Genomic DNA, 72089 nt, shown 5'->3' with positions numbered 1-72089 from the left:
TAGAATGGAAATATTTTCTTGGGTGCTATTCCAAACATGAAACTTTAAAATAGACCTTATAATACTTGATCCCTCTGAAGCGTGTTGCTGAAACCAAAGACACACCTGAGATTGTATTGGCTTTGTAAGTTAACGAGTCTCTGGATTAATTTTGATGCTTGTTTTCTCTCCTTTTCTGTTCTCTCCTCCTATTTCTTATCTTCTCTCCATCCCTTTCCCCATCTTTTTATTCTTTCCTTCCTTCCTTCTTGCCTTCCTGCCACTTGTCTTCCCCCCTCCCTCCCCCCCCTCCTGCCTTCCTTCCATCCCTTCCTTCGACCCTTCCTCCCTTCTTCCCATCCTCTTTCTTTCCTCCCTCTGTCTCCGTTTTGCTACCTCTTTTCCATTCTTTCTTCCTTCCTCCCTTATTTTTTTAAATTTCCTTTCTTGATTCATCCATCTTATGAGAAGAATACTGTGCCATTGCTGAAAATAAAATAGAAGAACAAGAGACCTATCTCTTAACCTCCACTAGTTCTCAGTTCATTTGGGACGACTTGACTGGAAGCAGTCTATGGCATAGAACTTAAGTGTTTTGGGGGCTAAAGAGACATTTTTAGAGTCCTAGTTTTGTCACTGGCTGTTTTGTGATTTTGCCTTCATGAACCTTAGTTTCTTCATCTATAGACAAGGGATAATAATGGTACCTTCTCTGTGGGGGATAGTCATGAGGAATGTATGAGATCATGTTGTATATAAAATCTTAATGAATAAAGGACAATTATATTATTAAATATTATATAATGAAACCTTCTGGATCTCCACTACTAGAATGAGATGTTTCATCTTATGTCTGTTTAGAATGCTCAGCTCATCCTCTTTACCTCTGCTACACCACATTTTTTAAAAATTTTGTTATCTTTAAAAAATATTTATTTAAAATCAATTAGTTAACATATGGTGTATTATTAATATCAGAGGTAGAGTTTAGTGATTCATCAGTTGCATATAACACCCAGCGCTCATTCCATCACGTGCCCTCCCGAATGCCCATCACCCAGTTACCCCAGCCCCCCACCCACCTCCCCTCCAGCAACCCTTAGCTTGTTTCCTATGATTAAGAGTCTCCTATGGTTTGTCTCCCTCTCTGATTTCATCTTATTTTATTTTTCCTTCCCTCCCCCTATGTTCATCTATTTTGTTTCTTAAATTCCACATATGAGTGAAATCATATGATATTTGTCTTTCTCTGACTTATTTCACTTAGCATAATACCCTCTACTTCCACTGAAGTCATTGCAAATGGCAAGATTACAACATCACATTTTGTCCTTGTATTCTCTTCTCCTGTATGTGCAGTGTGTTAAATTCCTCTTTAAGGAGACAGTGTTTCATAACCATGTATTAATTAGGATACTCTTAGCTATAAAGTAAAAAAAAAAATAAATGAAAGTAGTTTAAACATTGTTAAAGCTTTATTACCCAACATAAAGAAGGGTTAGAAGGTAGAAGTTTCCAGTCGAGTTATTGCAATGGTGCAAAGTGTCAGTAGGGACATAGATGTTCCCATCACTTCCCTTTGCCATTTGGCATTCACCCAAGACATGTCCCATCATGGTATCACGATGGCTGCTGTGATGCCAGCCCTCAAATTTTCATACAAGTATGTCAAGAAGAAAACAAGTTTCTTCTCACCTATGTCTTTTTAAAAGAAAGTAAAACCTTTTATAGAAATCTTCAGTTGATTTCCCCTTTGTGCCTCATGGGTCAGGGTTGCATCACATGGCCTTGCTTAAATCAAGCCTGTCAAAAGGAATGGAATTGCCTCTATTGACTTAGACTGACCAATATTCATTCTTTGGTCCTCACCTGGAGCCATCTTCCTTGAGCACATGAGAAGATTAACATGAAAAAAATCAGGAAATTCTCCTTAAGGATGAAGGAAACAGAGTTGGGGGGTTAATTGTGCAATCAAGAATGTCTGCTGTAATTCACATTTGTATCTCAAACTCCAGCAGACCACCATCCTCTTAGTAGGTCTTTTGAAATAGTTGTGGCAAGAAAACCCCAGTATTTCTTGTACTTCCAACTGCCTACTCAATATCTCCACTTGGATTACCATCAAACTACCAAGAGCTAGGACAGAGACATAGCACAGATTCTTCCCCACAAATCTCAGAAGGAACAAACCCTACAGAAACCTAGATCCCAGACTTCCAGCCTCCAGAGATGTGAGACAATCAATTTCTGTTGTTTAAGCCACTGGTTTGTGGTACATTGTTGCAGCAGCCCTAGTAAACTGACATACTTTCCATTGCCTACTAGGTAAAATCCCTGTTCCTTATCATGATGTACAAGGTCATCCAGAACCCAGTTCTGACCTGTTTTTGAGCATCTCCTACCATTCTGTTCTCTAGAGACAGCTTGTATAGGATCTAGACCCTTCTCAGGGTGCTGGGAATATGACTTTAGGTGTTGCATGTATTTCTTCTTTTCTGGTCACATCACATTCTCCCTTTGAGAGTCAGCTCAACTGTCATCTTTTTGGAGAGGCTTCAACAATCCTGTCTCCCAGAGGGAGTTTCCTCTCTTCTGTTTTCCCTTCACACTGTGTGCAAGCCTGCACCTGAAGCACTATCTCCATTGGATTTTGTCTTTGTTTTATGACTGTGTCTCTCTGTCTAGATTGAGAGAACATTCAGAGAGGAAACGGCTTCCTTCTTCCTTTTTTCCTTTTAGTGTCAAGCTCCAGGAGGTGGCTTATGAGACCCAGCAATCCTTGCTGGGATGTTACTAAGAAGCTGAGGAATTGAGTATGACCCAGTGAAAAGTGGCTGGACTAGGGGTAGTAAGAATTTGGTTTTGTCTTTACTCTGCTGCTTACTTGCTGGATTATCTTGGGCAGATTCCTTAACCATTCTGGGCCTCTGCATTCCTACCTTCAAAGTAAAGTGGTTGGTCAGATACCCTCTAAGGAGTCCTTAATGGTGTCCCAGGGGAATCTCCCCCAAAGATATTTTTTTGTGGGATTCTCAAAGGACACCAAATTGAAATTGCAAATATCGAATGAAAGAATTTCAGGCAGATTTAAATCAAAGAGCAATGTTTCCTAACTAAAGGGTCTGCTCAAGTCTCCCACTTGTCTCCATGGAGCTAGCCCCTTCTTTTGCCTCCTGGCAAGTCTGACTGTAACCCAAGGCTACAATGGCTGGGAATTAAGTTATAGTTTTAGTTTCAAATGAATGGCCATTAACTTGTGACTAGACTCTTCAGGATGACCTTCCCTCTTTCTGGCAGGGATTTCAGGGGCAGTTTAAAGGAGACTGCTTAAGGAAATGGACTAGCTTCCAAGGACATACCTGCAAAACCTGAACGGGGAAAGCCCCCTAGGGTAGAAGGTGGAGCTTCAAACTGCATTCAGGTCCCTCCTCCTCCTTTCTCAGCACCTGAAATCTCTCCTGGAGCAATAAAAGGTTCATTTGAAGAGACAGAGAATCTCTCCATTGTGGAGCTACCCGAGATCTGGGGTCTCTAGTGGAGAAACAGTTTTGGACTGCTGGTGAGCTTAATTTTGTGATAGAAAAAGACAAAAATCTTCTTCTTTTTTTTTTTTTTTTTTTTGCAATGGCACCAATTGTGTTAATTACTGATTAATTCTCACATGGGAAATTCTTGGCTGGTTTTGCCCTTTGTGAAAGCTCCCTTCACTTCAACACTATTCTTTGAGAGATCCCTATCTTGACAGACTGGAGCAGTTATAGAAAGTGTTCCCATGTCTTTGTAACTAATTTGTCTGAGATCTTTTGTATAATATTTGATTCACAACTTGTTAGCTTGTACAAATTGCTAGAACTCCATGGTACATGGTGGTCTTGCTGTAAAATGGGTATAATGGTGCCTTATTACCTCTCACATTTTACTTCTAACAAAACCATTCATTTATCTCCTATAAAGTCTTCAAGTCAATGATGTTACCCCTAGTTTTAAGATCTACAATTTATTCAAATAAAATGTGACTTTAGTTTTGCAAAAGAACACTTACTTAATTGACTTCAGAAAAGGGAAAAAAAAATCCTATTGAACTCTGCATTATCATAGGTCTGGTAGTGACAGCCTTGGGTTCTTCGAAGGCTGTAGTACAAATAATAATTCTAGTGACATTTCTTTCTCAGCTGTACTGCACCTTTTCCCTTTATATTTGCAATTTCATTCCCCGCACCCACCCCCCCACAATAACCAGGGAAGCTGATGTTACCACGTCCACCTACCAGATAAGAGAACTGTAACTGGAGGAGAATAAGCAATGGTTCCAAGGTCACCTAATGGCAAGAAGCAGAGTCAAAACCTAGAGCTAGGTCTTCTGACTCCACCTCTAGTGCTCTTCCCACCACAGAGATTAGTCATGTCTTGGAGTTATTTAATGCTTTGCCTTAACCCAGAGTAAAAAAAGCATAGTAGGTGCCTGCTATAAGCCAGGCTTTCTGATAAATGTTTAACTCCCAGTCCCTGACTGGAAGAAGCTCACAATTGAGTAGTCAAGGAAAGATTCCTGCATCAATAGACCCACAGCAAAGCAGAATGTAGACTGCCTAGGGGTGAGAAAGTGCTCAGATCATGGAGGGCATTTGAAGGTGTAGCTAAGGAGTTTGGAGTTTATTGGTAGGCCACAGGGAACCACAGAAAGTCTTTGTTGAGTGTCCTGTGTTCAATAAGCTCTTCTTAAACACAACACAACAAAACACAACAACAGCAACAACAACAACAAAACATGGGAAGAATTTAGAGCAAGAATTTGCATCTCCACTCCTCCCCACAGGAAGAAAAATGGAGGAAGACAAGCCTGTTGCAAGGGCCTGTTCAAGACACAATGAATGAAAGAGAACTGGGCCTCCCAGTCAGGTCACAGGCATCCTCTCCCATATCCTTTCCTTAATTTACATTGGGCAGATGTGGTAGAAGTAGAAGGTAGCTGGGTAGGAAGAGCTGGTGGACAGGAGTTGCCCTAACTTTCATCTTCTTCTTCTCTGGGCCATTGCATTCAAGTCTGCTGGCTCTTCGAGGCTATTTTAATCATGTGTCTTTTTTTGCCTGGCCCTCTGAGAGTTGCCTTATCCATGAGACTTGTTTAGGTGGTTAGCAGACCTGATACGCATAGTGTCTTGAAACGGCCTTGCATTCTGGGCTTTGATCTCTCATCCGCTATTTCACCATGTACGCATGTGCAGGTTAGCTCAGAGCGAGACAGCCCTGCAAAGCTGAAATGCAGGGGGAGTTGGTACAGGGTAGGGGGAGATCTGGGACTGTCGCTGCATCTCAGCAGCACTCCTCTATCCCCTCGCTTACTTTCCACACAACACCACGCTCTTTCTCTGCAGCACCTATGCTGAAGCCCAGTCCATGTCATCTAGGGCTACGTGAATGAGTTGGCCAACCCGCTGATCCCAGTTGAACATCCTTTAAGTATAGCCCTAATATCCCCTCTTTCAGGAGACACTGAACCCTTCTAAATCATACTAGTGGTTCTTTTCTCTGGGTACCTAGACTAAGTAAAAATGAGGACTCTGATTGATACACTGTCTTTTCATAGACTGTTCTTTGAATGTCTCCTTCAAGGAAAATATATAGCAGACAAGGATTCTGGGGAATAGGCAGAGAGAATGTTTGGAGGTCCCAAGTGGTCAGAAACTCCTAAGGTAGAGAAGAATCCCCACAAACACCTAAATCTTCTCCAAAGTTGGCTCCTTAGAAACTCCAGGGCAAGCTCTTATCCAGACAGGAAGCATGGCGATCAGGTCCGAGAGCCTCATGCACAGGGCAGAGGATGAGAAATACAATTGTGGTAGATATTTGGTGAAAGGGAACTTGAATTTGTGGGCAACCAGGGCACTGTTTCATTGTCAAAACAATAGTACATGCAGCTCCCCTTTACTGGTTACCTGCTTTGTGCCTTCCCAGGAGATGCTATAATTCCCATTTAACAGATGAGGAAACAGACCTAGGAAAGGAAGTGATTGACCCTGGATCAAACAGCTGGTAGGCAGAAGAAATACAATTCGAACCAGGCCCAATTATCCCAGAGCCCAGCACTTTTCTGCTCTGCCACTTCCAAGCTGTATCAGTACCATTGTCATTTCCAGCTGTGAAACTACCTCATCCAATTAGACTAGGCTCTCCCCCATGGGGCCAAACCACCGATGCGAAAGGTAATTGTGGAGAGGGGTCCTTGGAGAACTTGTCTGTAATCCCATGGACAGAAGTGTGCCTGGGTCCTCATGTCCCACCTTCTACCTCTCCCACATGTCCCCGCTGGCTGGAGCATTGGCTGCTGGAACACAGTGGTACTTGCTGGGGAGGAAGGAACAGAGATTCTAACTCTGGCTCTGCTGTGTGACTCTAAGCAAGTCACAAAATGGCCTTGGTTAGAGTTACTTTGACTATAAAATGAGGGATTTTGCCAACAATCACTTCAAAATACAACTATTTGGCATCTACTAGGGCTAGTGGATGACTCAGAGTAAAGAGAGAGATGGAGAGGGATGAGTCCCAGCCTCCAAAGAGCACATGGTCCACTGGGAGCCAAAACCATGCCCAGGTTCCTTTGACACAAGCTGTAGTGAGAGCTATGGCAGAGGTGCGGTCAGACTGCAGGGGCAACAAAGAGGGAGAGACCTGCAGGCAGGGTTGGCGGGCAAGGTTGCACCAGGATGTGGACAAACAGGAAGCTTCAGGAATGAGTGGGTTTTTTTTTTTTGGTTAGTTAGTTTTTTTTTTTTTTTTTTTAGAGGGATATATAAGGGTCTTATTTCATGTCAGTATGTCTAGCATCTGTCAAAGTGCTCACCAACATTGGGGGTCTTCGTGCCTGCTTACTGATTACATGAAGAAAGGAGGGTGAATAAATGAATGGCCATTTCAGCCACAGACATAATAGTTTCCATTATTTATAGGCTCAGCAGGGCAGCAAAAGAAAAAAAAATAGTTTTTTTGTGTGTGTGTGTGTGTTTTATAATCTGGCCAAGCAGTCTGCCATACATGGAAAAACACCGTACTCTTTTTTTTTTTTCTTTTGAGTTTAACAGCAATGATTATTATAAACATTTGGAATGTGGGGGAAATTATAAAGGTGTGACTAATCTTATTAGCCAAAGATGATGAGTCTTAACATTTGGTATATATTCTCCCAATCCTTTCCCAGTGCTTACATACACACACACACATTCTAACACTTTTTTTTAAATCCATACATAGAATGAAAATATGTTCAGACAGGAAGCAAAATGAGAGAATGTAGATTGAGTAGTGTCCTGTGACTTTTTATATGAAAATGGAACCCATGGTAAAATCAAAAGGGGCATCATCTGGCATTTTAGGCTAATGCTCAAAATATGAAAATCATTTCTTTTTTTCCCAAATACACCTTTTATTTTCTCTGCAAAACAGTGATGATATTAGTGGTAATGATAGTAATCACCATTCATTAACCACCTCCCACCACATGCCAGCCTGTGTGCAAAGTACTTCACACTCATTTTCAAAAAGATTTTATTTATTTATTTATTTATCTATCTATCTATCTATCTTTCTATCTATTTGATAGAGAGAGAGAGCACAAACAGGCAGAGAGGGAGAAGCAGGCTCTCCCCTGAGCAGGGAGCCCAATGTGGGGCTCAATCCCAGGACCTTGGGATCATGACCTGAGCTGAAGGCAGATGCTTAACCTACTGAGCCACCCAGGTGCCTTGTTCTTCATGCTTTATTAATCTTTCTTCATATCATCACAATTTTGCAAGTTAGGTAATGCTGTCTCCATTTTAAAAAGGAGGTTTAGAAGGTTGGCAGATTTACTCAACTGGGAACCCAGCTTGTCCAACTCAAAGCCAAACGCTTGAAGAGCCTTCAAGGATGTCAGAAGTGATGTTCCAGTCTACACAGGACTGAGCAGCAGACTTTGAAATGTCATAGGATCCTTCCATGAGTTTGCTGTAGAGGCTGTAATGGAGCTGGCAGTGAGCTGTTCCAGCCAGGTGTTGGCTGCTGTGCCTGTTAAGTCCCTGGGCTTACCTCTCTGACAGCATTGACTAGATAGCCAATGAGTTGCGGCAAAGTGTCCTGGCCAACAGTCTCTCTGATCTCCTTGCCAATGGCCTGCATCAATTGCCAGCCACGTGAATGACCCATCTTGGATCTGCAGTTCAGGCAAGATTTTAGATCACTATAGGTCAGCTATCAAGTGACTGCCATCACTCAGAGACTGAGAAACTCAATTGGAGAATGAACCAGCTGAACCCAGTCAACTCATAGGACCATAAAAGATAATAATTTGCTCTTTTAGTTGAGGGATATTTGTTACACAGCAATAGATAATCATAGCAGTGACATTGAGTTGGGTGGAAATTCAGACCTAAAGGAAGTTTTCCAGGAAATTTTTTCCAGTAAGTGGATTTTGGCTTTATGTGGGAAAGGTTTTTTTGACTATTATACAACTGGTCACTTCCATTAAATGTTGGCAGTGAGGGATTTTTCTGTGTCTATATTGGCAAGAGGCTCTGTATAGACAGACATTTCAGTAGATTAAGGTTTGGCAAAACCATTAGTGTATTTAAAAAAGGGAAAAACATAGGGTCCAGAGCCAAATAACTTATAAAGATTCCATGAAAAAATATTTAGAAATTTTTTTGAGAGTAGATTAGGCTACTGAGTAACTCCAATACAGGGTTTTAACAGGCAGACCTTGTTGGTCTTTTCTAAGTTTCTTATATGATAATATTCTAGGCCAGTAGACTGAGAGGAAGTAGACTTGCATTCTTGAACTAATTTGCACTTGGCCATGATATATTACTCTTTTAAAGAACCATGATTAAGCAGCCTAATGTCTTAACTAGGGTTTGATGGATACTCTTTACTGAGATTCTGTGTGTTTTTATTTTTTTTCTTTTACCTTTTTTTCAGGTTCTGATAGTAATTTATTGACTCCATGAGGGAATTTGCAAGTTTGTTTTAATGATCTGGAATATTTTAAACAGTCTTTGAAGGCTTGTTAGAATCCTCTTGTGAAACTCAGCATGGAGATGTGTGTGTGTGTGTGTGTGTGTGTGTGTGTGTGTGTGTGTGTGTGTGTTTCAGGGGAGGCATGAGGGAGGAGTCGAAGACTTCTAGAATTCTAGCTTACACATTGGTTTGAATAGTGCCATTGCCTAAAATAGGGAGCTCTGGCAGAAGGTCAGGACTGAGTGAAAATCTCATGAATTTCATTTTAGAGAAATGTTGATTTTCAGATTTTGACTGGGGAGGAGACTAAGAATGGCGATATACTTGCCAAAAAGGATGACTAGGAAATATATATAGAAACGGTATTAGTTTACCAGGGCTGCTGTAACAAAGTGCCACATGCAGGGTGGTTTAAACAACAGATACTTATTATCTCATAGTTCTGGAGGTTAGCAGTCTGAATTCAAGGTGTTGGCTGAGTTGGTTCATTCAGACAGCTCTAAGGGAGAATCTTTTCCAGACTCTTCTCCAGGCTTCTGGTAGTTCCTTGGCTTGTAGTACCATAAATCCAGTTTTCCTATGTCAGTCTTCCTGTGTGTGTCTGCTTTCAAATTTCTCCTTCTTATGAGGACACCACTCATATTGGATTAGAACTCATTCTAATGACCTCATTTTAATTTTATTACCTCTATAAAGACCTTCCTCCAAGTGAACTCATTTTCTGGGGTACTGGGATTTAGGACTTCAACATATGAATTTTGGAGGGAGGAGTACAATTCAATCCATAACAAATATCAAGCATGCCGTTCTAACTTAGATTTTATGTTTGAGGATAGTTTTTGGGGTGGAGTTAATAAAGATCAAATGAGGACATGTACTCTCCCTCATCCATTCCCGTTGCTGACACTAATTTGCTCACTATATATGTTTGAGGTGACTTCAAGATATTCAAAAGGACATTTTAGATTTTATATATTTGTGTGTTCACATAAGACCACATATTGGCTGACTCCATTTATATTAAATGTTCTGAATAGGCAAATCCATTTTAGATTTAGACAATCTAGACAAATTAGTGGTTGTCTAGGACTGGGGTTGGGAGTGGGATGTGGACTCACTGAAAATGAGTACAGGGTTTCTTCTTGGGGTGACCAAAGTATTCTAAAATTTGATTATGGTGATTGACACATACAACTCTGTTAATATTCTAAAAATCATTGAGTTGTAACTCTAAATGAGTGAATTGTATGGTTTCTGAATCATATGTCAATAAAGCTGTTTAAAAAAAAGCAAATGTTAAGTCAGCAGTTGGATGTAAGGATGTTTGGGTGAATTTCAAAGTCATAAGATTTTCAGTCATGAGATTCCAAGACCCTACCTCCCTTTAACTCTCTGGATCTGCTTTATTCTTTGTAAAATGAGAATACTGGAGTCTATAATAGATGATCCCTCTATATTCAACTAAAAGCATCACCTGATATCCTTCTTTTACCTGCAGACTAGCAGACTAGACTAGAGCAGACTAGTTTAGAGCATGGACTTTGGAGCAACAGATCTCAATTTGCATCCAGCTCTTCCGTCTGCTAACTCTGCAACTTGGGGCAAATTATTGTACCTCTCTGAAATGTAATCTTCAAATAGCGTGATGGAATGGGAATAATATAGTAATTCTCTCCTCATGGGGCTATCAAGAGGGTTTAATGTGATAATATTCTAAAGGGCTTAGCAAGTATCTGGCATGTGGTCAGTCAATAAAAGGCAGTAGGCAGCTATTATTATCAGCATGAATTTCCTAGGATCAAGACTAATGACTCTACCAAAATGGGCCAGATGATTCTTCTTTAACAGGAGTTGAGTTGTCCTTTCACGTTTGATGCTCTATCAATTACACATCCTACACAATTTTTAATTTTTAAATAATTTGACATAGTAGCATCCTGTGTTAGTCCATAACATATTTTTCCTCACACTCCTGCAGTCTGGTAAGATCTTTGTGTTATCAAATAATCAATTTGTCTCTGTGTTCAAGAGGCACTAAATGTCGTGTAGAATGTGACAAATTTGTGATCATTAATAGCGTTCTTGATGGATGCAAATATATCTATTTAGTATTTATTGAGCACCTATTTTGTTCAAAACAATATGCCAAGCACAGAGAGGGGCATGGAAATGAGCACTATAAGAGGGGTGAGGAGATGAGCAGTATAAGGATGCCACTCTCATGAATTCCATGGTTTAGTGGGGGAGATACTCTCAAGTATCCTGTCATGCATCAAATATTTTCTGAGCTCATGAGGGGGATGGAAGGATATACTGTAATTAATAGATGTATGAACCAAGGGCTGATGACACTGGAAGAAGGGAGTGATTAACTCAAGGTGGAGATGACATGCATGCCAGATGGTGAGGTGGAAGAGGGGCTTTCTGGATTAAAATTGGGGAACACTGTGAATTACTCACTATTCTGCAAATAAGTCATGCCCATCTGTGACTTGTATTTCCAATTCAGAGACTGGGGCAGGATTCATGTCTAGGTAGAGGTGCTTCTGAAATGAAGAGCAGGTTTTGGAGATTTAGTGCAGGGACCAGGAAGGGTGACCACAGGGAGGGATTGGGGTTGGGTTATAAAAGGCCTTCATGCTAAGAGAAGACAAGAAAAACTCTTAAAGGGGAATGACAAGCCCAGAATTATGCATAAGAATAAGCATGTGTGTATGCATGTGCTCATGTGTACATGTATGTGCTGGAGCTATAACACACAGGCTGCCTTTTTCCTACTTTTTTACCTGGTGTTTTCAATCCCAAATTTTTGTATGCATTGATCAAGAAATTGCTTTTTTTTTTTCAGTATTTGAGCAACAACAGACAGCGTGTGGTTTCAACATCAAGCTCACCACTGACTCATTTGTCTCTCAGCAACTGAGACTTTTAATTGTCAATAACATTAATTACACCTATCATTCATTCTAAAATGACCTTTATTATTTTCCCCTCTTTATAACGTCCTATCCACATGGGCTTGCATTTGGGTGAATGGAGACTAGTGACAGCAGCCCCGAGTTTTCACCATCTGGAAAGCAGAGCTCTGGAAGTACAGGTCAGACTCTTGGGCTTTCCTATAGCTCTGTCTCCCACCTTATGTGCCTGGGACTGAATTGGTAAACTCTTCTCTTCTCTCAGGATGCAGGGAAGTATATTTGCTATTTACCAAAAAATTCTTCATTTCAAAGGGTTGGGGAGAGGTTTGCAGAAAAGAGAGTTGGAAGAAACAAACCTTATGCTATAATTGAAACAGAACCTGGACCCTGGGGTCCAAAGACCCATATCTGAATCCCAGGTCTGCCACTTATTTGCTGGGTAACTTGAGCAAATCACTCTTGTGCTCTGAGTCTGAGCTTCCTCATCCTCTACAAAATAAGGATGGTAATATTTACCTTACAGGTTGCTGAGGGTTGAACATGAGGTTCTGTGTATAAAGCAGGCAGTCCAGACTCTGGCTCAAGGTTGGCCCCTATTCTAAAAGTCCCAAGAGAACTGAAAGCTACAGACTTTCATCTTCTGCAGGCTTTAGAAAGTCATTGTGTAAAGGGAAAAATAGAGAAAAATCCACCCTTGAAGATTGAAATAGGACAGCCTATTTGGTTTTATGCAGACACGAAGATTGTTTCTGGTTAGTGGACAAGGTAAAAAAAGTTCAGGTAAATAAACATATATTTGTGCATCACAGTCATACTTATCATAGAACAACATGTTCATTGCCTTAGAAGTACATCAGAACCAAGAACCACTGAGAGGATAGGAATGGGCCCATATCCAGGGCCAGCTTCCTGGGTATGCATCCTGTGTGGTTATGCAGAGTCTCCTGCTGGAAGGCTCAGGACTATGCTGTTACCATCTTAAAATCCTAATTTTTGAAATAGGGGCCTCTCAATTTTGTTTTTTCCTAGGCCCCACAAATTATGGAGTCAGTCCTGGTCATATCTTTACATTATCACTTCCCTCACTTCTCAATTCCGTCTGGTATAGTTGAATTCACAGAAGATAAATTTTTACATGATATGTCACTGTCAGAATAACTATCATGCGCAGTACCTTAGTGCATTCTCAAGTGCACCCTGGGAGATTGGTATAATTGTCCCCATTGGATAGATGTATAATTTGCTCAAGTTCACACCATCAGTAAGGGTTCTGATCATGACTGGTATGTTTGTCTACACTTGCTACTCTATCATGATGAATGAGAAAAAAAAAAAACACAACAACATGAAAAGTAATTCCAGTTCAAAAATAACACAATGTCAAACACTTCATAGGAGGATATTTGAACTAAACTGATGTGCCGGCCCACAATGGACCCAGCAACACATAATTTATTTATGTTAAATTTCCTGAGTTATGTGCTTGCTTCCTGACACAGAATCTGTGGAACTTTACTAATCACTGTGATCCCAGCATACTGCTTGGCATGTAGAAGATGCTCAATAAATATTTGTTGAATGAATAATATGCCTGCCAAGTTCTTCTTCATTCAGCATTTACTTGGAATTCTTTTTTGAACAAAGGTCCATACCTTTGTCCTTCTCTTTTTGAAGACCTGTTTGACACGAGAATGTTCTTTAGCAACTTGATGTCTGATATATGAAGCAAAAAGCCCCACGATCTTAACAACAAACAAAAACTTTAATGACAACTCTTCATGTAAAACTGTGCTGTTTTATTATGTATTTTTAGTGCGGTTGGAACATTCCAGTTACCAATTTTATTCTCCACTGCCTGGGAGTGCCTCAGCAAAGGCCTTATGAGGGAAGACTCCTCTTCTAGGTTTCTATATATATATATATTTTAGAACTACTTTATTTTTTTGTTTGTTAATTCATTAATTTATTGATTCATTCAATAATACATATTTAGCACTCACTAGTTACCAGGTAGAACTACTTTATTGAGGTATAATTGCCATACAAAAAGCTGCACATACTTAATGTATACAACTGGATAGACTGGAGATAAGTATTCACCCATGAAACTATCATCACAGCCTATGCAATAAACATCCAGTCCCCCAAAGTATTTCCCCTTACCATCTTTATTTGTTATGATTATTTTTTTGTGATAAGAACACAACATAAGATCTATCCTCTTAGCAAATGTTAAAGTACATAACACAATATTGTTAACTATAGACACTATTTTCACCCAAGGTATCAGCGTCTCCCCACCCTACCCAGGGATTAACATACTCCCTCAGTGTCATTCTTCACTCATACCTTACTCTGTCCCTTGGTCAATGTGTCACAAAGGGCTACTGATTCTTCCTCCTAAATTTCTCAACACCACTCTTACTCGCCATGACCCACCACTTCTCCAGCTAGTACCTCTCTTGTCTCCTCCCTGGACTGATCCAATGTCTTTCTGGCAGGTCTCTTTGCTTCGTTACAGTGCAGCCACCGTATGGCAGCCGAAGAGCCCTTGCCAACACAGGTCTCTAACCTCAGCACCCTCTGCTTAAAAGCCCTCCCTGGTTTCTCACTGCCTGCAGGAAGAGTTGACCCCACTTGGCCTAGCATTGGAGGTCCTCACCTTCCAGCTCCAAATTCACTTTCTTGTTGGTTCCCGTGTATAAACCCACTCTGGTAGCCTTATCCAGGTACACTCTGATACAAAATTTAGTGCTCAAGTGAGATCAACACCTGTGGGAGTGTGGGGAGGAAGCAGTTAAGCTGTGATGATGTAGGGCCCTACTGGAAGCACTGGTAGCCTCTGCTAACCTTATTGGGAGTACTATTGGTCTCTGATAGTCCCACTGGGAGCATTGGAGCTAAAAAGCTCCCAGAATTGTCCCTTGCTCATCCAAAAGAGCAGCCTTTATACCCCTGTCCCAGCCAGTCCTGGGGAGTGTGCTGCTCTTGGAATAGGTGACTGTGGGCCAGGCAGCTCTTCAAAGCAGAGACCACCCCTAAGGAGGTGACAGCTGGAGGTGTCTCTCCTCAGTGCCTCCTGTAGCTGAGGCAACCAGTCCTTCCCTCCCAGAGGGAGGATTGGGAGCGCACCTCCACCTGTCCTTCACTTACCCTCCTTTTGCTCCACAGAAATTTTGCTCCTTTTTTTTGTGACTTCATGCCTTTGTCTTGTGTCTTCTGTTGGAAATGCCCTTTGCCTACTGCTTTCTCCCTTTGATCTGATACTTTCAGTCTCCCTTTGTGACTGATGTCAATTGCTGACTCCTCTGGAAGCCCCCACTCACTCTCCCAGGCAGAGTCAGTTGGTATTTCATGCACTCACTGAATGAACATTGCTCACCTATACCACCTGATAAGCCTGGACTAGATGCTGAAGATGAATGAGACACAATTCCTGCCCTGACCTGCTGAGAAGATATCCCCCTCTTTTGTGCCCTGGCAACTTAATACATTATTTTATTACAGCACTTACCATGATGCTTATTTATTCACCTACTTGATCATTTATTTGTTCCTTCACTGGGCATTAATCAAACACTTGCCTGCCCTGCGCCCAGTGTTCTGAGAAGCACTGGGGACACAATGAGCAATAGTTGGATTTGGATTTGCTGAGGGATAGAGATTAATCAATGGGTCATACAAAGCCAGTAGACATGATGCTATTGTGATGGGTAATGATGGTGTGAAAGTTTACTGCCTGCCATCGATGCTCGGTGGGAATCATGAGGTTTTGAGCAAGGGATTGAAGTGATCAGATTATGGATCTGAAAACACATGGCTGGCTCCCCTTTGGAGCAGATTGGAAGAGGATGAGGAGGTCAGGCGAGACTATGAGGAAGCTGTTTTTAGTCAACCATTGGGGTAGGACAGTTTGGAGCAAGTTGGGGGCATGGAGAGTAGGGGACAGTTTTAGAGCAATTCAAGAGAAAAGCTGGTAAGCCTTGGTGATTGGTTTGTATGTGACTGGGGATGAAGGAAAGGGAAATGTTAGCGCTACCTTTGGATTCCCATTTATCTCTAACCTTTTTGAGTTCAGAATCCCATGAGAATGATAGACCACTCAGGAGACCTATATGCATATGTTCGCATACAGCATTTTGCCTATCACTTCAGAGAGATACATAGAACTTCTAGAGCCCATTCATGAGCCCCAACTAGGAAAAGAAATTATATCTTTTTCCTTGCTATATCTCCAGATTCTACTCTAGAAAACAGCATAGAATCTGGCACTTGGTTCTTGTTCGTTGAAGTAATTAATAAAGGTAAGAAAAGATGGAGGGTACTGAGAGGCTCCTGATGGTTAATATTCTGCCCTTTCTGCTGCAGTGTGGATATAGGAGTTTTCACAGAAGAGCTGCAACTTGCATGTCTATGAACCAACTGCTCATTAGCTTGCACGGCAGCATTAGGTGGAAAAGTCCACAAATGGACTCATGGGCCTCCAGGTGGTAGAGAGGAATAAATTTTAAAGTATTAAAGCTCCAAAGACCCAAGATTTGCCTGCAGCAGATGTCTCTCCGCAATGCTAAGTGCTTTGGACTGAAGAATAAAACCGTCTGCTTTTATTTTATGTGGGGGAGTGCATCATTTGGAGATGAAGTCAGTCTGCCTATGGCTGGGTGGATAAGTTAAGTTAATGTCTTGTATCTCATGATTCATTTTTACCTTGTGGAAGAAGCAGAAATGGTAATTGTGTGCATAGACAGAGATTTAAAACAGAATCATGCCTTTGCAGATAAGGCATTTCAGGAGGCCAATAAAGATAAGGGGGAAAAATGCATAGGAGAAGTTTTAAGGAAGATTTACTTTACACATATTAACCTAGACTGGGCTAAAGTTTTCTCTTTGTGTCTTGGGTGGTTGCATGCTTGGGGTAGGGAGAACTATCATCTGAACCATGGACTCTTCAAGGGGTTTTAGTGGTCACCTGGTTCATCCTTGTATAAGCAGGAATTCCCTCTGCAGTGCCCTTTGCAGATGTCTGTGGTTCCTCCTACAGCTGCCTTAATGAGGTTCCATTGTTGAATAACTGATACGAAGTCCTGCCCTGACTTTTCAGTGGATACCAGGAATGGCACATAGGCTTAAATTTATATGATAGTTCCAATTACTTGACAGTGCCTGCCTAGAGTGGGAGGATTCCAAGGCTGAATCTGGGTTAAAGAAAAAGAAAAAGAAAAAGAAAAAGAAAAAAAAGAAAACAACAACAACCAGTAATTGATTATCAATGTTTGTCACAGGAGAAGGAGGATGAGGAGTGGTACCCTGGAAGCCAAAAATGTTCTGAACTTGTCGTCCTTGGCTTTGATTCTTCAGCTAATTAATTCAACCTATATTTATTGAGCATCTACTATGTACCAGTCGTGGTCCTAGGGTCTGGGGGTGTGAATCCAGTGGTTATTTCTCAGTCCTCATTTTTCCTGCCCTCTCTGTAAAATTAGCCAGAGCTGGCCACTTCTTCATCCTTTTTCATCTTAAATACACTCCTTCCCCACCCCTGGTCTGGCTTTCCTGAAACCATATTCTCTCTTTCCTCCCATCTCGGAGGCTATATTGCTCCTCAGTTTTCTCCTCTTTTCTATCTTAAAATGGTGAAGGGCCACAAGATTTGGTCCCAAATCTCCTTTTCTTCTCTGTCTCGCTCTATCTATCTATCTAGCCTCATCCATGTCTCTAAATGCCGAGGATATGCTAATGACACTCAGGTTTATGTCTCTAGCCCCACAGGGAAACCTCTATAACCTTCTACTACTTGGCATCTCCACTTAAATATTTAAAATGCACCTCAAACATAAGGAAACTATTGATTTCCCATATTGCCTCCATCCCCCTCTCTCCCGCCCCCAAGGATAACCTTGTTCATTCTTTTGCCAGTCTTTGCATCTCAGGAAATGCCTGTTTCCAATACTTCTCACCAGTCTGCCCATGCCACTCTACCCCTTGACCGCTGTCCCAGTCCCAGGCCATCCTCCTTCTTGCCTGGAACGCATCAATAAATAGACTCCTATCTGCTCTCCCTGCTTTGATTCTTGCCTCCCTTCAGTTCACTGCCTGCACAATAAGGAGAAGTTTTAAAAATAAATATTAAAAGATCATGTACATTGCTTGCTTCAAATGCTCCCAAAACGTCCCTGTGAAGAGAATTGAAACACCTTCCCCCAGTTTACAGGGTTGCCTTTAGTCTGTGTGCGTCTCAGACCTCACCGCGCTTATTTTCTTCAGCCCCTCACTAGCCCGCTTTCTCTTCCTCCAACAAGCTATGCATGTTTCCTCCTCAAGGACTCCACATTGTTTCTCCAGCTAGAATAGTCTTCTGCCTGATCTTTCTGCGGTTGGTTCCTCCTTGTCTCTCAGATCTTAGCTTAAATTTTACCTTGCAGTGTATCTTTATTGTCTCCCGTCTGGATGACTGAAGGCACCTCCCTGCTGGCTTCTGCCTCCGTCACCCACCCCCATCCTCTCTCCACACCGCACAGATTTCAGCCTGGTTGACGCAGCCTGATGGGGTCTAGCCCCTGCCCAGCCCTCCAGCCTCCTCCTCCTGGATTCTTTGCCTCACAGGTTACGTTGCCCTCCTTTGCTGAGTTGTGGAATGTCTCTGAGTCTTTTCACATGCTATTTCTCCTGCCTATATTCTCTGCCTTCCTTTCTTCTAATTAGCCTCTACTCCTGCTCTCGGACACACTTTAGGAAAGCACCACTCTCCCTGGAAATGCTTGTCTGAGTCTCCCCTTACCTGAACTTCCTGTACTGGGCTCATGAAAGCACGTGGGACTGTTTGGTTGTATTGTTGCCTGTTTTCTGGTCTCTCTTCTGATGGCTGTCTTAGAAGCAGGGATTTGTATGTATGGCCTTACCTTTATCCCCAGCACCCAGCACAGACCTTGGCACCATAATAAAAATTACATAAAGCTTTCCTGACAGGATTTCTGGAAGACGGCAGTGGGATGGCGTTCTGCTAGGTGGAGCATAGCCAGTGTTACACCCAACTCCAGAATTCATGAGCTCTAAGTGAGGACTGACCTCTGGGGATAGAACAAATGACATTATCCTGAGGGAGAAGCTGGTAGTGGGTACATTATGGAGAATCAAGTTTGACACTCTTGGTGCAGTTCAGCTATGAGTTTTGCATCCTGCAGCTGTTCAGTTTCCAGGGTTTGACATGGGGACCTAGGAAAGGACAGGGCATCAGTAGAAGGTGGAAATGAGTTGGAAGGACAGGAGAGGCTCAGGTCCCCCAGAAAGTATCACTGTGTCCAGCCCTGGTATGGCTGCCACCGTCTCTGTGATTTACCTGTCACAGGCAGTGGAGTCTAACTGGTCATGTTTCTATTTAGTGATCCTGCCCGTCTGGCCATACCGGATTGAGTCAGGAGTAGGCATCCAATGCTACCTGGGCCATTGGGATTCTCTGTCTTCTAGAATTTAATATTTAAAATAGAAAAACAGAGTCTGGAAGGTGGTGGTATTGACTCAGGCTAATGGCAACATCCTAGAAAGAAAAGCTACAAACTCCTGCTGTTGGGATATGTCCATTTTCTTTCCCTTCCTGAGTCAGATCTTCTTTATTCTGTGATATAACCCCAACCCTGCAAAGAGATGGGGGAGGTGGAGTTGGGATGAGAGAAACCAGATGTTTTCTGGAGAGTGGGTCGGTCTTCCAGGAGTGAAAGATGCAATGAGAAAAGAGCCAGGAGTAGATCTCAACTTATCACTTTGAGCTGAGCAAGTGTCTTTTCCCTATAGCAAAATTAAGGACTTCCAGAAAGGCAGAGCTGGAAGCGTTTTACTCATGAGGACATTGTGACCCAGAACAGTGTCCTGACTTGCTGAGGCTCCTGCAATCAGCTAATGGTTAGGTCAGGTCTTAGCCCAGTGCTCTTCCCACCATCTCAGTTGTCTTCAGTCTGTTGAGCTGGGCTCAGCTCACCTGTCAACATGGATTCATTGTGCTCCCCTTCTATGTCAGCTGCAGCTGATTCCCTTTAGGGTCCAGGAGCCCAGGGTTAACCCTGGTTGTGTGGTTACCAGGGGAGTATGTTTATCTAGGGCATCTGCCAACCTAAGGACCCCAGTGACCATCCCTTAAGATTGTGGGGTTGAGAACTATAAAATGATAATCACATGGCAGGATACTGCCACGGAGGAACATCCATCATAATAACATGATGTGATGTGAGCAGCGTGGGGGTGGTACCTGCAAACTGCCCTACCCACACACGCCCTGCTAGTCCTGCAGCATTCTAGCATGGCTGCATTCCTGGCCTCAGACGTAACACTTGTTATATTGCTTCCAAATTTGGTTGGATGCAATAATTGTACTCTTCTTTCCAACCAAGTCAGTCTGTCCATGGTGGGAGGATGTCTGTTCTCTCTGCATCAGGCAGATCCCCAGGGAGACCTTTAAATAGGTGGTGCTCCTGTCTGACTTCCACAGTTGGTGTGAAGTCATTGTCCTCAAAGTATGATCTGAAGTTCGCTTGAATCAGAATCCCTTGGTGTGATTATGAAAACGTGGATAATTAGGTCTCTTGCAGACCTACTGAATCATCATCTCTGCATTATTAACAGGTTCCTCAGATGATGAGGGCTGTCGGTCTTAAGTGTTCAATGGGGCTGGAAAAAGTGATGAGTTTAGGCTGGGGAGATAGTGGTTTCCCGCCCCTGCTGCAGCATTTCCTAGCTGGGTAATTTTCACGTGTCACTCACCATCTCTGAGTATCCTTTGAAAGGAAGGAATGTGTCTTATTTATATTTATCTCTATTCAGTGCCCAGAACATAGGTGGCCCTTAACTAGTGTTGAATGAATGCATTCACGAGTGAAGATCTTAACCCACACTGCACCTGTTGAATGAACTAACTCAGAGAAGACACCTGTGCAGAGTCCTACATCCGGTAGGTGCTCAGCAAGTGCAGTTCTCTTCCATTGCCCTGAGGACAGTGGCTTGCCATCTGCAGATAACTTGAGTGGAGACACAGTAGAAGTGTAGAGGAGATGACAGGTGCTCAGAGACCTTTCTGAGACCCAGAGGTGATAGGTGCTCTCAGGAAAATCCATACTTCCCTTCTTATTCTGCTCCCTATGGCCCTCTGTCCATTGTCCTGGGAATCACCAAACCACTGAAGTTCGACCAAGGCCAATCACAGAGGAGAGGGCCATAGCTGCCGGTGTGTCATCTTGGGGCTGGGGAGGCTACCTGGTGGATGCCAGGTCTGTGTCCTGAGGTGGAAGAGCATCGTGGCTATAGTCAGCAGCTCAGCGTAGAGGGCATTTAGACGGATGATTAAGTTGGTGATTTCAGGTCCTGGGAATGAATAAATCAATCCTGGTCTTACCAGGTGATACCATTGGGAAAAACAGCCAATTTCTTCTAGACTAAGTGATTTTATCTATGAAAGGGTCATAATGTACCTTCCCTAACTACTCCCAGCATTTTTGTGAGAATCAAATGAGGTTATAAGGTTATAATTTTTGTCTCCATATAGACCATATTGTCATACTTTCTCCTCAAAGTGTGGTTCCCAGACCAGCAGCATTGGCGTCACTCAGGAGCTTATTAGAAAGGCAGAATCTTTGTCTCCATCCCAGACTTACTGAATCAGAATCTTACTTTTACATGATCCCTAGGTGATTTTAAATACACATTAAAACTGAAGAGGCAAAGAATAAATGATTTTAAGGAAGTTTGAGTTCTCCAAACACCTTTTTTTCCCCAGGGAGCTCCTTTGGAGAAAGGGAATGTGTCTTATCTCTGTTTAGTACCTAGAATATGACTGACCCTTAATCAGGGTCCAACAAAAGAATGAATGAATGAATGAATGAATGAATGAATGAATGAATGAATGAATGATCTTACTCTCACCCACTACCTGGAGCTCTTTACCCAACACTTCTGCTGTAATAGCAGGACCTGTATGCAGTGGATGCAGCTGCCTTACGACCACTGATGCCAACCACAGATGCAGGCATTTAGCATGTGATTAAGGACAGAGTAATCTACTTAATGTGGGTTATGGGAGATATTTGGCAGGAACCAAGGGACAGGGGTTGGATTTTAGTTTCCAGAGATAATGTCTTTCCCAATTATTTAAAGCCCTCAGTTCCTTGGATCACACCCAGACAGAAATAAGCCTTCTTAAGTCAGGATTGTGTAAACAGCTCTCTTGCTCACATTTTCAGCAGAATCTTGACTCTAGCAGTCTGTTCAGGTGCTTATGTAACAAGACATGGTAGGGTTGTCCAGCTGGATGTTTGTTGAGCAGAGACCAACTAAACTTACCATCTATAACAGAGAAATGCTTTTTGTTTACTAGATTTTACCACCAGCTAAATTAATTAAAAGATTAATCTATCCCATCATTCAACAAATGTGCTTGGCTTGGGGTTACTGTAGTGTTAGCAATCCCTGCTTCTATCAAGTCATTGCTGGGTAGTGAGGTTGGAATATGAATCAAGCAATTACAGTGAGATTTCAGGAAGTGCAGACTGATATAGGAGAGCATGGCAGGCGAACTTAGCCTAGAAGAATAGAGGCGATGGACAGAAGTGACCTGTAGGTTTATATCCAAGGGATGAGCAGGAGCTAAGCTGTTGGGATAGGAAGAAATGAAGCTGGTACAAAGAACAGCATGCATCAAGGCCTAGAAGCAAGAGAGAATATGCCCTAGTAAAGGAGGAGAAGCAGTGAGTATTTGGATAGGTGGAGTGGCTCTGTGGGCTGCTTGTGGTATACATGTGTGGTATGTGATGGAGTGGGGTGGAGTTTGATGGGAAATGGAGCTAAAGAGGCAAGCAAGGGTGGGACCTCACAGGGTGTTGTGAATCCTCCTACGAAACTGGGATTTATCTCCAGGTCACTTGAGGAAGTCTTTGAAAGTTGTTGGTGGGTCTGATACATTTTCCAGTTTTCTTCTCTAATGGACCAGTGGACCCCCTCATCACTATGGCAGTGGGGAAAGATTTGCCTCTGGTGTATGTGCCTTACCTTAACCTAGTGTGTCTCCTAACCTGACAAGGTACCTGCTTCTTTGCATCCTTTAATGATAACCCCAGGAGGGTCCTAAGTGTTGTTTTATGTACTTCTTCAAAGAATAGTAGTTTTCTACCAAGGCTTCATCAGTTAAACTCTCCTGTCACTCTGCTTCCAGTCTGTCTCATGCAAGGGTCTACTCATTATAGTCTCTTCGTCTGGGTTCCCCCTGCCTAGAGGGGCAAGTATAGCCTAAGCTGAGAACAGCTGCCCTGCTGGTCCTCACCAGTGGTATCACTGTGGCTATGACCCCAGCAGCCATGGGTCAAGCAAGTGTTATGCAATTGTTCTATACCTATTAGTATATTGGCTACCTTTATACTTCATTGCCAAGACTCTTACTATGAGCTGTCGCTCTTGAAAGGCTTTTGAAGGCATTGTGGCCAGAACATGGGACTGAGGGTCAAAGGAGTTGGCTTGAATTGTGGCTCCTTCCTACCCCCATTCTGTGACCTTGGGTGAGTCACCTGAATCTTAGTTGCCACAGCTGTAAATGAGGACAAACAAGAGCACCTGCCCTGTCTATTCTCAGGGCGGTGGTGAGATCAAAGAAGATCATGCGTGGGAAACTGCTTTGTAAAGTTCTATGAAAGAGTGGGTTTTCATTGGCACTCTGGGCATTGCTGGTTTTGTCCCTGGCTAGGCCACCCTTTTCTGGCACATCTGAAGGCAGATAGGGCCCTGGAGTGGTGCATTTCTCACCTTCCACAACTAATCACTGCCTTCCTGTCTGAGGCTGGCAAATTAGGTTTCATTTTCTCATGACTTCTGCACCCAATCACTAATGGATAACCCAATTAGAAACCATTCGTCCCAAGGTAAACATTATTTTAGTTTAAAATTGTTGAGAGCAAATAATTTTGGTGACACAATCCATTTTGAAACACTTTTTGGTGGACCTGTGGCACCCCCGATTTGCTTCCTTTGTGTGTAATTCTCTCCTCAAGCTTCTGCTGGCATTTTCTGAAATGTTAATGGAATGACATTAAATTCCAGTTCATTTCAGAGCTCCTGTTTTCCTCTAACAAGTTTTGCTCAGGAAAACTTTAAAAAATAGTTAGATAGGTGATAGATAGATACAACAGGAGAAAAAAGATTGTCCCTCTTCAAATAATTGCCCTCTAAAATCCAAAACACTGACACAACAGCACAAAGGGAAGATTAAAGGTTCGAAGCGTTAGGATGAACATGAAATTTAGAGATTTTTAATCTTTGCATCTTATCCTCAAAAGGGATTCTCACCAAGTTCTATTCCCATCCATAATACATGCTGGAAGTTCCTCTCCTGCGGACAATGGACTATATTAGAATGTCCAGGCATTTATATCCAGGTCACCCTAAAGAGAGCATAAGGGATCCTTCAGAAAAGATGGAGCCCTCACAGGGCATGTCCTCTCTAAAACCTTCCTCGAGCATCCCTCGCTGTCAGATGCAGATGGTGCTTCTCTTTCTTTGCTTCCAAGGGTTCCATATTCCTTTCCCCATCATTTTGCATTGACTGTACTTCCTCAGTTATCTCTATGGCTCCCCGCGGTAGACTCCAGCGCCCAGCAGTCAGGGACTGTCATTCACTTCACACACTGAATGACTAGCTTCTGGATGGAAGGCATTTCACGAGTCATGTAGGGCCACCATCTCAGACACTCAGCAGCCCTCACCAGGGTGACTCTAATGACCTTCTAACTTGTTTTTTGACTTTACCTAATCTCTACCTCATCCTCTCCATGGGAGCCGGGGAAGTCTTTAAGATGTAAATCAGATCAGTCCTGCCCCTGCTTAAAACCATTCCACAAATAGTTTTAAATACTCTTGTCCTCCTGGTAAACCCATACTCCTTTATGTGGTGTAGGGGGCCTTTCATCACCTGACTTAGCTCTCCAACTTCATCTGTACCCCTTCTCTGCTCACAGAGAAAGCTCCACCTGCTGCTGAACCACAGGAACTCCCTGAATACATCCCACCCTTTCACATGATAGCAGTGACTGATATTTATTGAGCATTTGCTATGCCAGGTACTTTCTCTTTGCTCAATCTGCATTCTTTTTTTTTCTTTTTAAGATTTTTATATTTAAGTAATCTCTACACTCAACATGTGGCTCGAACTCACAAGGCCAAGATTGAGAGTCACATGTTCCACTGACTGAGCCAGCCAGGCACCCCTCAATCTGCATTCTTAATAAACACCATAGCAACCCCATATAATGGTTATTATTATGCCCCTTTAACAGATAAGAAACCTGACACCTAGGAAGGAAGGAAATTTGCTTCAGGCCCGACAGTTAAAGGCAGTTAAAGGGTTAGAATTAGGTCTGTGACTCCAGGGCCTGAGATTTTGCCCACCATGTTTTGTCAAAGATGTCGTTCTCTGGGAGAAAGAACTTACATCTCACGGAGATGTGATTGTGCCCAGAGAGATGAGTGTCCGCTGAAGAGAGATCTACCAAGTGTCCCATCCAAAGTAGATTTCAAAGGTGCTGTAGGAAGTCAGATCCAGCACAGCAATTTCAATTGCAAGGGTCCAAGAAGGCTTCACTGTTACATTTCAGAGGATAAAAAGGATTTTCATGGTAGAGAGAGAAGGAGAGGCTTTTCAGAGTGGGGCATCACTAGAGTCGGCAGAAGGGAAGGCCTCAGGTATGTTAGCGGGGCAGAGAAGGCCTCCCTCTGGCCAAAGCAGAGAATCTGCTGGAGAAATGTGGAAAGGGCCAGGAACACGGGGGGAGGTCAGTTACAAGAGGCTCTCCAAAGCTGGGCTGAGAAGCTGGGGCTGCATTTGGTGGATGGTCTGAGAGCTGGTCTGATTCCAGTGTTGTTTGGGGAAGAAAAAAAAAAAAACAATACAAAATTTGGGGTGGGTGACCAGGGGGAAGGAACACCCAGTGAGGATGCTTTTGCAACAGTTCTGACTTGGGACGGGAGCAGGGGCTGTGTAATTGTAAAGCAAAGGCCTGGTCCCACAGGTATTTAAAGCCACCTTGGGCTATAATTTGTGTTTTAATGACATTGCTGATTCTGCTGTTACTGATGTCTGGGGACCTCAGAGGCATTTCCCAGTCACCTCCTGGGTGGCCAGACGGCTCTGTGGTACTTAAAGAGCCCTCTGTTAGGGTCAGGAGCCCCAGGTTTCAAGCCAGGCCCTTCCCCACTGGTGGTATAAACTCGGACAACTCTTGCAGCTTCCTGGGGCAGCTTCCTTCCTGGGCTTTTTCCATGTTTGTCACACCCAATGACTGGCCCATGGAACCCACCCAGTCAAACAAGAGTTTTAGTAGCATGGAAATACTCTTCGAGGACATTTGAAGTGCCTACCATGTACACAGTGCTGTGGGTAACAATGGGGTAAGATCCAGGGCACCTGGGGGGCTCAACAGTTAAGTGTCTGCCTTTGGCTCGGATCATGATCTTGGGGTCCTGGGATCCAGCCCGGAGTCAGGCTCCCTGCTCTGTGGGGAGACTGCTTCTCCCTCTCCCTCTGCCTGCCTCTCCCCTCTGCTTGTGCTCTCTCTCTCACTATCTCTCTCTCTCTCTCTCTGTCAAATAAATGAATAAAATCTTAAAAAACAAAGCAAAACAACACTGGGGTAAGATCCTGCCACTAATCACTGCTTCCATCGGAGTTAAAATGGTGTGCATGTGTAGTAAAGGCTTTACTTGAAAGTAGGGGGAGAGAAAGGCGCATCTGATGAGTATCCTGGCCAACAGCAGGGGTGAGTCAGTTTCCATAACAGCACCTGAAAGAGCCCTCTCGATGCTGATTTGCTCCTCAGGTCCTTTGTACCAGAACACTCCATCTGTTCAAAACAAGTCAGAGACCTCCCATAGCCTTTAGCCAGGAAGAGAAGGAATTAAAACCTCCCATGGGAGGATTTGATTCAAGCGGATCTGAGAGCACAAAACAAACACATAGTAGGACTTCACCGAATACCATTAGAATCAGTCTGAGAAAATTCAGCTATTTTTTTTTCTTAACATTCATTCATTCACTTACTCATTTACTCTACATTTTATGAGCAGCCACTCGCTATGTGGGTTTACTTGATTGTTGAACTGAACTCCTTCTCAGCTCCTTCTTGAGAAGAAATATCTCTTGTTCATCCATGGATCGGCAGAGCTGCCATAAGCAGTGGTGCAGGATTGAATGAGGAGAGGCCACGCAGCTGAATGAGTCAGGGCTGGAATCCAGCCTCAACTTTGCTGGTCCAGAGCGGCTTGAACCTGGAGGACTTTGTCCTTAAGAAGCACAAAGGTCCTGTCTGTGTGCAAAGCTGCAGGGTGAGGAACTGTGTGTTCCCGGAGGAAGTTGCTTTTCTAATTACGCAGGTCAGAGGAACAGTTTTCTATGCTATGTGCTCTTTTTTTTTTAAAGACTTATTTATTATTAGAGCAAGAGTGGAGGGAGGGGGCAGAGGGAGAGAGAGCTCTCAAGCAGACGCCCCACGGATTATGGAGCCTGACGCAGGGCTCGATCTCATGACGCTGAGATCATAATCTGAGCTGAAATCATGAGTCGGTTGCTTAACTGACTGAGCCACCGAGGTGCCTCACCTATGTGTGCTCTTTATGCTCTCAGGGGCCATGTGTGTTATGGGTCTGATGTGGCAGTACTCTAGCACTGTTTTGTGTTTTTTTTTTGAAGAAGAAGAAATTTATTGAGTGCTGTGTACTGGGTGTGCTATTCAGTCCTGCCCCATCACTGAGTGATAAATAGGGCAAAATGCTGATTCCCAGTCTCGTCAGTCATTCAGGTAAGTGTATGATAAAGACACATGTGCAGAGAGAAGGGGCATCTTCTCCACGTTAGGTAGCAAGGGAAGGCTTCCAGGAAGGAACTCCTGGTGAAGTTTTGAAAGATGAGCAGGGTTTGCCCAGCAGTGGAAGCGTGGGAACATATTCCAGCCCAAGACCAGGGACCTGCCTGGACATGACAGAAGCTGGGGAACTTGAGGTTGTGTGGGTGTGAGAGGAACCCGAGCCCATGGCCTTTTAGATGCAGGTGAGATGCATCTTTCCTGGGAGGTCTTCCAAAATCTCGGCCGAAGAAGAGACTTGCGATCTCTTCTTCACTGCCTCTGGACCTGTGATCAGCTCCCATTGTTGTATTTGCCACATGGCACAGCACACATTTCTAATTCGGGAATCGCCCCCATACATGGGGGATGCATCCCAAAACCCCCAGGGGATGCCTGAAACCAAAGGGTAGTACCAAAACCTACATATACTATGTTTGTTCCTGTACATGCAGACCTAGGATCAAGTTTAACTTCTAAATTAGGCACAGTAAGAAATTAACAGTAACTAATAATAAAATAGAATAATTATAATGATGTACAGTAATAAAAGTTATGTGAATGTGATCACTCTCTTAAAATATCTTACTGTACTCATCCTTCTTGTGATGACGTGAGATGATCAAATGCCGTGCACGATGAGATGAAGGGGGGTGAATTTTGCAGGCGCTGTGAGGTAGTGGCAGGCCACTATTTACCTTACGTTAATTATGACAGGAGCATCATCTGCTTCCTGACAGAAGTTGACTGCAGGGAACTGAAACCTCTGGTCAGGGGGGACTACTGTATGCACATTTCCATGATAGACCAGAAGCTTGCTGAGACCAGAGAGCTTGTGTCTTCTTCATTTTTGTTTCCTTAGTAAATAGTATAGCCCTGGAATAGCGTAGATGCTTAAAGCATATTTGCTCAAGTGAGTTGACACGTGGAGAAGGTGCCTACCTCCTAGACTTGATCTTGGGGGACTAATTATATCTATTACATTTATCTATTTATATTTTTTAAAGACTTTATTTATTTATTTGTCAGAGAGAGAGAGAGAGAGAGAGAATGAGCAGGAGGAATGGCAGGCAGAGGGAGAGGGAGAAGCATGCTCCCCAGTGAGCAAGGAGCCTGACATGGGGTTCCATCCCAGGACCCTGGGATCATGACCTGAGCCGAAGGCAGACACCCAAGTAACTGAGCCACCCAGGCATCCTGAAATATCTATTACATTTAAGTGGCCTCTAAAATCCTTCTTGAATTTCCTTATAAAGACATCTGTACCTAATCATATGATCATGTATGCATGTATACATATGTATGGAGGTATCCATATACTGGAAGAATTCATGTCTATGACTTCTGGGGAGTGGGTTGAGAGGTGTATGGGGGTGCTATTTCAGGACCATTGAATATGACTGTCCATGTTGTGCACTGAACAATTCTAAGGGACCATTCATTTAGATGTGAATCTGGACTTTACAAGTTTAAAAAAGGGTAACAAAAACAGAAATTATGACACTGCAAATGATGTGTTCTTTCTTTTCAGGATTTTTCTGTATTTCCCCAACATGTTCAAAAATGGATGGGCATGGCTTTCACATTAAAAAAAAATTGTTAAAACTAATGAGTTGTGGACAATTTCAGATACCAAAAGTATAAAGAAGAAAATAAAAATGATCCACATTTACCAACCAGAGAAAGCTACAATTAACATTTTACTTCATAAAATTTGCTATATAATTTTTTAAAATTTTAAAGTGGTGTTTGTTCTTTGAATAATTTTGGATAATTCAGAAATGTACAAAGAAGAAAATCAAAATCACTTCTAACTCATCACCCAGACACGATCCTCTATGAACATTTTGTGTGTCTTCTTCCACCCGTTTTCTATATCGATACAATCATAACTCCGATTTGGTGTTTAATTTGAGCCAGGCAATGTGCTAAGTGCTTGCCAGACATTATCTCATTTAATTCCCCCCATAAGCCTGAGGTGGGAATTGTCAGCCTCATCTCACAGAAGATACAAACCAAAGGTTAAGAAACTTGGATCAGTTGCAATTTGAACCTAATGTTGTTTGACTCTAAAGCAAACATTCTTAACGATTCTCTCTTCTCCTTCAAAGTCGTGTGTGTAGTTACACATTCACACACTCGTGCATGTGTATACATACACACCCCTACATATATATGCTACGCACAGACACATACAAGTTATAATTACATTGTGTCTTCCATTTTGGTGTCTTTTATTTTTTATTTAATATTATATGGTGACCATTTTAGGATGTGAGTAAAAACGCTTTTAGAAAGTGGTTTGATAGGGGCGCCTGGGTGGCTCAGTCAGTTAAGCATCTGCCTTCGGCTCAGGTCATGTTCCCAGGGTCCTGGGATCGAGCCCCGCATTGGGCTCCCTGCTCGGCGGGAAGCCTGCTTCTCCCTCTCCCACTCCCCCTGCTTGTGTTCCCTCTCTCGCTGTGTGCCCCCCCCAAAAAAGAAAGTGGTTTGGTAAACTTTGCTTTTTTTTTTTAAAGTTAAATTTTAAGCAAACCAGTCTTGAAGCTTTATTTTCCATAGACTGTGGGCCATTGTCATCAGACCAACTCCCTGTGCAGTCCTCATGATCCCACAAGGCACTTCTTTAATATTTCCTCATCCATTTCTTCCTCACCAAGTTGGGAATGGGGGAAGGCAGGTAAGCTGTGGTCACTGGGCTTAGAAGCTCTCAGAAGAAACTAACTGCCATAATTCCTCATTTCATGGCGGTGCCTTATGCAATCGTTACTCCACAGTCTGAGTATGTGTGTGTTCCCTGCATGTGTGTGTGTGTGTGTGTGTGTGTGTGTGTGTGTTTCATGTGAATAACTCTGTATGGCTGGGAAGGCATTTTTCAAATCAAGAAATTTAGGGACAGGTTAAGCAATCGGGATAGTAACAAATCTTCAGTGAGGGTTGCAGCAAAAACTAGGGCATAAAGCACCAAACTTTTAGTGGAGTGCAAACTGTTCACATCTAAAATGGAACAGATCACTGCAGGCTTCCGCAGCTCCAATATGCTAATGATGTATTGGATTTCCCAGGGAGATGCAGAGTATGAAGCGATTCCTGAACTTACTCCACTGAAAACTGTGGAGGCAGCCTCCTCAGCTGACTCGTGTTCTGTGCTACAGTTTGAGAAATACTATTTTATAGGGTTTTTTGGTGCAGTTAATTCGATAATTTAATGTCATTCGATAACTAACTAGTTCCTTGCTACTCAAAGCATCGTGGTCCATAGACCGGTGGCATCAGCTTCTAAGCACGCCTTAGAAATATAGATCTGCGCTCCCTCGCCCCTCCCCTCACCCCAATCCATAGATTCAGAATCTGCCCTGTGGTAAGATTCCCAGGTCATACACAAGCGCATTCAAGTTTGAGACAGATGCACTGCTGTGAAGGACACTAAGTTCTTAATGAAATGGAAGTCGCCTTACAGAGCTTATCTCATGTCATAAAGTGTGCTTTATACACGAGTTAATTTAACGTACATGAGCGCAGTAAGTGGAAAATGTATTTGAATACTGCTGGCCATGGAGCATGGCCTCTGCAGGCATGTGCTGATACTCTTTCAACAAGGACCCCAAACAACTGTGAGCCCCCAGGTTTCTCCTAAGCCCGTTTTCTTTTCCTTTTTAGGAGAGCATGCCTCAGTCCCCTAGCATGTCCACATTTGGAACCAGAGTGATACATGCAGCCACATCCCATTAGCTAATAGCGAGGCCCCTGGAGAGGGGTTTCAGCTGGGAACACACAGCTAAAGCCCCTTTAATGGCCCAGTCAGCTGTCAGGGCTGTAAACACATTTCTTCCCATTCAGAGCCATTTGCCCCTCTCTCTGACCTCTCGTGGCTCTCGGACCCTGGCCACGTGGCCCAGATGGCATAATCCGTCAGGCCAAAGCAGGTGACAGTGGGGCTTGCTGTTAGGTAATCAGTGACTATAATTAGCTGGGGTGGAAGCAATAATGGGACCAACTGCAGGGCTGGGGCCAGGGGAGCCCTTGATGGGTGGAGTAGCGGCAGAGAGAAAGGCTTGCTCACCCCACTCCCCTGTCTTCCTTTTCCCCTCCATATGATGTTTACAGCACCTGGAGCGTGTGCATGCTTGGGGGAAGCAGGCGATTCATCCTCAATGATGAAGGTCAGGGCTGAGCGCTAGCAATTTAGTAAGTGAGTGGTTTGGCAGCTGATCAATTTTATTTCAAAGAAGCCATTCCAGAAATCTATGTTTCAGTTTGATAATTAGCTGGCTATAAGAACCTTGTGGGACCAAGGGCAGGGGCGGGTTGTAGAGGATTAGAACATGATTCTTGGAGGTCAGACACAGGCATTCTGACCCCGCTTAGCCACCCACCGGTTGGGCTGCCTCATGCTGGTCAAGCAGCCTCTCTCTGCCTCCAACAGAGCAGGTCCAACCACTCCCCTCATGGGTCCTTTGCTGGGCTTAAGTAAATATCACTGTCACTGTTGTCTGAAATCCACCTGACATGTAGTAGGCACTCTGCAAATAGTTTTCCTCTCCTCTGCTTCTCAATAGGTATGACTGCGTACCTGATGTCAGTGAAATAGAACCAACCGACTAAGAAATCACTTAAAGCAGGCCAAATAGGGTCTCTTCGATAATAGATGACATTTAGTTATGTTTATCAAAAAGCAGTTGATAAGTGAAGTTGGCTTTGCTTGTTACTTCTATCAGGAGAACAGTCCCTGCTTTTTGTAAATCAAAATGAAGGAGATGGGGGAGGGCGGTCAACTCATAAACACTGAAGCATTGTTTGTTGTGTGCCATTGTGTTGTTGGCAGCTGATGGCTGCTTGGGGACAGCACATCTGCGGGGTTCACCGGAAATGAAAACATCCTGGACGCTTCTTCACTTTAGGTTGGTTGAAGGCATAAAGTAAAACGTCTCCGTCCCTCATCTACCCCACCCCTTCCCCCAGAATTATTGTTTTCTTCTTTTCCCTCCCTTTATTAAAATAAAAAATATACATATATATAATATATGTATAATACTATATCATACATACTATGTAGTACACATACTATACATAATACTATATCATACATACTATGTAGTACACATACTATACATAATACTATATCATACATACTATGTAGTACACATACTATACATAATACTATATCATACATACTATGTAGTACACATACTATACATAATACTATATCATACATACTATGTAGTACACATACTATACATAATACTATATCATACATACTATATTATATATATATAATATATATATCTCCCCAGAGAGGCAAAAGGGAAATAAAACCACCTATAATTCCAGAAATGACAAATTAATCATATGAGTATATGTTCTTCTAGATCCCTCTAGACACATATACGCATACATCATTCTTTTCATCACAATAGGTCACCTGGTCACCTGGGACATGATTTTTTTTTTCTCCCGATGCGGTATTTTGAATCTTACTCTGTAAGTATAGTTATTAATCTATGTCAATAGGCATAGTTCTAGAACATAATTTTTTTTCAGATTTTCTATTAGTGTGTTGACTCAATTTGCAAAGAATTCTACTCATCTTTTTCTATTACCTTTTTTATTGAGATAATTCACATACTATAAAATTCACCCTTTTAATGTATACAATTAATTCAGGGGTTTTTAGCAACAAGGTTGGACAATCATAACCGTTTCTAATTCAAGAACACTTCCATCACCCCCAAAAGAATTCTCTTTATCCATTGGCAGTGACTCCTTGTGCCCTCCTTCCTCTAGCCCCTGGCTGGTAGCTGCTAGTACTGTAGAGACGGCATGAGTGATTGAACCGCTTCCTCACCGGTGGATTTATACATTGCTTATGACTACGTATGGCTTCAAACAATACTGGAATGATCAGTCTGGAAATTTTGGTCCAATTAAATTATATTTCTGAACTATGTTAGAAGTCATACACAGACACTATTTTAATTTGAAAAGGAGTGTTACATTTTTGGATGATGTGGTTTTGGGAAAACTTGGAGTTAAATCTCTGAATCTGCAGAATTTATAAACATTCTTTGGGGATTTCCCGAGTGTGGTCATTGCAAAACTGCTTTTGCAAATATTGCCTGTGGAGTTTGCCAGACATTGGAAGATTCTATTACTCTGCAGTTTCACAGTGGAGGCTGATTCCTGACTCCCCCTCCTTGAGTGACAAAGCTGTGTTTTGTTTTGTGTCTTTCTGAGCAGCCTTAGGACTTTGTAGAAAGAGGGGCAGGCGGAAGAGCATGGACTGGAACCAATTCTGTTCTCAGTTTCTAGGAGGGATTTTTAAAGTTTGATTTTAAAAAATTGACCTTAATCTGATATAAAAGGAATCTGGTAACTCTATTTTAAAAACCTTGCATACATTTGCATATGTAGACCATATTTAAAGATTCAGAATTCATTGCAGTAACAATAATAATTATTGTAATAACTCCCATGAATTAGGAAGTCATGACTCTTTGAGGACCAGGTGTGGTGCTAAGTATTTCATATGCATTATTTCATTCAACAACTTGTGAAATCAGCCATAAGATTGTTTAAAAAAATGGAGGTTGGAAGTATTATACAACTTAATAACGATGGTCAAGCAACAAGTTATTCTGGAGTCAGTTTGGCTGGTCCATTGTCCCTCAGTAATTTATCCCTTCCCAGAGCCTGACTCACACTCCCTGCACCCTTCCCCACCCTGTCTCAGTGACAAAGCCAAGTTCTGCAGATCTTCCCTGAGAGCCCACACCTAGAAACAACTAGGGGAGTCCTGTGCCTTAGTGGAGAGAGTGCGGTTTGGGTCTTGGTTCTGCCATTTACCTTGCCACCTTCGGCAAGTTACTTAACTACACTGTGGCTCAGTTTCCCCATTGCATGAAATATGAAATGAAACTGTTAAGTGTGCTCAAGTGCTTCATGATCGCCATGGAAGAGTTGGTCCAGCCTTGAGGTGACAGCACTGAGCCTGTCCCCTGAGGTCCTTACCGAAGAGGCGGTGGTGGTCAGCTAACCCTACCCCATCATTTTACATCAGGGAAAACAGACAACTAGAAAGAGGAATGACTTGCCAGCAACAGAATCTTTGTAGTGATTTTACAAAGTGATCTGTGGTTTCTGCTTGTTTGTCCAAAGAGAGACTGTGATGGTGTGGTACGCAAGCTTCCAAGGCCAGAGCTCTATTTCCGCTGTCCGTGCTCACAGGATTCCTTTATTTAGTCTTAGGTCTCATCCGTAGCACAGGGGTTACTGGGATCCACTGTGTGTTTGAGCCCCAGCGAGTCAGGCACTGTATTCTCAGTACATTCTGAAAATCTTCTTGGAAGGGATACCAACTCTTACTTATTCTACAGATGTGGAGAGTGAGGCAGAAAAAAGAAGCCATGCTGAAACCCACACAGATATGAAGGGACAGAATTTAGGAAAATTGCATCATGATCAAGAGCTCTGCCATTAGCTCATTGTGTAGCCTTGGGCCTGTTACTTAATCTCCTCCTGTCTCCATTATTCCAAAATGGAGTAATAACAGTAACTGCCCTAAAAGGATGTGGTGAGAGTTATTAATGCTTGTAAAGTGCTTGGGAGAACATCTGGCACATAGTATGAGCTCAATAAATGTCAGCCTCACACAAAACTAAAAACACGGGATGGTTTTGTCGGCTTCCAAACCTTATATTCTCTGCTACTCCCGGCTACGTCAAAGGGAACCAGGGAATTGAATTCATACTAAGAAACCCGAACAAGATTCAGGATTGCAAGGCATTCGCAAGTGTGGCCTAGTTAGAAAGCGCACTCACCCACATACACACACATAGCTACTTTTAATAGCTTGTAAGAGCCAGAGAAAATCCAATTACAGATGAATCAATCGATTAAAAAGAAAGGGGGCAGAAGAAAGGAAAGAATGCTGGAGAGACACAGAGCCAAATTACAGCTGGGTAATAGAATTAAGGGTCTGTAGAACGAACTGGGAGAAATAACAAAGGCATAAGGGCTGAGGACTCCTCCACAGTCTGTAATGATTTCATTCTTTCTGGGCCCCTTGACTCCAAAGAGCCGTGATTGGGCCAGCGCCCCAAACAACGGATCGCATAGGAAACAGCCAGAATTGTATTTGGCAAATCATATTTTTGCAAAGAAATAAATCGCGTGTGGCCTCTGGAACAAGAGGATTATGTTTGGGTTAAACAGATGCTCACGGTTAAGGATGAAAGCGCAGGGCCCAGATATCACAGTCCTGGGAGGGGAAGGTGAGAACTGTTATCTTGTTTGGTAAAGATGTAGCCTGAGCTCGCAATTTTCTGTTTCCTAAGAAATTCTGTCTTTGCTCTCAAAGAAACATCTCATTGTTAACAGAACTTCCCTCTTGCATGCAAACACTTAAAAAAAAATGCCACATGCATTTTAAACTTTATTTTCTATTTTGGTGGGAAGGGGTGCGGAGAGGGAGGTGGGGCTGTTAATCCAGCAACAATCTCTACAGCTGTGTCTATTATTGGTAGGTTCTAGAATAACATCCGTTTCTATGTATTTATGGAAAGGCGTCTTTAACTAGGCCACATAAAGAGCCAGCGCATCTATAAATAAATTAAGGCGGCTGCAAGGCGCGGGTGGCTGCCCCTCTGGCTGTAGCCTCTCTGGCCCTGGCGCGCAGCTGTCGCCTTTGTGCCTGGCCAGGCCTGCCCCACTGGGATGCGCTCACCCCGGGCGGGGAGGGCCGGGGCGTGCGGGGCGGGGCGCACCTTCCCCGGCTGACCTGGGGATTGACACCAGCGCGGAGGATGGGCTTCTCGTGGCCCAGGGCTGGCCTCGCTGGTTTGCAAGTCTCTGGCCCCGCTGGGCCAGCCAGCGCAGGTGATCAGGGGGCAGTCGCTTCATGGGAGCCAGGTGCACCCAGCGCTGGCTCAGGCTGGGCTGGGTTTTAACAGATGGTGGTTTTGAGATTGGGGGTGGGGGTGGGGGTGAGGGCGGGGGATGGCACAAAACAACATGAACCGCAAAATAACCCCGGATGTGTAAAATTAAATGGGGGGGGGGGGCACGGGAATGAGGAGAACTTTTTCCAGAATTTGGCAGCCCAATCCTTTCTTCCCACCCTAGGATGCATGCTTCTACCAGGCTCCTCCCTCCCAACAGGCATGAAGGATACGGAGTTTTAGTGGCAGGTTTTTCCTGTGCACTCACGTCAAGATTGAAAAAGAAGAAAGCAACCCCTGTCACGAGAAATGAAGCAAAGAACTTCTCTTTGCTTGGTAGTCCTTTCTGGGTTTCCTGGGAATCTTATTCTGGGAATGACCTCACTAAAAGCACCAGTCCTTGGACCTGCAATAACAGTATGTCCTGTTCAAAAAGGAGAGTCTCAGGCCCTCCAGCTCCACTGGGTCAGAAGCTGTAGCTATTCAGGATTCCCAGGGGGTTATAAGGACAAGCCGTTTGAAAAGCTGTAGTCCACTGGTTCTTACCCCTCGCTGTGCATTAGAATCACCTGGAGTCATGGGCTGAATTGTGTCCTTGAAAAAGATGTTGAAAGCCCTAACCCCAGCACCCGTGAATGAGAACTTATTTGGAAATAGGGTCTTTGCAGATGATCAGTGTCATTAGGGTGGGCCCTAATCCAGTACGACTTATAAAAAGGGGGCATTTGGAAACAGAGGCAGATGTGCATACAGGGATAATGCCGTGCAGAGATGAAGGCAGAGATTGCAGTCATGCATCTATAAGAAAAAGCATGACAAAGCTTGCCAGTAAACCACTGGAAGTTCAGAGAGAGCCATGGGGAAGATTCTCCCTAACACCCTCAGGAGAAACCAACCCTACCGATAACCTCCCTCTCAGACTTCTGGGCTCCAGAAATGTGAGACAATAAGTTTCTTTTTGGTTTAAGTCATACAGTTTGTGTTACTTTGTTATGGCAGCCCTGGCAAACGGACACACCTGGATACTTGTAAGACAAATCCAGGTTTCTAGGCTATATCTGACATGTTTGCAATCAGAATACCCAAGGGTGGAGCTAAGGGACCTGCATTTTTTGAATGTCCCTTGGACAATTCTAATGTAGTTGGTAGTGTGGGAACGAGTGTACCTGTTCCCCATATCCTGTAGTATTTGCTTCATCCTTATAGCATCCTTCCTAAGATCAGACGCTTGTATGTACCAGTCTGCTTATACACTTTTGGTGAGGGGGAACTCACTACCTGTTGGGTCAGGCTGATCCATCATGGAAAGTTCTCATTGTTCAGAGAAATCTTTAAATAGAGCTAAAATCTCCTCTGATTTTCTCTATTATAAAAACAAAGAAATGGAACCCCTGAGAGATTGAGTAACTTGTCTAAGGCCATACAATCAGTATGGGGCCTATGTGGATTTGAATCCAGGCAGTTACCAGAGTCCATCCTCCTGATCACTCCAATGACTCAGATCGCCCAAGGGCTTAAGAAGGGGCCATGACAGCTGTGGTCATAGCAAGACCTCCTCTAACCCTGGGAGACTCAGAGACCCGGTGTCCCTCCCTGATCCTTACACCTAAATGGTGGGAGGGGAGGGTGGGGTATGAAGTTAGAGGAGGGAACTGTGTGATACCACTGGGCACCTGGCCTATGAGATTTTCTATGGGTGCATCTAGAATGTGGATGAATTGGGTGGGGGAGGCCAGGGTGTAGATTTGGTTCTGGTGTCATGGCCTACTTCTGACCCTAACTCACTGAGAGACCCTGGGCAGGTCTTATGCTCTCTGGCCCTTTGTGTTCACATCTGTGAAATGGGGATAATAGATGCTGCCTTTCAGACTTTGTAGCAGCCTTGAGGGGTTCCAGTGGGATCACACACAGGAAAATGCCTTGTGAAGTACAGATGTGATTATTATTGGCATGAGATGAGAACTTAGGTATTTCCAATGAAAGGCTCTTCTCACTAGGGCAACTTCGGCAGTTGCTCTTCTTGATCAACCATTTGACTTCTGCTCAGTTTCTAACAAGCCATATCCAGGCTTGAGAGGAAGTGGGTGTAAGGAGGATTATTCAGAGGTGAGGCCTTGTAGAGAGCCATAAATCTGGCTGTATATTTCCCTCTCCCTGGACATACGCCATAATGGACCCATTTTCCAAAGCCAAGAATGGCATCCCCTTCTCTTTTCAAGACATTGCAACTGAGCATCATTTTCTTGGGGGCAGGGCTGCCTGTCCCTCTTTCCCTAGAAATCTAGATTACCCCCACTGTCTGGACCTGGCTCATTCATCAGGGTTCAGAAGCCTTGATACTGTTATTATTCTCAACCCCAGTTTTTCTCATCAATTTCTTTATCAGTTCTTTCCACAAATATTCCCTTAGTGCTTACGTTGGCCCAGACTTGGTGCTGGGCACTGGGAATATGGAATGGATTAAGATGAGTTCCTGTGTTCTAGCAACTCAAAAGCAATCCCATCTAAGGGTTGTATGTGGTTTGGCTTCCCAAAGCTGTCCCTGTTTGCAGGCCTCACGGTGAACCTTCTGCTCCTTCTCTGATTCCTTTGCAGTATGGTGGACCAGGAATAGGTCACTGCTGAGGCAGAAGATGTATGCTCTGCGCCCCTCCTTGCTGTGTGACTTTGGGCAAGTCACAGCCTCTCTGCGCCTGTTTAGTCTTCTGTAAAAGAAGGTCAGCAATAGGGATGTGAAATAAGATTCGGTGAGAATTTACTATGATCCAGAGACTATTCTAAGTGCTTTACTTATGTCAACTATTAACAACTTTTAAGAGGTAGATGTTATTAGTGTCTTTGTTTTGCAGATGGGACCACTGAGGCACAGAAAAGTTTACTAATTTAATAGGTCACAAAACTAATTCTTTGCAGAACTAAGAGACAAGTACAGGCTCTCTGGCTCAGAAAGCCAGGTTCTTAACCACTGTCATATCCTGCCTCCCAGGGTGACCATTATCAGAGTTTACCTTAGGGGGTGTGTGAACAGGCATAGCATTCTGTAAAGTGCTGCCCAAATGAACACAGATGAGCATGAAGATGAAGAAGAAGATGATGATGAAAATGATGATGATGATGGAGAGAAAAAGATTCTTCTTCAGCGAAGGATTGAAATTTCTCATAGGGTCTTATCTATCCACAGATGGATACATGGATGGATGGAGAGAGAGAGAGAGAGAGAGAGAGAGGAAGGATTACATACAGATGACACTATCCTGCACAGCACAAATTTCTATCCTAGTTTAAAGGTGAGGGAATTATGCTGCCATGTATATTCTCACCCCAGCAGAGGGTGAGATTAGGTGAGATAGGGTTTTATTCTCTGCAGAGGTCTTTGAACTGCAGGATAACCAGGCACATACCCTAATCCTAACCCTAAATCTGAGAGAGAGAAAAAAAGTTGATGTGGCAATATAATATATATATATATATAATGGGATATTGGAATATTCCTCAGCTGTATAAAACTACTAAATCTTGCCATTTGCCATGACATGGATGGGGCTAGAGAGCATTACATTAAGTGAAATAAGTTAGAGAAAGGAAAATACCATATCATTTCACTCATATGTGGAAATTAAGAAACAAATGAGTAAAGGGACGAAAACAGAGAGAGAGAGAGGCAAACCAAGAAACTGACTTTTAGCTCTAGAGAACACACTGCTGGTTACCAGAGGGGAGGTGGGTGGGGGGTGGGGGAAATAGGTGAAGGGGATTAAGGGGGGCACTTGTTGTGATGAGCACTGGGTGATGTATGGAAGTGTCGAATCACTGTATTGCACATTTGAAACTCATACTATACTGTAGGTTAACTAACTGGAATTTAAATAAAAACTTAAAAAAAAAAGGTTAGGGAATGAAGGCTCAGAGAGGTGATGTGCCTTGTCCAAGGTCAGTCAGTGACAGAGCTTGGATTTCACCCAAGGATCGTTGGATTTTGAAGCCAGCGATCTTCTTACATCTCTCTACTCCAGGCCAGACAGAAGTCAGCAGTTCTGGTCTTCAGCTGAAGAGTCCTCTCTCCTGTTCCCACCTTCACTCATCAGCTATTTGTGGGGCAATTTCTGTACTCATGGAGAATTCAGCAAGAACAAGGCCACAATTCCTGCTTTTAGGGAGCTGTAGCTTTAAAGTATTATATAATCTTATCTCCTGTGAGGAGCAAGACTTACCTAAGGAGTCCCCACTTCCAGTAAGAAGGAGAGGCTTCTCCCCTCTTCCTCCCTCTCACTTTCCTGTTTGCTAGAATCCGGATTTAAGCCCAGCTTCCAGTGACAAATGGACTTGATTTGTACAACCTGAAGATCAGTTTAGCAAAGCCAGACAGGCTGTCTCCTTTTAACTTCAAGGTCTCAGAGGAATAGGTAAATTAAAAACAATGTTATTCCCAATCTCTTTGTTGCTGAAGCAGATTGGCTTTACACTATTATGTCCTGGGCTAGTTCTAAGACATCACATATTACAAATCAGAATCAGTTAGAATGGTGTGTGTGAAGTGAACAGTGGTGGAAAAAAAATGCACATAAAACAGGACAACACAAGAATGATCAAAATAAAAGACATTTTTTTGTTTTGTTTTTGTTTTTCCCAAGGGGGACAAGTACAAATTTAACTAAACTCAAGTAAACATGTCCAGGGAAAACCTAGGGCTCTAGATAGTCAGGCATGCTTCCTTAGAGCTTAAAAGGAAAACAGGACATATTTCATCCCTATGTTGGTCTTGGCAGTGAGGCAAGACCCTGTCACCGCATTATCTCATTTAATCCTCCTGGCAACCCTAAAATGAATATATTATTATGAAACAGGGATGAGGATTATTTGAGAGGATGTAAGTAAGACACCAGGTCCCTTGCCTGCTCAAGTCCATTACTTGTTCGGCAGTGATGGTCATTATTACTGCTGCTTAAATTCATTTGACAGACAAGGAAGCTAAAGCTTGGAGAGATTTAGAAAGTTGTCTGTAAAATTATGAGGGTAAGAAGTGGCAGGGTAGGAGTCCCATCTGGCCCCAAGGATCACTCCGACTCTTCCTGCAGTACATGGTGCCACCAAGCTGCATTTTTTTTTGAGGAAGGACAAAACAAGACATTTTTTTTAATAATTTTTCTAAAAAGACTTGCAGTTCTGGTTCCTGTAGGCTAGCCCTGTTCCTGACCTGTGTTTTTCTTCTCTCCTCTAATTATCTAGTCTCAATAAGAAGTCACCATATAGTTTCTTTTGTGGCCCCTGGCTTAGCTCCAATCTTAAAGGAAACCAGAAGACCCCATCACTGTCACCATCATCATTGCCATCTGCCACAGGGCTTTCTCAAGCCCTAAGCTGAGAGGGTCTTTCTCTCCATTGTGACTCATACCCCATCACCTGCCCCTCCCCCTGGGGCCAAGCAGGGTTATGAGTCATTCTGGCTTCTGACAGTCTCAAAAGAACTATAAATTTAAGTCCAATCCTTTAAGGTCAAGGAGCACCATAGTTCTTGAAGCCACACCATTGTGTTTGGCACACGTCTTCTTCTTCAGCCAAGGAGAACTCCATGCCTCTGTGGGTTTTTCCTTTTTTAGCTAATTGCTCCCTCTTTGGTCCCACCCTGGGAGAATCCTCAGTTAGTCAAGGGGACACTCCTGGATCAGAGGTCAGGTCACATATGTTCCAGGGCTGAGATCATGGGTGAATTCTGGGTTTTGCAGAAGAATTAGAGACTGGGGAACCAAGCCCTGTGTCAAGTGCAGCTTATTGGGAGTACCAGCAAAAGCAGGGACTCCCTTAGTGCTGGATCATCACAGGCCACTGGGCCTGTGGCTTCACAGACAGGTTATAATTATCAGACAGCTCATCCTGGAGGGAAGCAGAGAATGAGCTTCAGAACCAGTCCTCCTGCCTCTGGTTTGGCATCCCTCCAGCCTGCCCCATTGAAATGCCACTCTCATGCTTAGGATCTTTAATGACTTCCCTTTAACCTCTATTTAACAAGAGGAAGAATATTTTTATGGTTTAAATGGAAAGGAAAATGCGCTTGCGTGCTCATGCGCGCGCGCGCACACACACACACACACACACACACACACACACACACACACACACCCCTTATTTTCCCCTCTGCCTTCCTGCTTCACCTGATCCACTTCTCTTGGTCTCTAAGGTTTTGCTCTGCTGTTGCCTCTTCTGATTTGCCAGGCTGAGCTAGGCGCCTGCTCTGTACATTCCTTACACATCTTGGGCTTCCTGCTAGCCCAGCCCTCACTGCGCTTCCCTGCACTCTGCTTTTCTATTTAATCATCTATCTTCTCAACATTGCAATAAGCTTTTCAAGGGACAAGACCCTGTTTGCACAAACCACATAGAAGGTGTTAGAAATGATGGGTGACATCACATAGTAGGGTGATGGAGAAATTTACCTGTATCTCTTTTTATGGCACTGTAGATTCATTAGAAATGAAGGAAAGATGTCCCTTTCTGTGTTGTTGAAGATCTGAATTTTCTTTACCCTTGATGAAGGCAATAAATAGCCTTTTGGGGCTTCAGGGCTAAATAAAACAAAGAAAAAGTGGGCATGCCCCTCTCCAACTCAGCCTTATGAAATTTACTTGAAGGTACAGACCCATTGAAGTATAATCCAAAGTGGAGAAGGACTTATTCAAGGTTTGAATAGGGTGGAGGCCCAATCAATGTGATGGTTGGGTCTTCCAAGACTGGGTCAAGGGCAGGGTTGTGGGAATGTTTGTTGAGTTACTCCAACTGAAAGGCAGTTGATGGCCTTCATGGTGGTCTGTGAAGCTGTGTGCTAAGAGCAGTGACCTCAGGAGCCCTCACAATATTCCCTGTTATTGGGCTGGTGCAGAGGGAGAGTGGCTGCCAGCATAACCACCACTTTCTGGTTGGTCCATGATAGCTGAGCAAGAACTTACATACAGCAGCACTAGAGATTGGGAATGAAGCTGTGGTCTCCTTACCAGCCCACTCTCTGCCCACTATTTTCTTGGATCTAGTAAGCTCTGGGATTCTTATATTATCCAAATGAGAGGGAAGGATTGGACAGGGTAGGGGCAGAGAATGACTAAAATTGAATTTCTTTTATTAGTCAGGGGTTTTTGGGGTACTTCTGTATCACAAAGAATCCTCATGAACAAAGAAAGTGAACCACTAGTCTTGCAAATGAATCAGCTGGAATGATCCAGTCCAGTAGGCATATATGGAACACTGGCTCTAGGTTTGGGGCTAGGATTATCATGGTGGATAAGCCATAGCACCTTTTCATGGTGTTCCCTTGCAGTCTATAGGGTAGACCAGATGGCCACACAGTCAGGGATTTCAATATAACTTGGTATAAATTGAGGAAGAGAGAAGCTCTCGAAGGAGGAGGACTTATCCTGGACTGGAGAAGCAGGGAAGGTTTTCTGGAATATATGATATTTGAACTGATCCTTGGAGGTAAAAATGAACTAAGTTTGTGATAAAAAATCAGAAGGGTATTCCAAGCACCAGGGTGACAGTGAAAGAAAGATGGAAATGTGAGTGAACTACCCAGAGAATAGGGGGATTTATATGTAGTTGGATGTTGCTGGAAGATGAAATGTGTGCTCTTAATGGTGGAAGATGAGATTAGAAAGTTAATAGGTCCAGAGGCAGATAATCCTATACTAGATCCCAAGGATGCTGAGCAGAAATCAGAGGGTTTTAAGCAGGTCAAATTTCAGCTTTAGAAAGATAGATTAATTAATACAATGCTGGTTCTATTATAGATAAACCCTAAAAATTCAGCAGTTTAATGCAATACAAGATTATTTCTCAGTGGTGTGTAAGCCAATTGGTGGCAGTAAGGGGTCTGCTAAGAGTCTCAGGTTGGCACTGAATCTGACCTTTTTAACACAAGGCTTCCAAAGTGTTGACATCATTCCCAGCAGACTGAGGAAGGGAACCAAGAAGGCTTTTGCAGAAAGTTTTTAAGGATTAGGCCAAGCATCACTCCCATCCATATTTCACTTTCCAGAACCCAGTTAACTCAGTCACATCTCAGCAGCTCACAATAAGGTAGCCAGGCAGGTGTTGCCAAGATGTTGCCCTGGAGGAAGGGAAACCAGTTTGGTGAATGGCTAGTCCATCTCTGCTCCAAAGCATCTCTTTGGATCAGCAGAAAATTGACTTAAAGGACACCAAACAAAAAGACTGTTGCTCACCCATGTTAGAGGGGATTTTAGGGGGTAGAAATAGAGATTAGAGAGATGGCAAAAGAATCCTTATAGAGACAGAACTGTCAGGACTTGAAGTGTGGATGGAGGAGGAAGCATGAGAGAGAGGAAGGAGGTGATGCTGGGGTTTCTGGTTTGGTTGATGATGCATTCTGGAGAGATCAGGAATTACAGGAGGAGGGACAAGTTTGGGAAGAATGGAAGTAGGTGGAGATAACAAATGTGATTTTAGGCATGTTGAGCTTGTACAGCTCATGGAATGTGTAAGTGGCCATCTGAATGACAGGCTGGGCTCAGAGAAAAGACCAGATTAGGGAGAGGGAGGAGTAGGAAAGGTTAACATATACAAAGTCAAATTAATATGGGTTCCTTCACTAGGGAGAAGAAGAGACAAAAAGAAATGGCAGAAAGGGAGAAGAAAAGATGACTCTCCAAAAGATCCAAACCATATAAACATTCTGGAGAATGTCACATGTATTTCTCCTATAGAGTGTCTTTACTTGAGTACATATGTGTTAGTCCTTGCCAGGGACCAGGAGCTACGCTTTGTGCTGGGAGAGGTGTTTTGTGCACCTCTCCACTCTCAAGGAGCTCAAAATTTGCTGGAGGCAAATGGTTGGGTCTCCCATAGATGGATCGTCCCCACAGACAGGGAAAAGTTTCCTAACCGAGGTGAACCATGGGTTACCAGAGGGACATTTCCTTCTCTATGCCTGGAATTCCACCACTGCAAACTCACAGTTTTTGAATAAGCTGTTTGCCTTTTCTTTTGGGGACCCACATGATGTAGTAGAAAGAAGATAGGCTTTAGAGACAAGCAGTAGAATATGCTACCTAGTAGTGATAGGCCTTGGGCTGATAACTTAGACATCTGAGCCTTACTTCTTTATTTATTAAACAAGAACAATAAGAGTAATACTGGATACACTGCAATAATGGGAAGTTCTTGATATTAAATATGCAGTGTTCCATAATAAGAATAATGGTAAAATTATGATGATGATGATGATGATGATGATGGCAGCTAACAGTGGCTACTATGTGTCAGGACTATCTGAGTGCTTTACAAATACTCTGTTAATCCTCTTAACAACCCCATGGGGTAGAATTATTATTTATTTTCTTTTGATAAGTAAGAAGATTGAGGCAGAAAAGGCATCAGGCTTGAAGATGTAATTGCTTCTGGATGGGCAACACTGAACACATCTCTGAGAATAAACAAGTCCAGAGGATGGAGGATTTGGTGGGTAAGAAAACATTCACTGTCCACTGGGAAGGATCCTGGAAACAGAAAATGGTGTGAGGTGTTGAAGTTTGTGGAAACCGGTGGGATAGAAGTGGGAGACAAATGTCACTACTCAATATTTTGTCAGGGATGGCACAGACACCAAATGGTTCGTGCATTTGTTCAGCCACTCAGTGTCCTCTTATTGATCATAAATAACTCTGTGGCAGGCCACAGGCTGGGCTCGAGAATGCCCCCCCTTCCCTGGCTTCCAGAAGCTTCTAGTTGATTCCAGGAAGGGCAGAGTAATGAGTGGGCAGAAATCTATGAGTGTTCCTTTCCTTTCCATCCACCCTATAATGGATGCATAGGTAGTTTTTGTTTTTGTTTTGCCATTTTCTTTCTTTTGATTTTTCTTTTGGGAATTACTCCTCAGCCATGTTGTGTGACACTCATAGGGTTGGCCTGTGATCCAAACTAGAGTGGCCAGGCAACTCTCTCTAGAATTTGCCTTTGAATGGAGTGACATGGTGTTGAGACATGTCTGCACCTCCTTCATCTAGACTCCAGCACTCTGAAGAGACTTTCCTTTGGTTCCTGGAGCTTTAAGGCCCTGGAGCTACCCAGCTTCCTTTCTTCATTGTTGTGTGTTTACCCATATCATATCTATATGTACACAGACATATGTACACACACACACACACACACACACACACACACACATTTTTTCCTTATAATGGCTGATTGCTTTCTGTTGCTTGCAACCAAAGACATTTAACTAATACATATCCTTTTCTGACCATCTTTTGGCCTCGGTTTTTCCACCTGTAAAAAAGGAATGGTGAAACTTGCTACTTACCCTCAGGAGGTTGTATAGATTAAAGGTGTATGTCAATAAAATGCTTTCAGATGCTTGGATGAAAGTTGCTGTAGAACTACAAAGTCTCCATCTCCATTTTAGCTGTACTCTCAAAGAGGGACTTTCTTTATACATCATAGAACAGCTTTTATCCCAAGAGGATGTGTTCCTCATTTTACTGTCTCTGTAAACAGTTCAAGGATTGCTCCATATTTGTTGCATTTCCAAAGTTACCATTGGAGATGAAAGCCCAGCTTTATTGAGCATGAGCGGTTGCTGTATGCGGCAGGTAGGAAATGTGTTCCTTATTGATATTATGTATTAGTTAATGATAAGGAAGTTGGCTCAAATTTTCAGGTTGTTGCTTTGTTAGCTCTTTAGGGTTAATATTCACATTCTTACCTCAAATTAAAAAAATGTAAAAACCCCGTCAATTTTAGAACAGAAAGGACTGCATCATCTTAGAGTACTTGGCAATAATGAAAGTATATAACATTATAAAAAAACCCATAACACCTTGTGGGTTCTACGGTATTTTAGGATTTTCAAAACACTTATACTTTCCCTTGGACTGGTCTTGATTCTAGAGTATCCAGCAGGTGTCAACTACACATAAGACTTCTGAGTAATTAGTTTTAAGTGAACCATTTTTATAATATGCCAACATGACAGCTGTGCATACCCATCAGAGAAAATTTGGAAATGCAGAAGGGTAGAAAGAAAAAGAAAAAAAAAAAATATATATATATATTTTTGGATTCCACAAGTTTTTATTTGTTTGTTTGTTTGTTATTGAGGGGGGCACATTTTCAAACAACTATGCATAAGTGTAGGCTACTATAAAAACAGAAAGGAACTCTAGTGTCCTTTCAAGCTCTAACCAGGTCCCTTTGCATGCCCATTAAATTAGTATCAATAAATGTGTTGCCTTTTCTTTTTCTTTTTTTTTTACCTAGTTTTTTTATTGTTAGGTTAATCACCATACATTACATCATTAGTTTTTGATGTAGTGTTCCATGATTCATTGTTGTGCATACTACCCAGTGCTCCGTGCAGAATGTGCCCTCTTCAATACCCATCACCAGGCTAACCCATCCCCCCACCCCCCTCCCCTCTAGAACCCTCAGTTTGTTTTTCAGAGTCCATCATCTCTCATGGTTCGTCTCCCCCTCCGATTTCTCCCCCTTCATTCTTCCCCTCCTGCTATCTTCTTCTTCTTCTTTTTTTTTTCTTAACATATATTGCATTATTTGTTTCAGAGGTACAGATCTGTGATTCAACAGTCTCACACAATTCACAGCGCTCGCCATAGCACATACCCTCCCCAATGTCTATCACTCAGCCACCCCATCCCTCCCACCCCCCACCACTCCAGCAACCCTCAGTTTGTTTCCTGAGATTAAGAATTCCTCATATCAGTGAGGTCATAGGATATATGTCTTTCTCTGATTGACTTATTTCACTCAGCATAACACCCTCCAGTTCCATCCACGTCATTGCAAATGGCAAGATCTCATTCCTTTTGTGGCTGCATAATATTCCATTGTGTATATATACCACATCTTCTTTATCCATTCATCTGTCAATGGACATTTTGGCTTTTTCCATAGTTTGGCTATTGTGGACATTGCTGCTATAAATATTGGGGTGCACGTACCCCTTCGGATCCCTACATTTGTATCTTTGTGGTAAATACCCAGTAGTGCAATTGCTGGATCGTGGGGTAGCTCTATTTTCAACTGTTTGAGGAACCTCCATACTGTTTTCCAGAGTGGCTGCACCAGCTTGCATTCCCACCAACAGTGTAGGAGGGTTCCACTTTCTCCGCATCCCCGCCAACATCTGTCGTTTCCTGACTTGTTGATTTTAGCTATTCTGACTGGTGTGAGGTGGTATCTCATTGAGGTTTTGATTTGGATTTCCCTGATGCTGCGCGATGTTGAGCACTTTTTCATGTGTCTGTTGGCCATTTGGATGTCTTCTTTGGAAAAATGTCTGTTCATGTCTTCTGCCCATTTCTTGATTGGATTATTTGTTCTTTGGGTGTTGAGTTTGATAAGTTCTTTATAGATTTTGGATACTAGCCCTTTATCTGATATGTCATTTGCAAATATTTTCTCCCATTCTGTCGGTTGTCTTTTGGTTTTGTGGACTGTTTCTTTTGCTGTGCAAAAGCTTTTTATCTTGATAAAATCCCAATAGTTCATTTTTACCCTTGCTTCCCTTGCCTTTGGCAATGTTTCTAGGAAGAAGTTGCTGCAGCTGAGGTTGAAGAGGTTGCGGCCTTTGTTCTCCTTTAGGATTTTGATGGACTCCTGTTTCACATTTAGGTCTTTCAACCATTTGGAGTCTATTTTTCTGTGTGGTGTAAGGAAATGGTCCAGTTTCATTCTTCTGCATGTGGCTGTCCAATTTTCCCAATACCATTTGTTGAACAGACTGTCTTTTTTCCATTGGATATTCTTTCCTGCTTTGTCAAAGATGAGTTGACCATAGAGTTGAGGGTCCATTTCTGGGCTCTCGATTCTGTTCCATTGATCTATGTGTCTGTTTTTGTGCCAGTACCATACTGTCTTGATGATGACAGCTTTGTAATAAAGCCAGAAGTCCGGAATTGTGATGCTGCCAGCTTTGCTTTTCTTTTTCAATATTCCTCTGGCTATTCGGGGTCTTTTCTGGTTCCACACAAATTTTAGGATTATTTGTTCCATTTCTTTGAAAAAAGTGGATGGTATTTTGATGGGGATTGCATTGAATGTGTAGATTGCTCTAGGTAGCATTGACATCTTCACAATGTTTGTTCTTCTAATCCATGAGCATGGAACGTTTTTCCATTTCTTTGTGTCTTCCTCAATTTCTTTCATGAGTATTTTATAGTTTTCTGAGTACAGATCCTTTGCCTCTTTGGTTAGATTTATTCCTAGGTATCTTACGGTTTTGGGTGCAATTGTAAATGGGATCGACTCCTTGATTTGTCTCTCTTCTGTCTTGTTGTTGGTGTATAGGAATGCCACTGATTTCTGTGCATTGATTTTATATCCTGCCACTTGACTGAATTCCTCTATGAGTTCTAGCAGTTTTGGGGAGGAGTCTTTTGGGTTTTCCACATAAAGTATCATATCATCTGCAAAGAGTGAGAGTTTGACTTCCTCCTTGCTGATTTGGATGTCTTTGATTTCTTTTTGTTGTCTGATTGCTGTGGCTAGGACTTCTAATACTATGTTGAATAGCAGTGGTGAGAGTGGACATCCCTGCCGTGTTCCTGACCTTAGGGGAAAAACTCTCAGCTTTTTCCCGTTGAGAATGATATTCGCTGTAGGTTTTTCATAGATGGCTTTTATGATATTGAGGTATGTACCCTCTATCCCTATACTCTGAAGAGTTTTGATCAAGAAAGGATGCTGTACTTTGTTAAATGCTTTTTCTGCATCTATTGAGAGGATCATATGATTCTTGTTCTTTATTTTGTTAATATATTGTATCACATTGATTGACTTGCGGATGTTGAACCAACCTTGCAGCCCAGGGATGAATCCCACTTGGTCATGGTGAATAATACTTTTAATATACTGTTGGATCCTATTGGCTAGTATTTTGGTGAGAATTTTTGCATCCATGTTCATCAAGGATATTGTTCTGTAATTTTCCTTTTTGATGGGGTCTTTGTCTGGTTTGGGGATCAGGGTAATGGTGGCCTCATAAAATGAGTTTGGAAGTTTTCCTTCCCTTTCTATTTATTGGAACAGTTTCAGGACAATAGGTATTAATTCTTCTTGAAATGTTTGGTAGAATTCCCCTGGGAAGCCATCTGGCCCTGGGCTTTTGTTTGTTGGGAGATTTTTGATGACTGCTTCAATTTCCTTAGTGGTTATAGGTCTATTCAGGTTTTCTATATCTTCCTGGTTCCATTTTAGTAGTTGATACATCTCTAGGAATGCATCCATTTCTTTCAGGTTATCTAATTTCCTGGCATAGAGTTGCTCAAAATATGTTCTTATAATAGTTTGTATTTCTTTGGTGTTGGTTGTGATCTCTCCTCTTTCATTCATGATTTTGTTGATTTGGGTCATTTCTCTTTTCTTTTTGATCAGTCTGGCCAGGGGTTTATGAATCTTGTTAAGTCTTTCAAAGAACCACCTCCTAGTTTCGTTGATCTGTTCTACTGTTCTTTTGGTTTCTATTTCATTGATTTCTGCTCTGATCTTTATTATTTGTCTTCTCCTGCTGGGTTTAGGCTTTATTTGCTGTTTTTTCTCTAGCTCCCTTAGGTGTAGGGTTAGGTTGTGTATTTGAGACCTTTCTTGTTTCTTGAGAAAGGCTTGTATTGCTATATACTTTCCTCTCAGGGTTGCCTTTGCTGCATCCCAAAGATTTTGAACAGCTGTGTTTTCATTTTCATTGGTTTCCATGAATTTTTAAAAATTTTCTTTAATTTCCTGTTTGACCTGTTCATTCTTTAGTAGGATGCTCTTTAGCCTCCATGTATTTGAGTTCTTTCTGACTTTCCTTTTGTGATTGAGTTCTAGTTTCAAAGCATTGTGGTCTGAAAATATGCAGGGAATAATCCCACCTTTTGGTACCGGTTGAGACCTGATTTGTGACCTAGGATGTGATCAGTTCTGGAGAATATTCCATGGCCACTAGAGAAGAATGTGTATTCCATTGCTTTGGGATGGAATGTTCTGAATACGTCTGTGAAGTCCATTTGGTCCAGTGTGTCACTTAAAGTCTTTATTTCCTTGTTGATATTTTGCTTAGATGATCTGTCCATTTCAGTCAAGGGGGTGTTAAAGTCCCCCACTATTATTGTATTGTTGTCAATGTGTTTCTTTGCTTTTGTTATTAATTGCCTTATATAATTGGCTGCTCCCATGTTAGGGGCATAGATATTTACAATTGTTAGATCTTCTTGTTGGATAGACCCTTTAAGTAGGATATAGTGTCGTTCTTCATCTCTTATTACAGTCTTTGGTTTAAAATCTAATTTGTCTGATATAAGGATTGCCACCCCAGCTTTCTTTTGGTGTCCATTAGGATGGTAAATGGTTTTCCACCCCCTCACTTTCAATCTGGGTGTGTCTTTGGGTCTAAAATGAGTCTCTTGCAGACAGCATATCGATGGGTCTTGTTTTTTAATCTCATCTGATAGCCTGTGTCTTTTGATTGGGGCATTTAGCCCATTTATATTCAGGTAACTATGAAATTAGTGCCATTGTATTGCCTGTAAATTGACTGTTACTGTATATTTTCTGTGTTCCTTTCTGGTTTATGCTGCTTTTATGCTCTCTCTTTGCTTAGAGGACCCCTTTTAATATTTCTCGGAGGGCTGGTTTCGTGTTTGCAAATTCCTTTAGTTTTTGTTTGTCCTGGAAGCTTTTTATCTCTCCTTCTATTTTCAATGACAGCCTAGCTGGATATAATATTCTTGGCTGCCTATTTTTCTCGTTTAGTGCTCTGAATATATCATGCCTGTCCTTTCTGGCCTGCCAGGTCTCTGTGGATAGGTCTGTTTCCAATCTAATGTTTCTACCATTATAGGTTACATATCTCTTCTCTCGAGCTGCTATCAGGATTTTCTCTTTGTCTCTGAGACTTGCAAATTTTACTATTAGATGTTGGGGTGTTGACCTATTTTATTGATTTTGAGAGGGGTTCTTTGTGCCTCCTGGATTTTGATGCCTGTTTCCTTCCCCACATTAGGGAAGTTCTCTGCTATAATTTGCTCCAATATACCTTCTGCCCCTCTCTCTATTTCTTGTTCTTCTGGGATCCCAATTATTCTAATGTTGTTCCATCTTTTCGTATCACTTATCTCTCGAATTCTGCTGACATTATCCAGTAGTTGTTTATCTCTCTTTTTGTCAGCTTCTTTATTTTCCATCATTTGGTCTTCTATATTACTGATTCTCTCTTCTGCCTCATTTATCCTAGCAGTTAGTGCCCCCATTTTTGATTGCCCCTCATTAATAGCCTTTTTGGTTTCGACCTGGTTAGATTTTAGTTCTTTTGTTTCTCCAGAAAGGGCTTCTTTAATAACTTCCATGCTTTTTTCAAGCCCAGCTAGCATCTTTAAAATCATGATTCTGAACTCTAGGTCTGACATCACGTTAATGTCCATATGGAGTAGGTTCCTGGCAGACAGTACTACCTCTTGTTCTTTTTGTTGAGGTGATTTTTTTCATCTTGTCATTTTGTCCAGAGGAGGATAGATGAATGAGAGAACAAAATACTAGCAGGTTAACAACATCCCCAGAAAATATACTCTAATCAAATCAGAAAAGACCTGAAACCAGGGGAAAAGAAAGGAAAAGAAAGTAAAAAGAAAGAGTAAAAAGAAAAAAGATAAACAAAAACAGAACAAAATAAAACAAAAAAACAGAATATGATCAAATATTATCAGGCTGGTGTATAGATCAGTGCCACACACTAGATTTTGGGTGTATTTTGGTCTGTTAGAAGAAAGTGCCTCCTAAAATTTTAAGAAATAAAGACTTATATATGAACAAAATAAGGGTTGATATGATGAAGGGATGGAATATGACTGTAAAGATGAAAATTATAAAAGATTTTAAAAAAGGAATTGGTAATAGGATGTTTGAAAAAAGAAAGAAGAGGATTAAAAGAAGGAAAGAAAGAAAGAAAAAAAAAGGGAGAGAATGTGATCAGGCAGGAGACTAGAACAAAACCATTCACTAGAGATTTAGGGTATATTTTGATATGTTAGAAGAAACTGTATCTCAAAATTTTAAAGAGAGAACAACTTTTATATATATATATATATATATATATATATATATATATATATATATATATATATATATGCCAAAAATAAGGGTAACTACCATGAAGGGATAGAATATGACTCAAAAAATGAAAAATAAAATTTTTTTTAAAAGGATTGATAAGATGTTGCTTGAAAAAGGGAAAAAGAAAAATTAAAAAAAAACATTAAAAAAATTAACTCTGAAAGACTAATGAATCATGGTAAAAAAGCCATGAATTCTACATGCAGTATTCCCCTAGTGCTGGAGTTCTCCCGTTCTCCTTGATCAGTAAACTTGGTCTTGGCTGGCTGTTCGTGCGGATCTTCTGGGGGAGGAGCCTGTTGCCGTGGTTCCCAAATGTCTTTGCCAGAGGCGGAATTGCCCCACCCTTGCCGGTCTGTGCTAAATCTGCTCAGGTTTGCTCTTGGAAGCTTTTGTTCATTGCAAGCTTTCCATACAGCATTGGAGGAGGAGAGTGAAAATGGAGGCCTCCCAATCTCCGCCTGGGAGGAGCCGAGAACTCGGGGCCCCGCTCCTCAGTGTGCCCCCAGGGAAAAGTCAGTCACTCCCGTCTCCCCGGTCTCCAGCCACACTCTGTGCTCACCTGGCCTGTGACCGAACGTTTCTATCTCTGGCACCGGACCCCGTGTGGAGTCTCCAAACGCAGCAGATCCCTGCGGTGCGCTCCCACGCCGCTCCTCCCGGGGGAGGAAGGAGAGTCTCCCTGGATCTGCCCCTTGTTGGGTCCCTGCTGGAGGAGCAGTGGCCCGACTGGGCCATGGATCAGTTTATGGCAATCCCGAGCTGAGAGCCCGCGCCTCGGCTCCGTCTCTGCAGCCGGCTTCCCCGCTCCAATACCTGGGAGCTCTGCCGCACTCAGGCACCCCCGGTCTTTCTGTGACCTCGAGGGTCCTGAGACACACTGTCCTGCGAGGGTTCCACCCCCCGCTTAGCCACTGGAGCGATGTCCCTCAGCGGAGGTGACTTCTAAAAGTTCCAATTTTGTGCTCCGCGGCTCTATCACTTGCCAGAAGTGGCTGATGGAGGCCCCCTCCCCCGCCGTCTATCTTCCCGAATATCGCCTCGGATTCACTTCTCCGCATGTCCTACCTTCCAGAAAGTGGTCGCTTTTCTGTTCAGAGAGTTGTTGCTATTCTTTTCTTCGATCTCCTATTGAGTTCGTAGGTGTTCAGAATGGTTTGATTCCTATCCAGCTGAATTCCTGAGACCAGATGAAATCCAGGTCTCCTACTCCCCCGCCATCTTGCTCCGCCCCCCAAAATATATCAGTATTTCAATGGGTTTGCTGCCCTAAAACAACCATTCATTAAATTTTCATGTGCACCATTTTGCTTTTTTGTCACAATTATTTTATAAGTATTTCATGTTAGTTGATGCAATTTTATATTCTGTGGCTTTTTTCCTTTTTATATGACATCGTAAGTCTAGCAGTCATCTATTGCCACCCCAAGACTCAGCAGATTAAAATAAGAACCATCTATGATTGCTAATGAGTCCAGTGGTTAGCTGGAAGTTTCTTCAGGTCTGGTCTCATCTGGGCTTGCTCATGGGTCTGCCATCAGGTGATTGTGGTGGAGTAATCTAAGTTCTTTGGGGGTTCACAGCTACCTTACACTTGGTCTGTCACTCTCTAGGAGGCCAGCCTGGACTTGGATGTATGGTGGTGGCAAGATTCCAAGAGAAAGAGAGAGAAGCAGAGAGACACAGAGAGACAGAAAGAACACAGAAGCATGAGAGGTAGGTACAGTTATTGCTGATGCAAGTTACCAGGTCAGTCTGGATTCAGGGGCTGGGAGAAAGCTCCCCCACCTCTGTGGGAAGGGGATCCCTCGCCATTTGCAATGGTCAGAGATAGAGGGAAGGCTGAAAACTATATCTAGAGTTTGCAGTCAGCCGCCCATAATAACAGAAGTGCACTTCTATATTACTTCATAGACTTTTTAATGACTTTATAGTATTACCCTGAGTGGCACCATCACAGATAATTTGAACATTTCCATGGTTTAAGACATTTTGGATTTTCCATTTTGTTTTCTGGGCTATAACACACAGGTTTGTGGGGTGAAAACCTTTCCACTTAAGCTTATTAATACAAAAAAAACCTTATACAGAATCATAGAAATTATTGTTTAAAAGTTTATAAACATTTTTACTGTTTTTTCTTCGTTATTGCAAAGCATTTTGTGAGGGGCTCATACCCATTGCAGTCCACATCAGTAGTATATGAGTGCTCATTTCCCTGGCCTGCCACCAATATTGAATACTTAAACCAAAAAAATCTCTGCTAAAAAAGATAAGGAACTTCTCCACCCCCAGCATTTCGTTGATGTAATTGGCATTTATTTAATTGCTAATAAAAAAAGAGGAGAGCCCTAGAGAGAGAAACAGATTTATATACTCAAACAAGGTTAGGAAATGCTGTGTCGTGTTCCCATCTTCATTATTCATGGTGGACACACTCTGAAGATTCCCACGGTAAGTAACATGTTCAACTTTCTTGCCAGAGTCACTGTTTTCCTAATTATGTTGATCACAGAACACTCGTTTTTTGCATAGCAGCAACCAACACCTTGGAAAAACTTTTGGGTGGGACATTCCTGAAGAAATGTTGCCTTAATAAAATAGAATAGGTTTTCTTCATGGTGGGAATTTGAGAGACCATGGAGAGGCAGGAGTGGTACTAGGCAGGAGCAGTAGTAGACACCGGTTTTTGGTCACTCCAACAATCATGCTAAACTTCATGAAAGAGAAATGAAAATTGTCAACAAAAATATTTAGCTTCTCCTTCCTGCTTATTCTCTTTGCAGTGATAAACCTCAAGAACTTTCAGGCTTTGTTTTAAGGGATGCATTCTTTTCTGGAAGTAGCAGGCTGGCATTTTTCTCCTCTTCACATTTCCACAGCTGGACATATCTGACAAGTGGAGCAGAGCCTAAGGAGCTGGCCCTTTTCTGGGACTTTGCTGCTCCAGGTGTGGTCCATTGAGGAGCAGCCTCTGTACCGCCTAGGAGCTTGGTAAAAATGAAGTGTCTTAAGCCCCACCCAGACCTTCTGCATCAGAGTCTGAGTTTTAATGAGATGTCCTGGTGATTATACACACACACAAAAGGGGGAGAAGCACTGAACTAGGGGGCAGCTGGCTAATGTAAAGGACCCGCCTCTTCCTCCTGACCATTACTTGCTAATTTAGCCACCACCACGGAAAAGTTATTGGCATGTAGTGCTCTTTCAGCCCTGGATGGTGCATGGTCACAAGCCTTTTCTCCTAATTGCTTAAACAGATTTGCTTACCAGAATTAAAGCAAACGAACAAAACATACCAAATACAGAGGTAAGGCAAAGAGAAAGGAAGGAAGGAAGGAACGAAGGAAGGGAGGGAGGGAGGGAAAAAAAGAAAATAGAAGTATCAAACCACGTGTGGGAGGCATGATGCAATTTCCTGCTCCTGTTACAACCCTTGTCCTTGTCTTGGGTTCCATATTCACAAACCTTGATCTATCCCTAAGTCGGCCTTGGGAGCCTTGCCCTCCAGTCCCAAATGGCTGGTATAGCAGCCCAGGCCTCTTTTGTGTCCTGGTCACCTCTTTTTTCCTGGCTCTTCAGTCCTGTTGCTTCCTGGAGAGAATCATCTCACAGTTTAATAGCAACCCCTGCCTTGCCCTGATAGAGGGAGATAGGCCTGAGATGTCTTGATTATTCTGTGATCAAGAACCAGAGAGCCGGGTCCCCCAGCACAGGAGACTATCCCCCGCTCCGCCCGCTTTCTCATTTCTTGTCTCTTTCCCAGAGTATTCATGTCAGGTATTCCCTCCCCCTGCTGCCCGTTAAAGAGACTCTGCCTCAGTCCAACTTACAGGGCAGTGACTTTATTGTACCAGGTCCCTTCCTCTAATCATAGCATGACACAGGCACTGTATTCAAGAATCATATGCATTTACAACATGGGGTCATTTCTTAATAGCTTCTGGGCTATTAGCCTGAGGATGGCAGGAAATGGAAGCCAGTTAGAGTTATGAAGTACCAACTAATGGCTTTTAAGTGAATCATCTCACTAACGTCCCATCCAGAAGTAGTTAAAAGCATGGGTCAGAAGGAGACACCTTTATTCTGCCGCCAACTAGCTGTGTGACCTTGGGCAAGTTACCGAACCTTTCTGTGCCATAATTTACTCCTCTGTAAAAGGAGGATAAGGGTAATTCCTATTTCTGAGAGACGGGGTTGGCTGCCAAATTTGTAGGACCTAATACTAATCGAAAATGTTGGACCCCTTGTTCAAAAGGTATTGAGAATTTCAAGACGGTCCCTCTGAGTGCAGGGACCTCAGCCACTTGAGGCCGTCCCTCCTCAAACTGTTAGCATAAATGCTATGCCTAGGATATGGTAAGAATTCGGTGAACTCCAGTTATCAGTAGGGCTTTGAGAAACATATATGACTTATCCTATTTTAAAAATGAAAGAACGGAAGCTCTGGGAAGTGAAACAACTTACCCAACAAGGTCAGACAGCCCAGGGGCTCAGCTGAGACACACCTGTGGTGTGCTTCCAAAGGGATGAGCGGGAATTCCTGGGAGGTGAGCAGTGCTGGAGAAGAAGAGCTCCAGGACCCCAGGAATCCACCCACTGCCCTCACTGCCAAGAGAAGCAGAGAGAGAGAGGGTTGCAGATCTTACTTCTATGGCACCTGGGCACACTTACTAGTCGAAAGCAGGACTGAGAGCCTTTGACTCAGGTTGGGCTGTTTATAAGATCCCAGCAGAGCTTTTAGCTTATGTTGATCAGAAACTGAAGACCCAGCACCATTTCTCAGGCCTGTGGTTTCCTAAGTCTTTGAATGAATCCATCCTAAGCAGAGAACCAGGTTCTTTCCCCCACCCCACCCATAAGGCAGGAATGTTTCCTGTCTTTGAGCTGCAATATTTCCTGGCCTCCAAAGAGTGAAGAATAACCTGAAAAACTCCCTTCAGCTTGGGGTCCCAGAAATCTGGCTGATTAGCCTGGTCGAGAATAACTGCATGTCCAACCAGGAGCCCTAGAGAAGGTGATGTATAATGAGCCAGCATGCGGCGGGTGTCTAGCACAATTCCTTTCCACTTGGTGGGAGTGCATTCAGTAAATACACGTTGATTGTTTGCGCTGGTCCAGAAAATGTGTTAGGAACTTTACACATGAGCTCTTTTAATTCTTCTGATAGGCCTGAGGGGCAGGCATGACCATTTTCAAAGACACCAAGGCCAGAGAGTATGGCCACATGCCTTAGTCCCACGACCTACGAAGGGGTGGAGTTGGGTTTGCGTGCAGGTCGCTCTGGTCAGACCATACCATATCAGACCATACCATACCTCTGCTTTTAACCACTGTTAAAAGTGAGCTTTTACGATTGGAATGGTTAATTTTATGTGTCATTTTGACTGGACCGTGGAGTACCCAGATGTTTGATCAAACATTGTTCTTGATGTTTCTGTGAGGGTGTTTTTGGATGAGTTTAACATTTACCTTAGTGGCCTGAATAAAGAAGGTTGCCCCCTCTGATGTGGGTGGGTCTCATCCAATGAGTTGAAGGCCTGAGTAGAAGAAAAAGCCTGACCCTCCTCAAATAAAAGATAATTTTTCCTGCCTGTAGGCATGAACTGAAACACTGGCTCTCCATGGGTCTCAGGCCTGGGGGCCTTCAGGTTGGAACTGAAACATTAGTTCCCCTGGGTCTACAGCTCACTGACTCACCCCACAGATCTTGGGACTTGCCAGTCTCCATAATTGTGTAAGCCAGTTCCTTACAATGTGTAAATCTCCTGTATCCTATTGGCTCTGTTTCTCCGATTCTTTCACACAATGATAATGATATTGATATTCTAGGAGCTGTGCTCAGCACTTTGGAAACACAGGGGCACCGCAAAGACAAGAAGACAGTCTCTGTTTTCAAGGCGCTCACGGTGTGGGGAAGAAAGTTCACAGCAGCACAGATGTACTGCTGTTGGGGAATGAGAAGGAGTGGATGGGGCAGAGGAACTAGGAGATGGGGTTTTCGGCAGAAGGACCAACGAGGTTAAAGGCAACAAGGCAAAAGGGCACAATCGGGTTGGGGGCATTTGTGAAAAATTCTGGAAGGATGAAATTGACAGAGTATCCTTCAGGTTCCAGTCAGGAAAACAGAAATCACATTGATTAGTTTAACAGCAAGCATCCACTGAGGAAGACTGGTTGAAGCAGGTGTTGGACGGCTAATAAAGCAAAATGGAAGCACTGAGGTAGCAGAGATAGTAAGTGCGGGAAGCAGCAACCACCCCTAGGGCTGGGGGGCAAGGGTGGAATTGGGGATAACCGGAAGTTAGAAGCTTAAAGATGTTTCTGAGGGGCACCTGGATGGCTCAGTCCGTTAAGCATCTGACTGTTGATTTCCGTTTGGATGCGAGAAACAATGGCAGAAACGCAAGGGGACCCCGCCTTCTGAGGGTGAAGCACTTTTGCATAGGGGAGGTTAAGAATTCTGGCCTTAAAGTAGTCCAAAGCTGCCAGGGTTCAAATGTTGACTTTGCCAACTACTTCAAGATCCGTGACTTTGAGTAAGACATTTAGCTCTCTGTTTCACTTCACTCCTCTATGTAATGGGGATCATCATGATATCCAGTAGAAGGGATTAAATGTGAAAATGGCTATAACATAAATATCTTGGGGCACCTGGGTGGATCAGTCGGTTAACTGTCTGACTTCAGCTCAGGTCATGATCTCAGGGTCCTGGGATTAAGCCCCGTGTGGGCTCTGTGCTCAGCGAGGAGTCTGCTTGTCCCTCTGTCCCTCCCCCTGCTAGTGTGCTCTCTCTCAAATAAATAAATAAAATCTTAAAAAAAAAAATCATTACCTTCTCCATCAAATCTTTGCTCAAGTATCCACCTCTCAGTGCAGATTTTCCTGATCACTGTTTCAAATTGTACCCCTCTTCACCTCGCACTCACCACTCATTATTCCCCTCACATGACTTAGTCTTCTCTAACCTTTATCGTCTTAAAATTTACAATTAAAGTTTTTTGTTTATTGTCGATCTCCCTAACTGGAATGGGAGCTCCCTGAGAATGGAACATTTGTTCTGATTTGCTATCTAACGCATAATTTCTATTCAGTAAATATTTATTGTGTGGATGAAAAACCCTTGTCTAGCAAATAGTAAGCACACAGAAATGTTAGCAATCACTAGTAAGATGAAAATTATTTTACTAGTGTTTTGGCCTTCCATAAACATACTGTCACCATAGGACTGAACTCTGCTCCATAAAGTGAGATGTTAATCTACTTTGAAAGTCTCTCAAGAGAACTAATTGAGCTAGAATTCCAGGACCTCAATAGTAACTTGAAAATTTCAGTTTTTTTGGACATGTATTAGGACATCTTTCAAAACTGGCCAGTGAGGAGGGTGCCTGGGTAGCTCAGTCAGTTAAGTGTCTGACTCTTGATTTCGGTTTAGGTTATGATCTCTGGGTCTGGGAAAGAGCCCTAAATTGGGCTCCATGCTCAGTATGGAGTCTGCTTGTCCCTCTCCCTCTGCTCTTCCCCCTGCATGTGCTCTCTCTCTCTCTCGCTCGCTCTCAAACAAATAATAAATAAATAAAATCTTAAAAAAAAAAAACCCGAAAAACAAAAAACTGGCCAGTGCGTTGACTCTGTGGATGTGTCTGAGGTGAAACATCCTTCTCAGTCCACTTCCCTTTCAGTTATGATATAAAAGAACCAGAAACAGAACTTTCATGCCTAGAGCATGCCGGAAAGACACTAGTAACATGCTAACACCTCCCCATGAAACTTCTCCATCTGCCCTCCTATAACTACCAGGTAGCAGATTAAAATCTTAGCATTCCAGAGAGAAATTTTGGTATATTATATGGTACATTAAAAAAAAAATGCTACTAACTGCTAGTTCTACCTACCTTAATGAATAAAACTGATTTTTTTTCTTTTTAGCTTAGCGAAGAAACCAACCACTTCCCTACCTTGAACTAAGCGTGTGTATTTCTTCTTTCAGTGTGGCCAGTATGAAGCATCTTGATACATGTGGGCTATGTGGTCAAGGTTAAACATATCCTGATGGTAGAGAACATTTTGACATTCCCAGTGTCAACCACCTGGATTGGCTCCTTAGTCAGGAACTGAGAAAGAGGTGGGTGGCTTCCATGGACAATGGGTTTGCTGTTGTTTTTCATTTTTGACCTGAACTTCAGGCAAGGAAGTCACTCTCAAGTAATGGGAGTTAAAGACAGGCTCTGTCACCTGGGGCAGGTGGATGGGAATAGTGATGGTGGCTCACGCTGAACATGCCCTGTATGCCCAGGCACTCTGGTCAATGAGTGATCTCATCAACTTTCATAGCAACTCCAAAATATCTGTAGGTGCTACGGTTATCTTTATTTTACGGATAAGAACCTTGAGGCTTAGAGGAATTAAATGAGTTTTCCAAGCTTGCACATCTAGTAAGCAAAGCTACTGGGATTTGAATCCTGTGATTCTGACCCCAAAACCATACTTTTAGCTGTTTTTAAACAAGCCAGAGTTTTAGAATCTGTATCTTGCTGATGCTAGCTTTGCTTTGGTAAAGTCTTTTTGGAGGAACATTTGAGTCCTGCCTCAAATGTACAAACAGAGGGAAATGGGCCCTCTGCTCTTTCCTGGGTTGCAGCAAGAAAGGGGAGCAGCGCCCATTGAAGCTAAGCGCAGGGACGACAGGGTAATTAGTGATCTCTTCCTGGGGTAGGCAACCCATGGGCAAGTTACTTAGCTTCTCAGTTCCCCTCTTTTCTCATTGCTGAAACATAATAATAGTAGCCCACTCATGGGGATATTGTAACAATTAAATGAGGTAATATATGCAAATAACTTAGCACAACGCCTAGAATGTGGTAAGCCCTTACTAAACTCTTACATGTTACCAGGGAAATGGTAACAAGGCGTTTTCTTTTGCATAAGTTTTTACTTCCCTTTCAGTGAGACTTCAATCTTTAAGAGGTCGTAAACATCTCAGACAATCTCCTACAATCACATTTCCCGACATGTGTTTGTTTTTTGTATCTTGGAGCCAAAATACTCTGCTCTGAATGAGTCCTAGGATCAGTTGTGTTTTGGAAATACATTTAAAATTTCTTCCTTTTTGAAAATTAAATGCTCTGAGAGTTTTATAATAAAAACTGTTAAATTTGGTTTCACACAACATCTTAATGCTTTTTAAAAAAACAATTAACTAAAATATTTTTAAGACTTTATTTTTCTTTTTTAGAGCAGTTTTAGGTTCACAGTGAAATTAAGAGGGAGGCACAGAAATTTCTCATATACCCGTTGCTCCCACACATGCATAGTCCCCCCACACCTTCTTATCCATATCCCCCATCAGAGGAGTGCTCTTGTTACGATCGATGGATCTACATCAACCCATCATAAATGTCCAAAGTCTATAGTTTACCTTTGGGTTCACTCTTGGTGTTGTATATTCTGTGGGCTTGGAATAAACGCATAATGACATTCATCCATCCCTATTATATGATAGTATTTTCAGTATCCTAAAAATCGTCTGTGCTCTACCTATTCCTCCCTCTTCCCCACCCCCCACAATCACTGGAAATCTATGATTTTTTATTGTCTCCATACTTTGCCTTTTTCAGAATGTCATATAGTTGAAATCATACTGTGTTTCAGGTATTCAAATTGGCTTCTTTCCCTTAGTAATATGCATTTAAGTTTTCTCCATGTCTTTTTGTGTCTTAATAGTTTATTTCTTTTTAGTGCTGAATAACATTCCACTGTCTGGATGTACCATACTTTATTTATCCACTTACCTACTGAAGGACATCTTGGTTGCTTCCGCATCTTCGTAATTATGCATAAAGCTTCTATAAACATCTGTGTGCAGGTTTTTGTGTGGACATAAGTTTTTGACTCCTTTGGGTAAAGACCAAGAAGTGTGATTGTGGATTGTATGGTAAGAGTATGCTTAGTTTTATAAGAAACTGCCACACTCTCTTCCAAAGTGCCTGTTCCATCTTGGATTTCCATCAGCAATGAATGGGACTTCCTGTTGCTCCACATCCTCACTAGCATTTGGTGTTGTCAGTGTTTTGGATTTTGGTTGTTTAAATATCTCATTGTTGCTTTAATTTTCATTCCTCTGATGACATATGATGTGAAGCATTTTTTTCATATGCTTATTTGCCATCTGTATATCTTTTTTTAATGAAGTATCTAAGGTCTTTGGACAACTTTCAATTGGATTTTTTTTTATTGAGTTTTAAGAGTTTTTGGTACATTTTGGATACTGGTCCTTTATCAGATGTGTCTTTTCCTAATATTCTCTCCCAGTCTGTGGCTTGTTTTCCCATTCTCTTAACGCTGTCTTTCCTGGAGCAGAATTTTTCAATTATAATGAGGTCCAGCTTATCAATGATTTTTTTCATGGACTGTTCCTTTGGTGGTGTATCTAGAACGACATCACCACACCCAAGGTCATCTAGATTTTATCCTACATTATCTTCTAGGAGTTTTATAGTTTTGTGTTTTACATTTAGGTCTGTGATCCACTTTGACTTAATTTTTTTGTGAAAGGTGTAAGATCTGTGTTTAGATTTATTTTTGCATGTGGATAAACTGTTGTTATAGCACCATTGTTGAAAAGTCTATCTCTGTCTACTCTACTATGTTGAATTTACTCTTTTGTCAAAGATCTGTTGACTATATTTATGGGGGTCTATTTCTGTGCTCTCAGTTCTGTCCCATTGATCTAGTTATCTGTTCTTTCGCCAACATCATGCTGTCTTGATTACTATAGTTTTATATTAACTCCTGAAGTTGAGTGGTATCAGTCCTCCAACTTTGTTCTTCTGCCTCAATTCTGCATTAACTATTCTGAGTCTTTTCCCTCTCCATATAAACTTTAGAATGAGGTTGTTGATACCCACAAAATAACTTACTGGAATTATAATTCCTGAATGCTCTTGATATAGAAGTTCCTTTTTTAACCTAGTAGTTACTAATATTCTTTGGAATATACTTTGGAAATGGCATTGTATATAATTTCCTCATTCTTTGTGCATTGTAATTTCCTAATTCTTTGTACATGAGTCTTTTCAGTTAATTTCAAGTTTCTTTTTTTATATAAAGGTTTTATTCATTTATTTGACAGAGAGAGAGAGAGAGAGAGAGAGCCCAAGCAGGGGTAGCAGTAGGCAAAGGGAGAGGGAGAAGCAGGCTCCCTACTGAGTAAGGAACCTAATGCAGAGCTCAATCCCAGGATCCTGGGATCATGACCTGAGACGAAGGCAGATGCTTAACCAACTGAGCCACCCAGGTGCCCCAATTTTCAAGTTTCTTTATCATACTGTATCTGACCCTTAATATCCACCATAGACCTGGGCACATAGTAAGTGCTTAGCAAAACAAACATTGCTCAGTCAATTCACTGGGTTCTGTGTTCTATTTCACAGAGAGAGCCCTTCAGCCCAGCCTTGCGTGAAATGACCCCACCTTCAGGCAGGCAGTGTAATGTCATGGAGGGAGTAGTGAGTGGATCAAAAATCTCTGTGGCTTACTTTCCTTATTTACAACTTTGGTGCCTCAAGTTAAAGAGCCTCTGCATTATTTTCTACCTTTAAATTCTCTGTAATCATGAATTAAAATTGGTGACGTTTTACCATACAAATATGCAAAATAGAGGGAGGGGATATAACCTTGTTGAAATAAATGAAGATTAACCAAAGGAGAAAAAAAAGACTGTTTATTCAGAGCTTTCTATACAAAGGGAGTCAGCTGCCATCAGTTGTGTCTTGGCAGACTCAAAGGCAGGCAGAGTGGGAAAGCTTTAGAGTATAAAGCAGAGAAGGCTTCAGGTATGTCCTGATTGGAAGCTGTTGGCATGGGAGAACTGCAGAGGGGATTAACTAGAAATGGGCATCCTATGTGATTGGTTGGGGTTCATATTTGTTTTTTTCTGGTTGGTGCTAAGTTGGAAACAGGGACAAAAATTAGGTAAGCTGTCAGCTATTAATTAAATCCTGGCCATTTTGGGTTGATTGTTACAGTGGTTATGGTTTGGCTTCCTGGAGTGTTGCTAGAGATAGCAGTCTGACATCCTATGAGTGTGACTTGGAGCAGGCTGGCCTCCTAGGCTGGTTACCATAGGTAAGGATTTGGTTTTCCGGGCTAGTCACTGCAGGTTTGGGGTTAGAGTTCTATTTTTAGGGATGGTCTGGCCATTGTCTGTTTATATATTTAGTCTTTTATCCTCATTAACTGTTCATGTAAAATTCTCAATTCCACAAACTCAAAAGTTCTCCAAGTCAAGAGAGTGTATCCAGATTCATGGTTTGTGTTGTTAATAAAGACAACAATTGATAAAGTACAGATATTTCCAGATTTCTTTTCTTTTTTTTTTTAAGATTTATTTATTTATTTATTTGACAGAGAGAGAGAGAGCGAGAGCAGGAACACAAGCAGGGGGAGTGGGAGAGGGAGAAGCAGGCTTCCCGCTGAGCAGGGAGCCCGATGTGGGGCTCGATCCCAGGACTCTGGGTCATGACCTGAGCCGAGGGCAGACACTTAATGACTGAGCCACCCAGGCACCCCCAGATTTATTTTCTGGTAGTTCACGAGTATTACAAACCATTTGTGGGATGCAATAGTTAGCATTTTCTGATTCTGGAAAAGGTGTCCTCCAAACCCTTACAAGAGTTGTGAGTTTCCAAGATATAAAGGACATTTTGGTGTTTGAGGCCTGAGAGTTCTTGGGTACTCTCTATCCCTCCTGTGGGAATTGAAGGTCACAGAAATTTAACTCCTGGTGCTGATTATTTCTCAGAATATCAATTAAGATTGGACTAGGCTTGGTATACAATTTCTCAGAAATTTTGGAATAATTCTTAGGATCTCTGCTTCCTTAATTTAATTTTCTTTAATAAGAAGGGAAAGAAGTTCCTGTCTAGGAGTCCACACACTCTGGCCTCTGGTCTTTTTTATACAGCCTGAGCTAAGAAGCTTTTTCTTTCTTTTTTTTTTCCTTGTTTTTAGATGGTCATTAAAAAAAACCAAAATCAACAAAAAACAAAGAAGAGCATGCAATAGGGACTGTAGGTGGCCTGCAAAGTCTAAATATTTGCTCTCTGATCTTCTAGAGAAGATGTTTGCCAACTCTGATCTTGGTCAATTAGCAGAAAGCCTTTACTGGATTTTAGAAGTAGGGTCCTCTTTATTTTCAGTGCAGTGGAGATGGTGAGGTTGCGGGTGCTGTCTGACACGCCCATACAGTGGCTGTAGAGGAAACAACAGTCTTACTAGTCAAGCTGGACAAGGATGGAGCAGCTGGAGGTGTTCTCAGAGGATCTGACATCAGCTGGCTTCCAGGAGCTGTTAACCTGAGGGTTTTCCTTTGTGTTCTAAACCATTGTGCTTCCTCCCATGTGACTGCTACTTGGGCTTGTCCTGCTGCTTTTTCGGGTCTAGCCCTCGCCCGGGCTGGAGAGGAGTCAAGATTTTTAAGGCTTCAAGGGGTTCTCATCCCAAAGCTTCTGAGTAAAACTCAAAGCCTGTTTTTCTTACCTTTTCCATTTCTGCTTGGTTCAGGGGGAAAAAAAAAAAGCTTAATTGACTTTCTGAGAAAATGATGTAGTGCAATAATCAGACATGTGGGGACAATGTATAATAACATCCTCAAAAATGCTTACAGCAAACAGTAAGTGAAAAAGTTGTATACAAATGTGGATAAACAGCATGGTCTTACCTATTTAAAACAAACAATAGACAAAAATCAAAATATGCATCAAAACAAGGCATCAGGAAGGAAATGCTTCAAAGTTAATGGTGATTGCTACAAAGAATTGGATTTTTATGTTGTTTTTTTTTCCTTTAAGTTTTTCTATACTTGCAAATTTTCCCACCAAAATCATGTATAGTTTTAAAATTAGATTTATAAAAAAAAAATAGTTTGACCTAGCACTACTTGGGTGTATTCTAGTCAGAAGAAAATATATACACTTACACTCAAATGTCTTCCTGGGAGCAGATGGAAAGTGGATCCGTAAAGATGTGATTTGGATCAAATTGTCACAGTTACCAAAAAATGGCAGAAAAAAAAAAAACGGTATTAGGGAGGCTTGAATTATTCTGGTAACTGCTTCCATTCTCATTTTACTTGATAGGCGGAGACCTTTTTACTTGCTTTAAATGTTTTGATGTTGGAGCTACTAAGAATTATAGTTGGCCTAATCCTTAATATATTTAATTTTCAAAACATGGAACTTCAAGTACAAATAAAAGCCCTGCATGTGTTTGAAACTTGATGATGCCTTCTTTTTAACATAGGACAAATCCATTGCTTCTCATATTTGTTTTTATTGCATCTATAAATCTATTTGGAACAATAAAAACCCAGAAGCCTGGATATTCAGGAAGGAAAGGAGACTTGGTCACAACTTATTGATAAGTCTTTGAAATACATATTTATTTCGAGCCACAAAAGTGCTGTGCCTCAGCATTCCTTTCTTCTCAATAAGGGAGAGCAGTGTCTTCTCAAATAGATGGCCAATGAATGGGCAATATGGCGGCCCTGCACCTTTTCAGGGCATTGTCACCACTTTGTTTTCGGAACCTTGTTCTTGCTGTAGCTTACTCCTCTTCCCTCTCGGGGCCATGTTCAGAAGTGTGATCAAGCAGGGCATATCATTCTGCATTTACTGTCCTCAGTCTCGGCAGGGCTCCCATTGTTGGCTGCTCTCTGCCGCAGACCCTATAACCCTATCCTTTACTCATCCACTCAGTTCCTGGCTGGCTTATTAGATTGTAAGCTCTTTGAGGGTGGGGACCACACCCTACTCTTCTTTATATTCTGAGCAGCCACCACAGAGCCTAGAATGTAGGCTTTGATATAGTTTCTTAAATGAATGAGTATAGTGAAACCAAATTAAGTAATAAGAGCACTTATTCTGCTTCAAGCCCTGTTTTAAGTACTTCGCCTGCATTGATTCATGTAACCCTCATAAAATACAGTCTGAAAGCTCTATTCTTATTCCACTTACATGTAAATGAGATGGAAGTACAGTCAGTGGCGATCATAGATGTTCTTTCTTTAGAGCAGAGGCTGTTAAAAGCTGTGGTATTCTCCTAATACCTCCCTCCTAGATCCACTGATGATGACGGAGGAAATGATCCCAAGGAATGCCCCTCACCTTAATCCCAGGCAAGGGAGGGCAGTGTTTGAGCACAGTCCTGAATCTAAACAGAGATCTTCCCTCTGCTAACCTCACCTAAACTATTCCTCATTTCTCAGCCTGTTAGTGCATGAGGGTACCTGGTATCCATCCAGAGCCTTGGCAGTCAAACCAGGCTGGTCCCTTCATACCTTGTGAGTAGGCCCATGCACACGGGTTGCTGGAGTTTGGGCTGTCTTTGGTCATTTGCCTTAAATCTTATTGCTTCTCCACCCCTGATCTCTCTCCCTCCTCTCTTCCAACCTCTAGCTCCCTGCCTTCTGGCCCTCTTGTCTTTGTTTTCAGCTCTAGCACCTCTAGTTCTTTTGAGTTTTGCCGTGGGCCCTTGGCTTCCCAGGCTAAGCCTCACTGAATATAGCCTGCACTCACCCTGGGCTCTTCTGTTCCTGGCAGCTTCTGGCAAATGTCCTGCCTGACCAAATTCCAACTTGAGTCCCAACACCCCATGTGCTGGTGTGGCCCTGAAGGCAGGGATGGAATTCCCCTAGAGCTTTTCATATGGCTAAACAGATAAATTGTGTGATGGGTTATATATCTCTAGTTCCAGAGTGGGAGTGGGAGAGGGTGGCTATAAAGCTTTCGTGATCAGACTTGGCCTCATCACCCCATCCTTACCTATCAGCGTTCTTCTTGTTTCCCCAAAACTCCCATTTGTCCTGTCTCAGGGCCTTTGCACACACCATTACCACTGCACAGAAGAATTTTTATCCCCCTCCCAACCCCCAACTCTGACTCCTGCTTATCTTTTGGGCTTCAGTTTTGAGGATGCTTCCCTTGGGGAGTCTTCACTGCTTACAACTCCCCACCCTGGCCTGGATCACGTAGGTGCCTTTTCTTTTTTCTCCTTCATCTTCTGGTGCATCTCTATCACCATCATCATAGCCGATGTTCATGGGGGCTTCACCTAGGCAGACACAGCTTGAAGAATTTTACAAGAATTAACTCGGTTGATCTTCCTCAACAACCCTGATGCAGATACCATTTTTATCTCTATTTTACAGATGAGGACTCTGCCTCAGGTAAATTAAATAACTTCTCTATGCCTGTACGGGTAATTAGGTGTAGTCAGGGTTTGAAGCAGGTTGTCTGGCTCTGGAGCCACTTGGCGTAGCTACTGTCAAATGCCTCTTGTATGTGGCATTTTTCATACTGCCTTGTATCGTCTGGTTACTCTTGTTTTGTTCACAGTTACCTCCTAGCATGCAGGACAAATCCCAATACAGATTAAGCTCAACAAATGCTTTTTGTGGAATGAATGCCTGAATTCTAGTTATGGATATTTTATGTCTCACAAATTCAAATCAAGCATTGCTGATTCTTGATTTGATGAGATCAATTATAACTAAACAAGGACAGCCAAGCAACTGGTGTGTTGTCTTTGGGTTCCTTTATGATTTCTGTGTTAATCAATCTTATTCAATATGAACAATTTGAGATTAAGGGAAAGTGATGTCTATCCCAGCCCAGCCCCTGTGTTTTACACTGTAGGAGACTGGGGCAAGAGTGTTTAAGTGACTAGTCCGTGGTCACACATGAAGCCAGTGGCAAACAGGATGCTAGGTCGGCTGGTTTCCAGTCCTGTGTCCTTTCTCTATGCCTGGTCAAACAGAAATTACAGTCACATGAGGGTGCACAGTTAAAACAAACACCAAGTCAGCAACTGATTTGATTATGATTCTAAACAGCGTGAAGGGGCATGTGGCTCCAGGGCTCCCTGGGACTGTCATCAGCCCAGAGTAAACATAGGGCTTCTGATAGAGAGGCATGGTTGGCCCAGTAAGGGCCCAGATTCTGCAAAGCTCTAAGAGTGTTTTATTTACAGTGTGGCTTTTTTTTTTTTTTTTTTTTTGCTGTGTGACCTTGGGGGCATTGCTTTGTTTCCCTGGTCTCTAGTCTCCTTGCTAGTATGACAGGGCATTATGGACTAAATGTTTGTGCACTCCAACACCTGCCCAAATTCACATGTTAAGGCCATAACCCAGAATGTGATGATATTTGCAGGTGGGCCTTTGATAGGTAATTAGGTTTAGATGAGGTCATGAGGGTAGAGCCCCCATGATGGAATTAGTGTCTTTAGGGGAAAAGGAAAAGAGACAAAGAGACTAGAGCTGTCTCTATCTCTACACTGTTGGAGGACACAGTGAGAAGGAAGGAAGCAAGCTCTCATCGGGAGCCAACTCTGCCAGCACCTTGATCTTGGACTTCCAGCCTGTAGAACTGAGAGAAATAAATATCTGTTACTGAAGCACCTGAGTTTCTGGTATTTTATTTTAGCAGCCCAAGCTGATTAAGACACAGACTTTTATGAGCTTGATCTTGAAAGCTCTTTCTGGCTCTGCAATTCTCACGTTCTTTCTCAAGGTCCCGTCTGTTATTGGCTGCGTTCATTCCTGCCACTCTGTTGTTCCCCAGGTCATTCCTCCTCACTGGTATGTTTTCTCCAACTCTTTGCCATTAATCAGAGTCTTCTGCTAACTTAGAGACTGAGCGTCTCAGCCACAGGTGTGGAGGAAAAGCAATGCATTTTGGTCAAGTCTAAATACTTCTCTTCATTTCTATGTGACCTTGAATGGGTGCTTACTTAATTTCTCTATGCCTCTATCTGCAAAGTGGAGTTAATAATACCTATAGGATAAGAGTTGTTGTGAGTATTACACGGAACTGAACATGGAAAGTTCCCAGAAAGACTGAGGATCAGCAGAATTTTTCTATTAAAGGCCAGACAGTAAATAAATTAGGCTTGTGGTACATACAGTTTCTCAGTTTTGACATTGCAGGGCAAAAATGGCCATGGACGATATGTCAATGAATGGGTGTGGCTATGTTCCAATAAAACTATTTATAAAAACAAGTGGCAGACTAGATTTGCACCTCCTACCTGTAGGACTGCACTTTGCAGTCCCTTTTCATAGATTATGATTCTCACTACTTTTTTATCCAAACAAACTTCAGGCTGTCTTGTACTGTCTCTGTCTTTCTGTGAGGCCCCTCCTTCCTTCCCTGCCTCACCCTTCCTTTCCCAGAGAGTGGGTATTTTGAAGTCAGTGTTTTCTTTGGCTTCTCTTCATCCAGAGCTCCAAACATAAAGCA

This window comes from Zalophus californianus, chromosome 2 (genome assembly GCF_009762305.2).
Source record: "Zalophus californianus isolate mZalCal1 chromosome 2, mZalCal1.pri.v2, whole genome shotgun sequence".
NCBI lineage: Eukaryota > Metazoa > Chordata > Mammalia > Carnivora > Otariidae > Zalophus > Zalophus californianus.
This window is presented reverse-complemented; position numbering follows the sequence as displayed.